At 38.6% G+C, this 72,089-nt stretch overlaps 2 long non-coding RNA genes across 5 annotated transcripts; one reads left to right on the forward strand and one right to left on the reverse strand.

Annotated features, from left to right (window-relative positions):
- Positions 1 to 22,889: 22,889 nt before the first annotated feature.
- On the forward strand, positions 22,890 to 40,810 carry LOC131258143 (uncharacterized). 4 transcript variants are annotated; one of them, XR_009177895.1, is made up of 7 exons: positions 22,891 to 23,277; positions 25,034 to 25,169; positions 38,988 to 39,087; positions 39,184 to 40,094; positions 40,253 to 40,330; positions 40,430 to 40,528; positions 40,646 to 40,809. It is a non-coding gene; the product is annotated as an uncharacterized LOC131258143 (long non-coding RNA). The 4 variants fall into 4 exon arrangements; XR_009177896.1 differs by having other exon boundaries at positions 40,253 to 40,324; XR_009177894.1 differs by having other exon boundaries at positions 22,892 to 23,277; positions 39,184 to 39,560; positions 39,773 to 40,094; positions 40,253 to 40,528; positions 40,646 to 40,807.
- A 21,016-nt stretch (positions 40,811 to 61,826) lies between these two features.
- Positions 61,827 to 63,521, reverse strand: LOC131257385 (uncharacterized). The gene is made up of 3 exons (XR_009177351.1): positions 63,354 to 63,521; positions 62,551 to 62,635; positions 61,827 to 61,925 (listed from the first exon to the last, which is right to left on the reverse strand). It is a non-coding gene; the product is annotated as an uncharacterized LOC131257385 (long non-coding RNA).
- Between the last annotated feature and the right edge of the window lie 8,568 nt (positions 63,522 to 72,089).

Consider the following 72,089-nt stretch of genomic DNA (forward strand, 5'->3'; position numbering starts at 1 on the left):
TAAATGTAAGTTGGAAAATCCTCCTTCTAGGATCCCAGGATCGGAATCTGGTGTATGCTCGCTGGGAGCCGAGAATGAGGTACTAGGGAGGCTGTCGGCACCGGATTCAGTGATCGAAAATTTCGTGGGTCCGGTTTCTGAGTTTGGGGCGTGACATATATTGTTTTACACAATTTCTCAAATGTATAGATAGATAATTAAAGAGGAATTGGCACCACTAATTAACTCACAATATGAATCAACCCAACTATATAACCTAGGCATGATATAAAAATAAGTCCAGCCCATCCCATCCCATCACTGCTCATTTACACTCCTAGGAGTGGATCATTAATATTATCATTGGATTATAGCCATTATACTCGCATATGATGCAATGAGTATAATGACTTATCATATGAAATCAACCCAAACTATATATCATATCTAACAAAATATGATGTCAATTACAAATTTTAAAAATATGAAAAGACCAAGTTGGGATGAAGATCAGAGAATATTGTGCATCATATGCAAGGAGTATAATGGCTAAATACGTTGATATTATTAATAGTCCACTTTTAGTAGGGGTGTAAATGAGCATTGATGGGATGGACTCGACTTATTTTTAAATCATGCCTAGCCCATCAAGGGTCAAATCATGTTGGGTGGGATGTTCATGGGTGGGCCTTCCATGTGGTATGGCCCATGGGTCTTTACAGTTAGCCAAAGCATAATAGGTTTGGGTGTGGGTATCCTCTAACCTTTTTTTTTTTTTACACACCCACACATTCATGCAGTAGTGGGATTTCACCACCTATAGGCACTAAAACCCTTGACTTAGTGTTGAAACTCTTGTGAATCTACCAATGGAGCAAGAGTAAGGACGCTCTAACTTTGAATTTGCACAATTGCAACCCATGTGCTTTGCTCCAAACCATTTCTCACTTTGGTCCCCATATTAATAGATTCTTTCCAAGAAGTTAATAATCATAACATTTCAATTAGCATCCTAAAATTTAAAAAAGAAAAATTCATCAATAGGTCATATTTAACATAAAAATGATAAAAAAAATTATTAGATGGTTATCATAATCTATAGAATTCATCGATCATTTGTGGATCTTTGATATTTTTAAGGCATCCACTATCGATTGGAGGGCCAATCCAATTAATGATCTCGATCACAACTAAAGGAGGGATGGGACCATTGAATTTTTAGTGCATCCACCTTCCATTTTAGAGTTGATTAGTTCAATAATCCGGATCATGAATGAGGGTGAGGTGGGCTACCACTGAATTTTTTAGGCCATCTCCAGCCACTGTAGGCACTACAACAAAATAGGCCTTTAGCCATAATTTTCTAGCCTTAGTTGAAAAAGCGGAGGCTAAATGTGTTTTTAATTAGCCTCGGTTGCTAAGCAACTGAGGTTAAAATTAAGTTCATTTTTCGCCTCAGTTGCTAAGAAACTGAGGCTAAAAGTCTATTATTTTGCCTCAGTTAGTAAGAAATTGAGGTTGAAAGTTCAACTTTTAGCCTCAGTTGTTAAGAAAGTGAAGCTATAAGTCAACTTTTTAGCCTCAGTTGCATAGAAACCGAGATGAAAAGTCTACTATTTAGCCTCTGTTGCATGGGAACTGAGGCTAAAAGTCTACTTTTTAGCCTCAATTGCATATGAACTGAGGTTAAAAGTCTATTAATTTGCCTTGGTTAGTAAGAAATGGAGGTTAAAAGTTGAATTTTTAGCCTCAATTGCTGAGAAAGTGAAGCTATAAGTCAACTTTTTAACCTCAATTGCATAGGAACTGAGGCTAAAAGTTTACTATTTTGCCTTAGTTAGAAATGGAGGTTAAAAGTTTACTTTTTAGCCTTAGTTGCTAGGAAAATAATGCTAAAAGTTTACTTTTTAGCATCTGTTGCATGGGAACCAAGGCTAAAAGTCTACTTTTTAGCCTTAATTGCACAGGAACTGAGGGTAAAAGTCTACTATTTTTCCTCGGTTAATGAGAAATTATGGAGGTTAAAAGTTTAATTTTTAACTTCAGCTGCTGAGAAATTGAAGCTATATAAGTCAACTTTTTAGCCTCAGTTGCATAGGAATCGAGGCTAAAAGTTTACTATTTTACCTCAGTTAGTAAGAAATGGTTAAAAGTTTACCTTTTAGCCTCAGTTGCTAGGAAAGTGAAGCTATAAGTCAACCTTTTAGCCTCAGTTGCATAGGAACCAAGGCTAAAAGTCTACTATTTTGCCTCAGTTAGTAAGAAATAAACGTTAAAAGTTCAATTTTTAGCCTCAGTTGTTGGGAAAGTGAAGTTATAAAGTCAACTTTTTAGCCTCAGTTGCATAGGAATCGATGCTAATAGTTTACTATTTTGCCTCGGTTAGTAAGAAATTGAGGTTAAAAGTTTACTTTTAGCCTCAGTTACTAGGAATGTGAAGCTATAAGTTAACCTTTTAGACTCGGTTGCATAGGAACTAAGGCTAAAAGTCTACTATTTTGCCTCAGTAAGGAATGGAGGTTAAAAACTTACTTTTTAGTCTCAGCTGTTAGGAAAGTGAAGTTACAAGTCAACTTTTTATCCTCAGTTGCATAGGAACCGAGGTTTAACATCTAATATTTTGCCTCAGTTAATAAGGAATGGAGGTTAAAAGTTTACTTTTTAACCTCAATTGCTAAGAAAATGAAGTTATAAGTCAACTTTTTAGCCTCAGTTGCATAGGAATTGAGGCAAAAAGTCTACTATTTTGCCTCAGTTGGTAGGAAATGAAGGTTAAAAGTTTACTTTTTCTTTTCTTTTTCTTTTTTAACCTAGGTTACTAGGAAAGTGAAGCTATAATTAACTTTTTAGCCGAGGCTAAAAGTACACCATCTAAACCATACTTATCAATCACACCATCTAAATATCTACCATCTAAACCTGGGTGCTCCATGGGCCCCACCATGATGTATGTGTTTCATCCATTCCGTTAATCCATTTTTAAAGATCATTTTAGGCCTAAGATAGCCAAACATAGAGGAATTATATCACTATGACCTGGATGGAGACGAAACTGAATGATGGAATGACATATCAAAGGAAGATAAACTTTATCACTACGTGAAAAAAGAAAAAAAAAGGATGGATTTCGAGACGGTTCTGGACCGTCTCTAAAATTGCTTGGTTTAAAGACACTTTAGAGATAGCCATAAACCGTCTCTAAAATTTTAGACGGCCCCTGACCGTCCTTAATATTGTCTTAAAAATTTGAACGTCCAAAAATCATTTAAGAAGGTCGTTAACCGTCTTATATGCGGTCATATGAGACGGTCGTTGGCCGTCCGCATTAGAGACGGTCCTTGACCCTCTTATAGGCGGTCATCCGAGACGGTCATTGGCCGTTTTTTACCTATAATCTGAGACTGTCAAAGACTGTCTCTATTAGAGACAGTCCTCAACCATCTTATAGCCTTGTTAAAGACCATCTCTATTAGAGACGGTCCTAAACCGTCTCTATTAGAGACTGTCAAAGACCGTCTCTATTAGAGATGGTTCTAAACCGTCTCTAATGCTCAGTTCCAACACCAAGCTCAAAAAACTAACGAATTTCGAAAAAAAAAAAAGTTGAGAAGCTTAGAAAAATAATTAACAATGTTTAAGAAAATTTTAAAATTTGAAAAATAATTAACAATGTTTAAGAAAATTTTAAATTTTGAAAAATAATTAACAATGTTTAAGAAAATTTTAAATTTTGAAAAAAAAAACTGTAATTTTATAAAAATCTAGATTTTGAAAAAGTAAAATTAAGAACTTTGAATAATGTTGATAATTTTGAAAAAAAAAAATCGATAAAAAATGATATTTTGAAAAAGAAAATTTAAAAAATTAAATAAAATTGTGAAAAAATTGACAAATTGAAAAAAATATATATTTTTTAAAAAAGAAAACTAGATTTTGCATTTTGACAAGAAAATTTGAAAAGTTATATAACAAAAGTGAGATTAAAAAAATGATATTTTGAAAAAGAAAATTTAAGAAATTAAACAAAATTGTGAAAAAAATTGACAAATTGTAAAAAAAATATATTTTTTAAGAAAGAAAACTAGATTTTTTATTTTGACAAGAAAAATTGAAAAGTTAGATAACAAAAGTGAGATTTTGATGATTTGTTGTATATCCTTGCCACCCATACGTTTCTCCAACCCATTTTTGGGCCGGGTATAAAAAATTGTGTAGATTTAAATCTTAAGTGGACCACACCACTAGAAAGAATGATAATATAGTACCTCGCCATTAAAAATTATAAAGAGCCCATCGTAAGGTTTTAGTAATGTTTATTTGCAATCCAACTTGTTGATAATGTAAAGAAGATCTAGATGAAGGTAAACTATAAAGATCAAATTGATCCAAAACTTTTGTGGCCTTCAAAAGGTTTTAAATAGTTATTCATCATTATTTTGATTGGTATGGCCCACCTGAGATTATTGAGTTCTTGTGATTTGAAATCACATCCTAAAATATGATGGAAAAATATATGGACGATGTCGATATACATAAAATATATCAAGGTGGGCCCTACACTATTAGAGTAACACCCATGAAGGAGTTACCTAAATAGTGAAATGGTACTATAAGGTCACCTCATGGGAACTTCCCATGAGGTTAATCTGTGTGCGCCCCACCATGATGTGTGTAGAACATCAACACCATGCATTTGATGTGTCCCCTTTAAGTCCAAAAATCAGTCATATACGAAACTCAGGTGGGCCATAGCATCTAAAACTATGTGAAGACATCCCTAAAACATATAAAAGCATTTGGTGGGGCCCACATGAGTTTTGGATGTGTATGAAACTTGGTCTGACTCCTCATCCAAGTGGGACACACATAATGAATGGGCTGGATTTATGAACCACATCTAGGTGGGCCCAATAAATGATTATGAATGTTTTAATGGGAGGGTAACCCTCTCAACTATAGTATGTGGTGTGGCCCACCCAAGTCATGGATTGACTTTATTTTTAAGCTCGTGGCCCACCATGGAATGGTGCATCTGATTGACGGGGCAGATCCAAAGTTCAAGTGGACCCACCATAGAAAAGAGTGGGATAGTGACACCCACTATTGAAACCTTCTTAGGGCTCGTCGCGATGTTTATTTGAGATCCAATCTGTTTATAAGTTAATACAAACATGGATGCGGTTGAAACTTGGTCTGATTCCTCGTCCAAGTGGCACTACAAGAAAGAGGGGTTGGATATGTGAATCACAATTCGGCAGGCCCAATATATTATTATGAATGTTTTAAGGAAACCCCTATCTACTACATTTAAGTGAGTTATTCCTTACCCTTATCAGAGTAAACTCTATGGGGTCTACTATTATTTATTTATTTTATCTACTCCATTCATCCATGTTAACAAATAATTTGAGGTCTAAAGAAAAAAAAAGGAAGCATATCCAAAGCTCAGGTGGACCACACCACAGGAAATAGTGTGATTGAACCTCTACCATTTAAAATTTCTTGGAGGCGCCATAAAAGTTTTGGATCAAGCTGATGTTTGTGTTTTCTATTCATTCATATATTTTTGATATTATGAACAACCTTTAACCATTTTTGGACAATTTGATCAGTCCAGATTGAAGACTAATAACTTCAGATGTTTAAATCAAAATTCGCTCAAATTGTTGATTAAGCTTGTTTGCCCAATATCTTTCTTATATGTAGCATGATCGGGGCGAGTAACTAGTCAAATTGAGAGTAATGATCAGTAAAATAGAGTGAGTGGACCAGACATGTAAAATGGGTTAAATATTCTAGTCAAAATTGTGACCCAACTTATTGACACCCTGAGATTTTAAGAATTAATGTTAGTAAGTTTTGTGGGGCCCATCATGATGTGTATCGAACATCAACACCGTGCATTTGATAGAAGTTTTGGATCAAGCTGATGTTTGTGTTTTCCCTTCATTCATATCTTTTTGATATTATGAACATGTTGGATGGCAAATAAACATTACTGTGGGCCCAAGGAAGGTATCAACGGTGGAAATCATTATTCCACACTATTTTGTGTGGCATGGTCCACTTGAGTTTTGGATTTACCGAAAATTTGGGATCAACACACACCGTTCATCCATTTTTCGAGATCATTTTACAGAATTATCTAAAAATTGAATCATATTCAAAGATTAAATGGACCACACCACAAATAAGGGGAACAGATTGGCTACTCCCCCTACACTATCCACTGGCTGGTGGTTGGTGCCCACCATGATGCATGGCCCCACGACCATTTTTTCTTTTTTATTACTTTTGAACCAGTTGGATTTCAAATAAACATTACGATGGGCCTTAGGATAGTTTCAACGGTGGGAATCACCCTCCCATTGTTTTCTGTGGTGGGGTCCACTACAGATTTTTATCTGTCTCATTCTTTGGCTCGTGACTTAAAATGATATCTCAAAATGGACGGACGGTGTCGATATAACAAATACATAAAATATTATATATATATATATATATATATATATATATATATATATATATATATATAGAAAAGGTTCTATACGTCGAGCTCTTGGGAACTCCCCATGAGGTTGAGCTGTGTGGGCCCCACCATGACGTGTGTCGTAAATCAACACCGTGCATTTGATGGGTCCCCTTTAAATTATGGGATATCCCAAAAATCAGCCATATACAGAACTCTGGTGGGCCATACCATCTAAAATCATGTGAAGACATGCCTAAAACATATAAAAGCACTTGGTGGGGCCCCACCTGAAATTTGGATGCGTCTGAAACTTGGTATGACCCCTCATCCAAGTGGCACACACATAATGGATGGGCTAGATTTGTGAACCACATCTATGTGAGCCCAAAAAATAATTATGAATGTTTTAATGGAGGGTAACCCCTCTCAACTTTTGTGTTCGGTGGTCTGTGGGCCCCACCATGATGTATGTGTTTCATCCATGCCGTCCATCTATTTTTATAGATCATTTTATAATATTACAAAAAAATGAGTTATATCCCAATCTCGAGTGGACCACATTATAAGAAAAAGTGTTGAATGAATGTCGACCATTAAAAACTTTTTGGGAAACATAATAGTATTGGATCAAGCTGATCTTTGTTTTTCCCCTTCATCTGGGCCTTTATGACCAAATCAACAGATTGGATGTCAGATAAACAGTACAGTGGGCCTTAGGAGGATTTAAATGATGGATATCCAATCACTATTGTTTTCCTGTGGTGTGGTCCACCTAAGATTTATATCCTCTTATTTTTAAGATAAGAGCCTAAAATGATCTTTAAAAATGGATGAACGGATGGGATGAAACACATACATCATGGTGGGGCCCACAGACCACTGAACACCGACCACGGGGCTGGTTTTAGGGAAGCGGATTGCGTACTGAGTAACTCAATGCGGTAAGCGTACTAAGTAAACTTCGTGGACCCCTTTATCATTCATGTATTATATCCACTCCGTCCATCTCTTTTAACACATAATTTTAGGGATTTTTCTCAAAAATGGAGTATATCCAAACCTCAAATGGACCACACCACCAGAAACTGTGTGAATTGAACATCTACCATTGAAAAATTCTTGGGGACAACAGAGGTTTTAGATCAAGCTGATATTTGTGTTTTCCCTTCATCCATGTCCTTCTGATCTTATGAACAGGTTGGATGACAAATAAACATCACTGGGGGCCTTAGAAAATTTTCAACGGTTGAAATCAATAGTTCCACTTTTTCCAGTGGTATGGCCCACTTGAGCTTTGTATATGCATCAATTTTGGGTTGAACCCATAAAATGATCTAGAAAAACGAATGGACGGCGTGGATAAACCACATGCATTCGCGGTGGGCCCAACTGAGTTTACTCAGTACGATAAGAGCGTACTGAGTAACTCAGTACACAATCCGATTTCTGGTTTCAGGGGGAGTAGCCAATCCATCCCGCGCGCCCCCACGACCCCGAAACCTAAAATCTCTCCCTCCCTCTCTCTCCCTCTCTGCAATCCGCTCTCTCTCTCTCTCGTCGGTAGCTAATCCTCGTTCCCCTCTCCTCTCTCTCTCGCCCTCCTCTTCTCCCTTCCTACCTCTCTCTCTCTGTCTCTCTCTCTCTCTCTCTCTCTCAACCTCAAGAATTGGCAAGTTAATTAATCTATCCTGTCAGTAGCTTATCCGCGTCCCCCTCTCTCTCTCTCTCTCTCTCGCCTCCTCTTTCTACTCCAAACCCTAACCCATCATCCACCGACGATGTCCATAGTCTTCCCCATTGGCGGTAGTAGCGGATCAAGTCCCAATCCATGGCTGCTCGTTCCTCATTGTCAACAACAACTACCATCAAATCGAAGGTACTCTCTCTCGATCTCTCTTCCTTCATCTTTGTCTATCTCACTTCCCCTTTTGATTTGGGGATTTCAGGGCTTACAGATTTGGGGATTTAGGGCTTATAGATTTGGGGATTTTAGGGCTTACAGATTTTAGGGATTTTAGGGCTTACAGATTTGGGGATTTTAGGGCTTACAGATTTGGGGATTTTAGGGCTTACAGATTTTAGGGATTTTAGGGCTTACAGATTTGGGGATTTGAGAATCAGAGTTGTTGGCCTGATGGAAAGCTTGGATCTAATCAGGGCAAAACTCAGTTGGTGATTATTATGAAACTTTAATTGGGTTTCATGTTTTCCTGGTGACATGCATAGTTTTGAATTGGGGATGGTGTTGCCTATGTGATTTGTGAGAGGCCGTCGATCTGTTTGAGTGTTTTGCTGCTGATTTTGCAATGGGTTTTGGTGATTTTCAATGATTTTGGTCTCTAATGATTTTTCCTTTGATTCTCATGGTAAAGTTGTATTTTGATTTGGGAACTAGACCATGGATGGAGCATATTCGTAAATCACACTTACCAGATAATCCTAACTATCAAATGCCATTGAATGGGCTGTTGAAAGAACACATTTAGCAGTCCAAATTCATCATGTGAAATCAGGTGGTTAAGATCATCAGATCAGTGTGATTTTTGAACTGCTTCCATGCATGCCATGTTATGTTGAATGAGCAACAGCTTACCATGTTCTAGCTCTTTGCTTTTGAATATTGTTTGTGTATAAAACTTTTCGAAGGGCTTCGTGTCCAGCAATGGAATGTCCTGGTACTAACTAGCTCCTGTATGCAAAATGTTGCAAAATATGGGAAATTTTCATTGTAATGATGATGATTATGATGATTTATTTGCTATTGTACCTGATTATGACAATTGGTTTGGGTGTTTATATAGAAAGTAATGAGAGATTCATTTTTTTTATGAGTTTTGTTAATAATAAAGCTAGAAAATGTATCTTTTTTTGTTTTTTTAGTAAAAACTTTAATACTCTGGCAGAGTGTGATGGTTGATATGCTAGCACTTAGAAATTCCATACATAGTCAAATTAAACCGTTCAAATTGTGTAATCCAATGTAGATTTATAATCACATGAAAAATAAAACTTCTTTGTTATCTGAATATTGGATTGGTAGACATTTATTGGACGGCTAAAAGTGAAAAAAAAAATACAATGCTCCTATTGCCACATATTGAGCTGTATGATTGTTCATTTCAATATACTGATTAATTTCCACCCTTTCTTAGTCCTTTCATTTGTGGTCTTCTCTCATTTTATGGGCTACAAGTCAGGCAGATTTTCTATGCTTCAAGGGATTCAATGCTCATCAGGCCCATGACCAGCCTTATACAAACCAAACATAACCAACTGTACAACAATCATTTAGTTGTTACCATCCATCTATAACACCAACCCAATTTGAAATCGTGTTGGGTTCATGTTGAGCAACTTTTTGTCATGTTAGGTCCGGTTTTGAACAATCCCATGTATTTGGGTTGAGTATCAAGGAATTCAGGTTGGCTCGGCTTATGGGTTGGATCCTCTTGAGGTTGGGTTAGGCCTGTGAAAATAAAAATAGATGAATGGACCTACATTCACACACCAAAATCGTTACAAAAAGTACTAAATGGTGTTTGATCAGCTCACTGTTTACTATGGTTGTATCTTTTTCTGTTGATCCTTTTGGCATGGATTGAAAATTTGATGTGTTGGCATGTCTGCCACCTATTCATGTCAGAATCAAAAAGAATTTTTGACTTCTTTTACACAAACATGCCGTAAATGAAGGTTCTTTTTACTTAAAATCTTTTTGTTGGTGTACAAAACTTAAATGGCTGCATCTCACTTGATGAAAGTGCCTTGTTAAAAATAAAATGCTTCAATCTAAAAAGGATTTTCATTTATTTCTTTATCATTTGGTACTCACTAGACACATTTAGGGTCTTTTCAATTTCTTTGTATTTTTAGTTGATGTATTGCCAGTGAAAATTGAACCATACCCATTTTTCAGAAAAAAAGTAAAAAAAAAAAAAAAATAGAAATGTCCTTTCTTAGAAAAAAAAAAAAAAAACTTTCTAGGGTAATTTAAAGTTAGTGATTGTTTGTCATCATCCAATATTGATAGAAATATGTGGAAAGTGAGAAAATCGTGCCAAGGATCTAATCACTTTGATTGGGAACTCTGGGCGCATATGGGGAGTGGTAAGAGATTTCAACTTAGGCTAGTTACCTCTACATTATATGGTTTTGTTTTGAATTACAAAATTTTGTGCAGGCAATGCAATTTACTCAAGGTTCTTCAAAACCAATATTCATATCAATTGGACATCGCATATCTCTCGATGCATCTGTCAAGGTTATTAAAATGTGTTGTAAATACTGTGTACTAGAGCAAATCCGGCAAGTACAGTTTATTGCTTTGTTTTGTGCTCACATAACACAAGAGTCTGTCTTATTTCAGTTTGAACTTTTTCAAATTTTATTCTAGTGATTTACTTATTTTAATCGCCTCATTTAATGTGAAATTTGAGGATTTGATTTTCCAGGAGGCATATGAAGTAGCCAAAACTCTTCATAAAGATGGAGTGACTAGAGCATCAGTCATTGCCTGCTCTTAGTATTCAAAAGGTTTGTGAGTACTATTTTCCAACAGTTTCCTATATAATGCTCTCCATGAATCAGAGGTTAGGATTGCTCAACCAATTTGATTTTGGGACTGTGACTTAGCGACAGTAGATTCCACGATTTAGTTGGTTTAACTTGAGTTAATGTAAGACGTGTACAATTTTTGAGTGCCTGTGTCTCTAGCACCATGCCTTGTCTGAGTATTCCCAAAAACAAAAGAAGTAGAAGTTGCAAAACTGATGATATTGCAAGTACCTTAATTTTCTAAGTCTATGTTTGGTAGAAGAACATATGAATTCAATTATGAATTCAATTCAATCAAGGAAATGACAAAAGTTAATGGTATTCACTTGAAATCAAGAAAAAAAAAGCTGGGTATGATGAAATTACAAGTACCTTAATTTACTAAGTTTGTGTTTGGATGAACAAATGAATTTATTATTTACTTGAAATCACAGCGAGGAAGTACCTTTCAAACTACGGTTTTGCTTTGATCTTTCAATCATTCTCTAATTTAATTTTCAATATCTTGCTAACCTTCATTTGTGGATGATCTTGGCTTCTGCTTAGATGATTTTTGTGCATATTCAGCATTCCATCTGGAGCTGGAATGGAATGTGATTGGTAAGTATTTATATATGTTCTCCATCCTTTCGGCACCAACATGTACACTTCTTTTCTTTTTACAGGTGGTCACTTGGTCATCATATTTGTAGTGTAAGAGTTCCTATTGTACCTTTTAGTGTTATAAGTCTTGGGCCATTTGGTCATCACATCAATTTTTATGAATATAATTTTTTTCTTAAACCAAATGGAGCTTAAGCCCTTTTTTAACTTCACCAATGTAACTTCTTGCATTGCCAATCCCAAGCCTGGGTAAAGGAGGAGGGAGAAGGGCGTCAAGGTGAGTTGTGTCCTTGTCTTCCATATTTCTTTAATACAACAGTGCTAGCAACAATTTGATTGGCCCACTTCTTATTCTCTGTTGTAGGTGTCATTGCTGAACCCTGGGCTTGAATGGGATGCATCAATTTTTGATGAACCGGTGATTCTTTTAACACCAATCTTTGCAGCTCCTTTTAGAGCTCTGAATTGCATTCTCATATATGAATGTTATCTTTTCACTTTTTGTCCATGTTTATGAATCAATTGAATCATATCAGTTCCATTGTTAAAATAATTCTGCTGAAACATTCATCATATGTTACATCATGGCTATAGAGTTGCTATCTTTTCTTATTCCTTATATTGTTTTCCAGTTATATTTGTGTTGGTTTCAGAGTACAGGTAGCAATAGAAAGTGTTGGTCGATTGTGGCTTATAGACAAAGGGATGAGTAACCAACAATACGAATATGGGAGGCCTTCCCCAGGTATCCAGATGCTTTTAGATATAATTATGTTGTTTTTAAATGTATTAGCTCGAAATTGATGGAGCAAACCCGGATGTGCGTCGGAGCTATCTGGATGTTGAGCGGGGGTTCCTAGAAGGTGGGAACAACTATTATGACCATGATGAAGCTGTCCATTTTTTATGGACAGCATTGGAGTGGCCTGACCATTTGGACAGGCCATGTTTATGTATTTAATCGAAATTGATGGAGCAGACCCGGATGTACGTCGGAGCTATCCGGATGTTGAGTGGGGATCCCTGGAAGATGGGAACCGCTGTTATGACTATGATGAAGCTGTCCATTTCATATGGACAACATTGGAAGGCCCTAGCTAATTAGAGCAGGCCATGTTTATATCTGTATTTGTAGGGACCATACCCTTAACCTATAACCTAAACCTATTCTCAAATCCCAAAACCTATAACTACAACCTAAACCTAAGCCTAAACCTAAACCTTAACTTAAACATAAACCTAAACCTATAACCTATAACATAAACCTAAACCTAGAACCTAAATGTATTCTCAAATCCCTAAATCAAAACCTACAACTAATCCTAATCTCAACTCCCTAACCTAAACTCAAACCTAAACTTGAAAACCCAAACCTAAACCCGATCCCGAACCCGAACCCGATTTCCTAAACCTAAACCTTAACCTATTCTCAATTCCCTAAACTTATAGCTTATAACCTAAACCTAAACCTAAACCGTAACCTTAACCTAAACCTATAACCCCTAACCTTAACCTAAACCTAAACCTAAACCTAAACCTATAACTATAACCTAAACCTAAACCTAAAACCTAAATGTATTCTCAAATCCTTAAACCTAAACCGACACCTAATCCTAATCTCAACTCCCTAACCTAAACCTAAACTTAAACTTGAAAACCCAAACCTAAACCCGAGCCCGAACTCGAACCCGATTTCCTAAACCTAAACCTATATCTTATAACCTAAACCTAAACCTATACTTATTCCCTAAACCTATTCTCAAATCCCAAAACCTATAACCTAAACCATACCCTAAACCTATAACCTATAACCTGAACCTATAACCTAAACTCAATTCCCTAAACCTTAACCTATAACCTAACCTAAACCTATTCTCAAATCCCAAAACCTATAACCTAAACCTATAACCTATAACCTATAACCTGAACCTATAACCTAAACTCAATTCCCTAAACCTTAACCTATAACCTAACCTAAACCTATTCTCAAATCCCAAAACCTATAACTATAACCTAAACCTTAACTTAAAAGCTATAATCAACCTAAACCTATACCTATAACCTATACCTATAACCTTAACCTTAACATATGACCTTAACCTAAACGTAAACCTAAACCTAAACCTATTCTCAAATTCCTAAACCTAAACCTAAACATATTCTCAAATCCCTATACCTAAGCCTAAACCTTAATGTATTCTCAAATCCCTATACCTAAACCTACACCTAATCCTAATCTAAACTCCCTAACCTAAATGTAAACCTAAACTTGAAAACCCAAACCTAAACCCAATCCCGAACTCAAACCCGATTTCCTAAACCTAAACCTTAACCTATTCTCAATTCCCTAAACCTATAGCTTATAACCTAAACCTAAACCTAAACCTAAACCTTAACCTAAACCTTAACCTAAACCTATAACCTATAACCTTAACCTAAACCTAAACCTAAACCTGTAACCTATAACCTAAACCTAAACCTAAAACCTAAATGTATTCTCAAATCCCTAAACCTAAACCTACACCTAATCCTAATCTAAACTCCCTAACCTAAACCTAAACCTAAACTTGAAAACCCAAACCTAAACCCGATCCCGAACCCAAACCCGATTTCCTAAACCTAAACATTAACCTATTCTCAATTCCCTAAACCTATATCTTATAACCTAAACCTAAACCTTAACCTAAACCTATAACCTATAACCTTAACCTAAACCTAAACCTAAACCTGTAACCTATAACCTAAACCTAAACCTAAAACCTAAATGTATTCTCAAATCCCTAAACCTAAACCTACACCTAATCCTAATCTCAACTCCCTAACCTAAACCTAAACCTAAACTTGAAAACCAAAACCTAAACCCGATCCCGAACCTAAACCCGATTTCCTAAACCTAAACCTTAACCTATTCTCAATTCCCTAAACCTATTGCTTATAACCTAAACCGAAACCTAAACCTATACCTTAACCTAAACCTAAACCTAAACCTATAACCTATAACCTAAACATAAACCTAAAACCTAAATGTATTCTCAAATCCCTAAACCTAAACCTACACCTAATCCTAATCTCAACTCCCTAACCTAAACCTAAACCGAAACTTGAAAACTCAAACCTAAACCCAATCCCGAACCCGAACACGATTTCCTAAACCTAAACCTTAATGTATACTCAAATCCCCAAATCTAAACCTACACCTAATCCTAATCTCAACTCCCTAACCTAAGCATAAACCTAAACTTGAAAACCCATCCCGAACATGAACTTGATTTCCTAAACCTAAACCTTTACCTATTCTCAATTCCCTAAACCTATATCTTATAACCTAAACCTAAGCCTAAACCTAAACCTAAACCTATAACCTAAACCTAAACCTAAAACCTAAATGTATTCTCAAATCCTTAAACCTAAACCTACACCTAATCCTAATCTCAACTCCCTAACCTAAACCTAAACCTAAACTTGAAAACCAAAACCTAAACCCGATCCCGAACCCGAACCCGATTTCCTAAACCTAAACCTTAACCTATTCTCAATTCCCTAAACCTATTGCTTATAACCTAAACCGAAACCTAAACCTATACCTTAACCTAAACCTATAACCTATAACCTAAACAAAAACCTAAAACCTAAATGTATTCTCAAATTCCTAAACCTATACCTATACCTAATCCTAATCTCAACTCCCTAACCTAAACCTAAACCTAAACTTAAAAACTCAAACCTAAACCCGATCCCGAAACCGAACCCGATTTCCTAAACCTAAACCTTAATGTATTCTCTAATCCCTAAACCTAAACCTACACCTAATCCTAATCTCAACTCCCTAACCTAAACCTAAACCTAAACTTGAAAACCCAAACCTAAACCCGACCCGAACCTGAACCCGATTTCGTAAACCTAAACATTAACCTAATCTCAATTCCCTAAACCTATAGCTTATAACCAAAACATAAACCTAAACCTTAACCTTAACCTAAACCTAAACCTAAACCTATAACTTATAACCTAAACCTAAACCTAAAACCTAAATGTATTCTCAAATCCTTAAACCTAAACCTACACCTAATCCTAATCTCAACTCCCTAACCTAAACCTAAACTTAAACTTGAAAACCCAAACCTAAACCCGATCCCGAACCCGAACCCGAACCCGATTTCCTAAACCTAAACCTTAACCTATAACCTAAACCTAAACCTAAACCTAAACCTGTAACCTATAACCTAAACCTAAACCTAAAACCTAAATGTATTCTCAAATCCCTAAACCTAAACCTATACATAATCCTAATCTCAACTCCCTAACCTAAACCTAAACCTAAACTTGAAAACCAAAACCTAAACCCGATCCCGAACCCGAACCCGATTTCCTAAACCTAAACCTTAACCTATTCTCAATTCCCTAAACCTATAGCTTATAACCTAAACCTAAACCTATAACATATAACCTAAACCTAAACCTAAAACCTAATGTATTCTCAAATCCCTAAACCTAAACCTACACCTAATCCTAATCTCAACTCCCTAACCTAAACCTAAACCTAAACTTGAAAACCAAAACCTAAACCCGATCCCGAACCCGAACCCGATTTCCTAAACCTAAACCTTAACCTATTCTCAATTCCCTAAACATATTGCTCATAACCTAAACTTAAACCTTAACCTAAACCTAAACCTGTAACTTATAACCTAAACCTAAACCTAAAACCTAATTGTATTCCTAAATCCCTAAACCTAAACCTACACCTAATCCTAATCTCAACTCCCTAACCTAAACCTAAACCTAAACTTGAAAACCAAAACCTAAACCCGATCCCAAACCCGAACCCGATTTCCTAAACCTAAACCTTAACCTATTCTCAATTCCCTAAAGCTATTGCTTATAACCTAAACCGAAACCGAAACCTAAACCTATACCTTAACCTAAACCTAAACCTAAACCTATAACCTATAACCTATAACCTAAACATAAATCTAAAACCTAAATGTATTCTCAAATCCCTAAACCTAAACCTACACCTAATCCTAATCTCAACTCCCTAACCTAAACCTAAACTTTAACCTATAACCTAACCTAAACCCAATCCCGAACCTGAACCCGATTTCCTAAACCTAAACCTTAACCTATTCTCGATTCCCTAAACCTATAGTTTATAACATAAACCTAAACTTAAACCTGAACCTATAACCTAAACCTAAAACCTAAATGTATTCTCAAATCCCTAAAACTAAACCTACACCTAATCCTAATCTCAACTCCCTAACCTAAACCTCTACGTAAACTTGAAAACCTAAACCCGATCTCGAACCCGAACCCGATTTCCTAAACCTAAACCTTAACGTATTCTCAATTCCTTAAACCTTTTGCTTATAACCTAAACCGAAACCTAAACCTATACCTTAACCTAAACCTAAAACCTATAACCTAAACATAAACCTAAAACCTAAATGTATTCTCAAATCCCTAAACCTAAACCTACACCTAATCCTAATCTCAACTCCCTAACCTAAACCTAAACCTAAACTTGAAAACTCAAACCTAAACCCGATCCCGAACCCAAACCCGATTTCCTAAACCTAAACCTTAATGTATTCTCAATTCCCTAAACCTAAACCTACACCTAATCCTAATCTCAACTCCCTAACCTAAACCTAAACTTAAACTTGAAAACCCAAACCTAAACCCGATCTCAAACCCGAACCCGATTTCCTAAACCTAAACCTTAACCTATTCTCAATTCCCTAAACCTATAGCTTATAACCTAAACCTAAACCTAAAACATATAAACTAAACAAAAACCTAAACCTAAACCTATATAACATATAACCTAAACCTATACCTTAACCTAAACCTAAACCTAAACCTATAACCTATAACCTAAACCTAAACCTAAAACCTAAATGTATTCTCAAATCCCTAAACCTAAACCTACACCTAATCCTAATCTCAACTCCCTAACCTAAACCTAAACCTAAACTTGAAAACCAAAACCTAAACCCGAACCCGATTTCCTAAACCTAAACCTTAACCTATTCTCAATTCCCTAAACCTATAGCTTATAACCTAAACCTAAGCCTAAACTTAAACCTTAACCTTAACCTTAACCTAAACCTAAACCTAAACCTGTAACCTGTAACATAAACCTAAACCTAAAACCTAAATGTATTCTCAAATCCCTAAACCTAAACCTACACCTAATCCTAATCTTAACTCCCTAACCTAAACCTAAACCTATATAACATATAACCTAAACCTAAACCTATATAACATATAACCTAAACCGAAACCTAAACCTATACCTAAACCTGATTTCCTAAACCTAAACCTATAACCTATAACCTAAACCTAAACTTACAACCTAAATATATTCTCAAATCCCTAAACCTAAACCTATAACTAATCCTAATCTCAACTCCCTAACCTAAACTTGAAAACCAAAAACTAAACCCGATCTCGAACCCGAACCCAATTTCCTAAACCTAAACCTTAACCTATTCTCAATTCCCTAAACCTAAACCTACACCTAATCCTAATCTCAACTCTCTAACCTAAACCTAAACCTAAACTTGAAAACCCAAACCAAAACCTGATCCCGAACCCGAACCCGATTTTCTAAACCTAAACCTTAACCTATTCTCAATTCCCTAAACCTATAGCTTATAACCTAAACCTAAACCTATATAACATATAACCTAAACCTAAACCTAAAACCTAATGTATTCTCAAATCCCTAAACCTAAACCTACACCTAATCCTAATCTCAACTCCCTAACCTAAACCTAAACCTAAACTTGAAAACCCAAACCTAAACCCGATCCCAAACCCGAACCCGATTTCCTAAACCTAAACCTTAACCTATTCTCAATTCCCTAAACCTATAGCTTATAACCTAAACCTAAACCTAAACCTTAACCTAAACCAATAACCTATAACCTAAACCTAAACCTAAAACCTAAATGTATTCTCGAATCCCTAAACCTAAACCTACACCTAATCCTAACCTCAACTCCCTAACATAAACCTAAACCTTAACCTATTCTCAATTCCCTAAACCTTAACCTATAACCTAACCTAAACCTAAACCTATTACCTGCACTTATAACCTAAACCTATAACCTAAACCTAAGCCTAAAACTTAAACCTAAACCTAAAATCGAAATGTATTCTCAAATCCTTAAACCTAAACCTACACCTAATCCTAATCTCAACTCTCTAACCTAAACTTAAACCTAAACTTGAAAACCTAAACCTAAACAAGAACCCGGACCCGATTTCCTAAACGTAAACCTTAACCTTAACCTATTCTCAATTCCCTAAAGCTATAACCTATATACTATAACCTATAACTAAAACCTAAACCTTAACCTAAACCTATAACCTAAACGTAAACCTAAACCTAAACCAAAACCTATAACCTAAACCTTAACCTATAACCTAAACTTCTAACCTATAACCTAAAACCTAAACCTAAACCTAAACCTAAACCTAAAACCTAAATGTATTCTCAATTCCCTAAACCTAAACCTACACCTAATCCTAATCTCAACTCCCTAACCTAAACCTAAACTTGAAAACCCAAACCTAAACCCGATCTCGTACCTAAACCTAATTGCTGTAATAATGTAGCCCAATCACATGGCAAGAAACGAGAATGTATCCCTTTTAACACATGCCCTTTTTTACAAAGCTTTAATTTTTGTTGTTGTTTCTATTAACTTGAATTGAAATACTTTTTTGCATTATTTGCTTGCATTAGTTTTATTTTAATGATCAGTTTTTTTAAAAAAAAAGTGCCCACTTTTTTGGAAGAAATTTATGCAATTCTTCATGATTTTGAATTATAATGTTTTGTTAGTTTAATATTTTTTTCAGATGAAATACACAAAAAGAAAATTGTTGCTGATTTTTTTTCCTTTTTTATTTATGATGTTAAACTTATATGTATGAATGTAATGTGGATAAGATTGTTTGTGTTTGGATGGATGAAGTTTATGTTTGGATGAATGTAGTTTATGTTGGATTTACGTAGTTTGAGTTTAGATGGATATGAATGTGAATATGATGAAATATATTATATAACAGGTGTATATCAGGAAGAATACGATGAAATATATTATAACAGGTGATCCTCTCAAATTTGAAGCTTGGAAGGCTCATAAGGGACGGTCCATGACAGTCCTTTTTAAGGACGGTCCATGATCGTCCTTTTAAAGGACGGTCCATAGCCGTCCTTTGAATGGCGATAAGAGACGGCCATGACAGTCCTTTTTAAGGACGGTCCATGACCGTCCTTTAAAGGACGGTCCTTTGAAGGCTTTGAAGGCTCATAAGAGAGTCTATGACAGTCCTTTTAAGGACGGTCCATGATCGTCCTTAAAAAGGACTCCAATGGCTGTCCTTTAAAGGCTCATAAGAGACAGTCCATGACCGTCCTTTTCATGGACCCCACCATGATGTATGTGTTTCATCCATTCCATTAATCCATTTTTAAAGATCATTTTAGGCCTAAGATAGCCAAACACAGAGGAATTATATAATACGCTTACTCCAGGTCTCTAGTTCCGACAACTGAAGCCCAATCCTACGGTAATCCAGACCGTTGGCCTGTTGTCCCACCAGCAGATATAAGATCTTCATTTGATTTGAATGCAAACATTTGTTGAATATCATTTCTCAACCGTCTATCTATATGACATAATCAAATGTGAATATTTTCCTTCCATTTTTTTCATATGAAACATATTCAGTTTAAATCAACAATCCAATAGTCTGGATTACTAATCATGGGCTCTAATTGTCGCAATCTGAAACCCACGTATATTTCCTAAAATGTCTCGCAACGTATACTTCCTCATCCACCAATCCATCCACTTTGCATGTATGCATGTATGACATACATACATTCGGCGACACCTGTCTGTCCATCCTTCTTCCCTTCTCCTATAATTGCCTCCGTCCCTGCCCCTGTCGTTCCTCCAGAAGCAAAAAAACAAAAAAATAAAAAAAAAAATGCAGAGAGAGAGAGAGAGTTAGGGAAACGAGAGAGAAGGAGACAAGGAAACCGATGAAATCCACTCACATCTAGGATTGCAGAAACCCTAACTGGTTTTTCTTTCCCTTTTCTCTCTCTCCAACGCCCTACAGTTTGAAAATCCCTAGAATTTCCATCCTAAGGGCCTGTTTGGATGCCTGTAACTTTTTTTAAGTTGTAAGAAAGTTACATGTAACTTACATGTATAAGTAAAGTTACAGATAATCCTGTTTGGTTGTTAGTTGTAACTTACTTTGTTGTTGTGTTTTAGATAACCTGTAACTTTGTTACTGGTGATAAGTTGGATATTCACACTAGATAGAGTTGAAATAGGGAATTGTTGAAAAATCAAATTGACCCATTAAAAAAAGGGGATAAAATTATTTCATTTTATTAAGCCCATGTAAATGAATAGTTTGACCGATTCTTAGGCTAAACTAATAAACAGATGGGCCATAAAAGTGGGCCCATGTTTTCAAAATGCTAGTAATATGGGCAAAAAACTTAACGTAACAAAGATCATTTCCAATTTTAATATTTTCTGCTGCTGCTCTCTTAACGATGATCCAATGGTGGAAATTGTAGACAACTTGCTGATAAACAGTGGATTCAAGGTGGGGCATACACTGGATCTGATGGGCACACACTGGATAACCCAATATTTTCCGGATTGGAAAATCCTGACCTTTGGGCCAGCTACCCACGAATTGATGATTACAAAAGGCATCAATCCTCATTTAATTGATGAAGGCCAAAGATCAAATGGTCAAGATCTTCCAATCAAACAGATCTTTGGACATTCTCCCATCAGATCAACTGTCTGATCACCACCAAATCAAGAGATCCTATCATTACTTACCTAGGAAATGGAAAGAAACAAGAACATCAATCTTAAATAATCAGAACCCATAAATGGAAACTGAAAGATAGATCCTCATTTTTAAAAAGAAAAAGAAAAGAAGAACATGAAAAAGAAATTCATTACAACAATATCAAGAAACCCAAATCTTCTAATGGACAGCAATACCAAAGAAACAAAAAAACAGCAGAAGTCTAACATGTGATTGAAACAAAAGAAGATAACAAATTGACCCAAGAAATTGAATCCATGATCTTTAAATGATGCTATCACTATAAAATGGATCAAAATACAAATTCAGGAGCCCTCAATGATAATTGCTTTGGCGTGCTATAATTGTCAACTGAATTGATGTTTCTTCTATAGCCCACTTGTAGAGTATGGCCTTCTACGGTTTTAAGTAAGCCATGAAGGCTATGTGACGTGTTATGTGGACCCACTATGATGTATTTGTTTCATCCACACCATATATCCATTATTCTAGATCATTTTAAGTCATCAGCCCAAAAATAAGGTACATCAAAATTTCAGGTGGACCACATCACTGGAAACAATGTTGATTTAACACCCACCATTAAAAACTTTTGGTGGGCCACCAATGTTTTCGATCAAACTGATATTTGTTTTGTTCCCTTCATCCAGCTTTTTATAACCTAATCAACAGCTTGGATGTGAAACAAACATTATAGTGCGCCCTAGTAGTTTTTTAATGGTGGACTTTCAATCATTGTTGTTTTCAATGGTGTGGTCCACCTGAGATTTAGATATCCCTCATTTTTGGAATCAAGCCCTAAAACAATCCAAAAGAATGGATGGACGGCATGGATAAAACAAATACAATATGGTGGGCCCCACAGATCATCTGCATTATCCACGCCACCTCACCAAGTTGCGTCCGTCAACGCAGAAGCAGGAAAAAAAAAGAAAAAGGAAAGAGGAAAGAACGGAAAAACGCAATAGAAAGAGAAAAAAGGGTTTCCTACCTTGCGGAAGCTTGATGGGAGAGGGAGAAGTAGACTGAGAGAGGGAGAAGGAGACTTGAGAGAGGGAAACAGAGGCTGAGAGAGGGAGATGAAGACATTGGAGCCTTCAATGGCCATTTAGCCTTCACTCTGTCTGAGAAGGTAGGTACGGTTCTTCAATGCAGGTGCGATTCTTCCCAACGATTTTCATTTCAAAATTTCCAACCATTTTGATAGAGGTAACTTGAAAAATGACTCAAGTGCCAGTGAGATTTTCACCTCTTTCTCCTGTAAGAAAGTCACGGGTTGAGAGAAAGTTACCTGTGACTTTCCTTCCCCAAACACCAACGGTAGCAAAGTCACCTGTTTGATACATTTTAGAAAAGTTATAGGTATCCAAACAGGCCCTAAGGTTTCTTCCATGCGCTCCTCGATCTGCATTACCGGGATTTTCTGGAGAGAAAACAGGGGGTTTCTAGGGTTTATAGCTGAGAAAGAATAGAAGCCTCTAAAATCGCGATTTTTTCCTGAAATTTCCATACATTTGTTCCACTTTCCTGTTTGTGGAGGCGGATCTGACCATCGGAGATCTTCAAGGCACTGTGTGTTTGTCACTTCAAAGTTTTCTGGAGAGGAATCGAGAGGTTTTCGGGTTGCTGGCTTCAATGATATTGAATCCTCGGAATTTGAGTTTACCCATCTCCTTTTTGGAGACATCTACCTTTTTTTTTTTGCTTGGATCAGAGCTCAATCAGCGTGAAAGCTCGGATCTCTGGAGTTTTCAGACCTTTGGCTTGCTCATTTTAACTGAATTTTTGTAAGAAATCTGACCTCTTGTATTTCTTTCTCTTTTCCTCCAAAAGAATATGTTCCATCTTTCCTTTCCAATCTCTGTTCAGCTCTTCCTTTGAAGCTTTTCATGAGTTTCCCTGATATGTTGAAACTCTGAGAAGCTAAAGTCATCTTTGAACTATTTCTGTTAATTGATTTCTTTATTTTGCATTTTATAGGTTTTTCATTCATTAGATTGATGTTCAGCTGCGTATCTAATTCTATTTCAATTATATCTTGCAATGCTGGATATAATTCGTTTTCTTTTTTATTGGATGATAAAAGTAGGGTTTTGATTAATACTCTTTGATATGATGAAATCGAGGTTCTTATGATTATCCTGATAAATTGCAATAATAGGGATTATGATCGATGGGGTTGTCAGTAATCTTTCTGTCACTATTTCTTGATCAATTGGATTAGGTTTTGATTGGTAATTCCCTTTTTTGTTGTTCGTGGATGGATAAATTAGGGTTTTGATAAATTCCCTTTTCTGCTCCTTGGGGTTTTAATCGTTGGTTGTTGTTGCTGTTTCTTGATTGACGAGATTATATTTTTGAATTTGTTTTTGAACGATGTGATAGAGACGTTGATGTTACAGACCATATATGGGTATTAATCAATGCATATCTTGATTCTACGATATTGGGATTTTGACGGGTGCGCTCTTCATAATGGATTATTAGGTTAATGGGGCTCTGGGAATAATTGTATAGAATTGCATTAGAGAAAGGTCTGTTAGTTGACGTTATATGATGTCCAACCTGCATCTTTGCATGGTATACATGGGTGTTCTGTTCTGACAAGGGGGCTCATGGTTTGGTAATCCGGATGATGGGTCTGTTGTGTATGGATCACATTCAACTGAACAAAAACCCCAAGAATGGTTGCTGAGATGATGAGACCTTGCAGCGATTATGCTTTATCTTAGACCTTTTGTTGTGTTGGGGGTTGTGCCTTTTGTAGAGTATACACAGACGTTCAATTCTGACAAGTGGGCCCATAATTTGGTAGTCTAGACCATGGGTCTGTTATCTATGGTTCACATTCAACGGAAAAAATTTCCAGATTGGTTGATGGGATCTTCCAATCAAGGAGGTTATTAGGCATGGTCCATCCATGGTGGGAGTGGAAAGCAACCGACCCATGTTCTGGACTACCAAACCACTGCTTCTCAGGATTGAAAAACCTGTGTGTAATGTTGAAGGACCTGGGCTGCCTGTCATGTAATTCTTCTGGTTTGTTAATGGTTGGAAAAAAAAAAAAACAAAGAAAGTTTTTTTTTCTTGTTTATAATTCCTCTTGCTTGTTAATGCTTGTTAAAGGTTTCCTCTTTCGTGTATGGTCATCTTGATAGGGGAGGCCATTTTCTATGTCGCTCAATGTCCTAGACACTCGCCGTTTCTGAAAAGTGGGGAGAAAAAGATTTAAAACATGTGAATTTTGACTGTGTTTCCTTATCGTTTCTGAAATTTTGCTTGTGTTTCACCTACTACACTTTTTTTTTTCCCTCACGTGGTTGATAATCTTCATGATTTTGTTTGACTGTAATGTTTTCGATCTGATGTGTAATCTTTATTGCGTTGTATGATAGTATTTTTCCAAGTCAGGTAAAAGACATGGTGCAATTTGTGTGGGTTAATCAGGAGGATGCAGAGGTGGGAAGCAGTATAGCTATTTTTATTCCTTGATAACCATGCGACTTCGTTAACTTATTCTTCTTACTTGAATGCCCCTTGCAGGAAACAGCCATTTCGAATGCATGGTATGAGGTATTATCAGTTTTACACTTGATGATTGTGCTGTCATTTTCACAGGCCGATCTGTTGCTTCTACCTAGAACGACTACAGATGGTTGTCAGCCAAAGGTATCAGAAGGTATAGCTCTATAGAGCTTATAATCTTCTTTTACCATCCCTTATTTCAGTAGCTACTTTTGCACCTGGTGTAGTTTAACCTTCTTTTACCCTCCTTTATTCCAATATCTTGTAATGTCTCGAAAAAATTCATACAAAGACCTGAGTACCACCTCAGGCAAAAATCACTAAGGACCAAATCCTTTAGAAATTAGACGACAATTAACTAAGTGTTAAACTAAATTATCAGTGAAATTATCTCTAATCACTTTACATACGAACTACAAGACCCAAAACTAGCAGAATCGTTAATGCTACATTACCTAAAAACGTACGGTCAATCCCAAAACCCAGTTGCTCTCAGGATTATCACGAAACTCTGTATCGGATTTGGACCGCGCGTCGAAAGTCTGATTACTGCGAAATCATTCGGTTATAACCGCCTTAATGGGCTTGACTACTACCTCGGAAATTAAGTCCAGATAGTATCCCAAAACGTACAACTTGAGCCTGGAGCAAAGTGTGTGAGAAACGCAAATACCTTTAGAAAATGAACTGAAACTTAAGTGAATTGAGTCTTTCACTTGCAGGCCAAATCTAAGGCTTCAGACCGTTAGATTTTGACCCAACTAAACTCTCGGATCAGAAAAAATTTTCAACACATGTCAGTGCACTTGTGGCCCTGATTGAGTGCCGGTGACCGTTGAATTGAAACTGATCCCCCGCAGTTGATCTGTAAATCCGGTCAGACCGAAAACTTAACTTGACCTAGATCCAGTGTCAGGGAACTTTCCCCATACCATACGAAGAAAAGGGGCCTCCAGATATGCTCCGTTGGACAGAAATAGCCAACTTTTGGCTATAACCTAAGTGTAGCATGGCCCTGGGGCCATTGAGATCAGTTTTGACCCTATATAAGTGCCTTAAACCCTCTCTCTCCCTTGCCATACGAATTTTAAAGCCCTAGGAGAGAGAAGAGAGAAAAGAGAAGAAGAAAGTGAGGAGAATAGAGAGAGAGAGAGAGTTAGGGTTTGTTCCTGGGATTCAATCCCACCACTCCACGTACTTAGCTACCGCTTCCGTGTCGCTATACCGCCGATTCCGATTCCATTTTCAGGTAAGAAATCCTAACCCTAATTTGTTTTAGGGATTCGAATGGAGTAAATGGTGAAGTAACTAACCTATTTCATGCCATAGGTTACCGTTGTGCCGTAGGCGAGGACTTAGTGTTTAAACTGAGTTCATTACAAATCTATTGGTGAAAGGTGCGGACCATAAACGTTTAGGCTATGGTTTTCAAGGCTTTCAATGTCAGTAATGATTTATGACTGACTTGATTACTATCACATGTGTCTAGATAAGATGTCTTCTGTATATTACATATATATATATATATATATATATATATATAGAGAGAGAGAGAGAGAGAGAGAGACTATGTTGATTTTTAAATGCATTCTAGGTGTTTGTTGAAATGTACAAATGAGTATGAAATTATGATTTGTGCTTGTTGTTATTGATGTTTAAGAATACATGATTGTTTTACGTATGGCAACTCCCTTGTGAAAGGATTTGCTATAATGCCTGTTATAACTACTATATTACATGTATGTTAATATGTGTAGCCTAAGTGTTTGATACAATACTTAAATGAGAAAATGCTTGATGTAATGTACTTAATGAGGGTGTTGAGATAGGATTCTCAATCCCCTTATACATAGTTATAATTTTCTTTATGTAACCTATCTCACTACTATGTGATTTATAGATGAGATGCTTATGTATGATGACATGTGTAGTATGTGTTTGTTGAAATTCTCGAATGAGATTTATGTTTAGATTTGGTTGTCATATGCTGTCTTTGATTATCATATGCGAATGCTATTGTTTGGAGTGTGATTGGGGCTACGATGTAGTCCAGGCAATTAGTAATGAATTCTCGAATTAGTGGCCTAGGTCGTTACGCCATGTAAGATATGTTCGATGAATCCGAGTCGTATGCTAATTGTCGACAGTGGTTAGGCCACGTGGAATGCTTACGCACTCCATGTCAATCAATTCAACATACGCTTGTACCAGTCGAGCTCGTCAAGTAACCCGATTGGCCTCATATATGTTTACCATGTATGGACGCTACTACTTGAATCTAAGGTACCAAGTTACCAGTGAAAAGCTCGTCTAACCTTGGTACCTCGATCCGCTAAGACTCATATGCCGGGCATGGTGGTATGGGACACCGTGGTCGAGCTGTCGGCCTACGCTAGGGTGACAAGCCTCCTCGTAGTGACCAATGAGCAACCCAAACTCGTGAGCCAAATACGGTGGTATGAGACACTATATTCGAGCTGTCGGCCTACGCTAAGGTGACGAGCCTTTCCCGTAGTGACCCCGAGTATACATTAGGACTATGTTGAGGTGACGAGCCTTTCCGTAGTGACCTTGCGTGTAAACTAAGCCTACGCTGAGGTGACAAGCCTCTTCGTGGCGACGTGGAGCATGCACATCGTATGTGATTGACTAGGATTGACGACCCTAGATGGATCATTGTTTGGGTAATGATATAAGGGAGGTACCTTAGTTTCCCGAATATGCTGTTTGAATAAGCCTAAATAAGAACTTGGCTAAGGCAATCATGCATTCGCATTGCATGGTACTTTGGTGAGGAAGTGCACTTGACCAGAGTGGTGCATGCCGCGATCGTGAGAAGTTCTCTGAGGGAGTGTAGGCGAGGGCATACATCATTATTATATACTATTCCTGCATTAACAAGACTACTTAGAATATAATTGTTGTACTGCTTTATCATTACTACTTGATTGAATTGATAACATATTAACCTTTGCCTTATAACTCTACTGAGTTGATCACTCACTCCCACTCTGGGACGGTGTTTTAAAACACCAACCAAACTCTAGTTTAGTTGCAGATAATGGTGATGCTTACGAGGCGGAGCCTAATTTTTATGGCGACAAGGAGGAGTTCTCTTACATGCAGTTATCAGGCGGGTCTATGTAGACCATGTTCTGATCGATGGGGATTACTGGGATGCTGACTAGATGACATTACACATTTTGTATATTTTGGAATTCTACATGTAATTAATTGACCTGGTAACATGATCATATTCAGGAGACTTACAATCACTTATATGTTCTATATATTTATCACAATCTTCCGCTTGCATAATCTAAATATCTTTGGAGTATGATATGATGATTTGGTATAATCCTATTCATGTTTAATACACTAATACAGTCAACATTTAATCATCATTATTTATGTTACATAAGTGATGCATTAGAACTCGGGAGTTGGGCATTTGCACAACCCCCGATTTTTCGGGCGTTACAAGTTGGTATCAAAGCATGATTTGGATTAAATTGGACTTGGGTTATGATAACACGACGCACACCGACGTACTTTGATTTAGGAGAGAGCGAAACGATGGTAGGATTTTGAGTTTCGCCAACAAGCGAAACTGACCATTGAAATTGGACCCGTAGGCATCTGCGATCATGCGAGATGATCATAAATTCGTTTCAGACCGTCAGTCGACGGATTTAGATGAAAATTCTGTGTATTCCACTCACAAACAACCCGAAAGGCATGAATATACGCATAATGGGACTCGAAATTGCTTCAAACGGCCTAGGGGGCCCGAATCACGCAAATCGGTGGGACCCAGGTGGTCCCACGTACATCACCGGCACCCCGGGAGGGGGGTGGCCACCATCCCACTGTGGCAGCACCGCGCCGTGTCCAGAGGACCGCGACAGTGCCACGCCTACCGTGGTGCAACACGCCTAGCTTCGGCCAGGCCTGTCGGGCCGGTTAAGCCGGCACATATACATTGCTATGGGGCCCATGAAATCATGTGGGACCCCTTTTAATCACCCCATTTCCTTCCTTTTCCTTTCTTACACACCTCCAAGCTTTCCAAACCCCTCAAATCTACATCTTTCTCTCTCAAACCCCCCTCTATTCCACCATCTTCTTCATTTTCTCCACCACCTACCCTCTTTCCCTCATCCTCCTCAAAACCCTATCTTCCACTATTTCCATTTTCCCCATTTCTTGCTCATTTAGGCACAAGGTCTATAGCTTTATGTCTCACCTTTCAAAAAATGCCCCCAAATCCACCTCCATTATAAGGTTATTTGGTTTCCATGGCTCTTTTTGGGTTAGTGGCTACCATTTTCTCTCTCTCCACGATTCTTTCCCTCATGGGAAAGAAGAGAGCTCCTATAGATGAAGCTGGGCCTAGCCGCCCTACCCGTCCAAGGAAGAAGGTGGGCATCGAAGCTACCACAAGCGCTGCCCGAGAGCAAAGGTCGAAGCGGGATCTTGATCCTCAAATCCTAGTCGAGAGAGTTCTACTGATGGGCTTCGAACATGGTCATTTTCATGGCCGTAGGGTTGTACTTGAAGCTCATGTAGAAGAAAGGCTATTTGGGCTGTATCCGATGATGGACCACCGACAGACACCGGTTGGGGTCCCATTTTCGAGGGCAAGTCTCACACATGTGAGAACACTGTTCGAGCCTTCTACGCCCAAATACGGGACCCATCGCTGGAGTCCCTACAGTTCAAGATTCCTGTAGGAAGGCGGGAAGCAACAGTCGATGTTGATTTGGTGACCCGGATCATGGGAATCCCACATGGTGAGGTACACGCTAGCAAAGAGAATCTCAAGAACGCGCGAGAAAGAGATCGCCACACGCGTTACCTTTGTGGCTGACTAGCTCACTGGAAAAAAGGCATAAGCCTCCTATCAACGGAGTTAACAGATAATTTTCACCTGCTTCACCACATATTCACCTATAATGTGTATCCTAGGTGGGGCAACCATACCGAATGCACTCGCTTGATGGTGGATTTCCTGTATAGAGCTGGGCAGGGAGACAAGCTATGTCTACCTACGTTCACTCTGCTACAGATCGTCCAGACTGCGCGCTCCGCCAGGAATGATGTCTCACTTCCATTTGGCCGACTGGTATGCAAGATTGCTCGAGAGTTCGCCTAAAGACTTAACATGGATGACCTTGCGCTGACCCATTTCATTAACAATACTGCGCTTAACAACATGGGGATTGGCCGTTGACAACGTCAAGCCCGACTTGACAAGTATGGGGATGAGACAGAAAGTGAAGAGGAAGAAAGTAATGAGATATAAGAAGAAGATGAGTCAGAGGAAGGAAGTGAAGAAGGAGAGAGTGAGGAAGAAGAAGAGGAGGCCCAAGACTCTGATGAGGGCTCTCCGTCTGCTGCACATGAGCCCCGCCGTGATTGGGCTGGTATAAAAGCCTGCTTGGCTCAACTTGAGGAGGCCAGGTTGCCCTGCAATAGGAGGTCACAGTGACCCGAGCCAAGCTTGAAGAGAATGAAGCCTTTATGAAGCGAAAATTTGGTAAAGAATTTTACACCTTGAGGGCTATCCTGTGTTGTCTATAGGATAAGGGTGCACCTCCACCATCGCCAGATTTGGACGACTAGTCGAACATGTAGTCGTATTTTGGTTTGCTTTGTTGCTTATTTTCTTATTTCTATGTATAGCCTTGATAGACTTAGTAATGTGGTAGAGTGGGTTGTAGGTTTTAGTGTGTGGAACCCTGCTTAGATTAGCTCACATACATCTTCTGTCATGATCCATGTAATACTGCATCTCATGTATTGTAACAATTTTGGTAAATGAAATGCATGAAACTTCTTTGTATTTAAAATGTGAATGATGTATGGATGCGTATATGATCTTATGTTAAATCTCACGAGTTGCACCCTATGTGTATATAGAGAATACCACCTAAGAGCACGCGGAGTACGGCATGTCTCACACTTGGCGACTCGATTAATGGGGCTCCTCCCCTAAGCGATATTCACATGGACCCCAGTTCGAGCCCAACTCACGAGACTATGTCGGATTCTCAGCCAGCCACTAGCCCCACTAATGGGCCGACACCTATTGCACCACCGGTTCCTGAGCAGAACCACGCGTCTATCTCGACGTCACACGTGCCTCAGTCGGCTCCTCCTACTGATAGGTTGGAGCAGATGATACTCTTGATGCAGCAGCAGCAGTTTTTTACCACCATCGCAGGGGCCCTCGCCTAGAGCATGAGTGTGGTTCCACCTGCACCACCCATGCACCCCCTAGAAATGTGGGTGCTGGCGGCTTATTTGAGCGATTTCAGCGCTTTCGGCCTCCCACTTTTGTGGGTACTCACAAACCCGAGGAAGTCGAGTATTGGCTTGACCGCATCTCCAAGATGCTAAAGTCGCTGCACTGCACTAAGGCAGAACAGGTAGAGCTGGTCACCTATATGTTCGAAGAGGAGGCCAGCCTTTGGTGGAACAGTGTCCTTCAGACTATTGCTGATGGATACATATGGACGTGGGAGGCCTTTAAGACGCGCTTCCACGAGAAGTATTTCCCTCTCATGTATCGTCATGAGAAAGAGAGTGAGTTTCTTCGCCTCCACTAGGGAGGGATGACAGTGGCAGAATACGAGAACCGATTCACAGAGCTGGCTAGGTATGCTCCGTTGATATTAGCTGATCAGCCGATACGGATGCGGTGATTTTCTGAGGGCCTGCGGCCCAAGATACGCTCTAAGATGTATTGCGCTAGCATATCCACCTATGTTGAGCTAGTGGGCATGCCTCTATGAGCAGAGCAGGATTGGAATAAGCTATCCTACACACGTGTACCTATGGTCCCCAGGCCATGACCAAATTTGCCGAGCAGGCCGTTCCTCGGCAAGAGGCCGCATGCAGATCTCCCCCAAGGCTTGCGGCTCCACCGACTCAGTTGAGGTGAGCAGACTTGTGGTGCACTTACTGCAGGAGGTCGGGCCACTCAGACACATTGTTTCACCAAGATGGGGGATATCGGGTTCTCGACGCCTCAGAGGATCAACTGCCAGCTTCCTCAAGCTATTGCAGCTCCACCTCTATAGTCAACACCAGCACACCTGTCATTTCGGCCGCCTGCACCTCATTTTAGGCAGCCTCAACGGCCTATGGTACCATAACCGAACCGTTCTCAGTACGCGCGAGTACATGTACTTGCAGCTGAAGCGTCTGATTCAGCAGTTACGGTGCCTTTAGCCTTAGAGGTCACTGCCCACATCGAAGGTACCCCCATATTTCTGTTGGTGGACACCGGGTCCACTATTTCAGTGATATCATGTTCTGCAATCAAGCGCTTAGGGCTGAATACAACCCCAATGATTGGGATGAGGGTTATCGCAGCACCAGGAACTTTTACAAATGTCACCAAGTTGTGTGAGGGTTGCTTGATAAATTTAGGGAGCAAGACAATATGCATTGACCTGATTGTCACCACGATATACCATTTCGACGTCATCCTTGGTATGGATTGGCTTACTGAAATGAGGGCCGAGATCGACTGCGAGACCCGACTAGTGATAGCTCACGGGCCTGAGGGCCCAACTTTTATTTTCCCCTTTCAGGTCAGTTGCCCCTTTCAATTCCTTTGTTATGCTGCCCTCTTAAAGGATCATGATGATCTGACACTTATAAACATGCTAGTAGTTCGGGATTTTGAGGACGTGTTCAGTAAGATACTTGGACTTCCTCCTTAGTACGAGATCGACTTCACTATCAACCTAGTGTCTGGTGCGACACCTATATCTCTACCGACTTATCGCATGCCTCCGTGTGAGATGAAGGAACTGAGGAAACAGATCGATAATATGTTTGATGCAGGCTTTATACAGCCTAGTATGTCTCCTTGGGAAGCACTCGTGTTATTCGTGAAGAAGAAGAATGGATCTCTGCGATTGTGTATTGACTATCGCATGTTGAACCAAGTGATAGTGAAGAACAAGTATCATTTGCCCAGGATAGATGATTTGTTCGATCAGTTGAAGAGGGCACAGTATTTTTTGAAGATCGATTTACAGTCAGGGTATCACCAGTTGCGCGTCAGAGATAAGGACGTGCAGAAGACAGCTTTCAGGACCAGTTTTGGGCACTACGAATTCCTTGTGATGTCGTTTGGACTCACAAATGCACCGGCCATGTTCATGGACCTGATGAACAGGGTGTTTCGGCCGTATCTATTCCGATTCGTCATCGTGTTTATAGATGACATCCTGATATACTCCAAGAGTCAGAAAGATCACGAGGAGCACCTGTGAGCAATCTTTGATACTCTTAGGAAGAACCAGTTGTTTGCACAGTATAAGAAGTGTGACTTCTGGAAAGAAAAAGTCAAGTTTCTCGGACATGTGTTGTCTAAGGAAGGGATAGCGGAGGACACTGCTACGGTAGCCGCAGTTTAGGACTAGGATCAACCCGGTTCGGTTACCGAAGTGAAGAGTTTTCTTAGCCTGGCAAGCTACTACAGTCGGTTCATTAGGGATTTTTCTAAGATAGCCAGACCATTGTCTCAGCTGACTCGGAAAGATCTCAAGTTTGCATGAAATGAAAAGGCAGAAGCAGCTTTTCAGGAACTAAAGGACAAGTTGACATCCGCCCCTGTGCTAGTATTGCCAGAGCAAGGGGTCAAGTATATGATATACACCGACGCATCTTGTGTTGGTTTGGGTTATGTTCTAATGCAGAAAGACAGGGTTATTGCCTATACATCGCGACAGTTGAGGAAACACGAGGAAGACTACCCTATGCACGACCTAGAGTTAACGGTCATTATCTTTGCATTGAAGCTCTGGAGACATTACCTCTATGGAGAGGAGTTCAAGCTCTTTTGCAACTACAAGAGCCTCAGGTACATATTCACGCAGAGGGACCTGAATATGAGGCAGCGACGATGGATGGAAACCTTGAAGGACTTCAAGTTCGAGGTTTCCTACCATCCTGGCAAGGCCAACCTTGTGGCAGATGCATTGAGCCGCTACAAGACAATAGTATTTGCGGCTCCGCTGATGATAGCAGAGTGGGATATGGTAGAATTTGTGTGAGACTTTGAGCAGAAACTTATGGTAGAAGAGCCGTTCGAGAGCATCACACATATTCGGGTTCAGCTACTCATTGATGACAGGATTATTGCGGCTTAGGGGGACGATGAGCTGACAAAGATGAGAGAGCAGGTTAATGATGATGTAGACTCGGAATGGAGAGTTAGTACAGATGGGGGTTTACACTATCGTGGCCGCCTATGCATCCGAAATCTTCATGATTTGAAGAAGGAAGTTCTCGAGGCTAACTGCTCACAATTCGAGGATGGCAATGCACCCTGGCAGTACAAAGATGTACCGAGACATGAAGCACTCATACTGATGGGACAACATGAAGGCCCACATAGCAGATTATGTGTCCCGTTGTCTCACATGCCAGCATGTCAAGGCAGAGCATCACCGACCTCCTGGATTACTGCTGTCCATGCCCATAGCTGAATGAAAATGGGATTTCATTTCCATGGATTTTATCTTAGGGCTACCGAAGACGAGGAAGGGACATGACTCCATATGGGTGATTGTGGACCGCTTGACCAAATTGGCTCATTTCCTTCCAATCAGAGTCTCAAACTCAGCAAACGAGTTGGCCAGATTATACATCAAGGAGGTTATGTGTCTGCATGGAGTTCCAATGGAGATCATGTCGGACCGAGACACGAGATTCACATCTATCTTCTGGACTCGTATCCAGGAAGGAATGGGTGTGAAACTGAAGTTCAGTACCGCGTTCCACCCACAGACTAACGGGCAGACGAAACGGGTAAATCAGGTGTTGGAAGATATGTTGCGAGCTTATGTGCTTAATTTCAAGGACAGTTGTGATGACTGTCTTCCTTATGCGGAGTTCGCTTAAACAACAGCTTTTAGGTGAGTATTAGCATGGCTCCTTATGAGGCCTTGTATGGGCGCCCCTATTGAGTACCGCATTGCTAGGAAGAGGTTGGCGAGAAGAGTTTGATTGGCCCAGAGTTAGTTCAGGCGACCTTGGAGAAGATCGACATTATCAGGCGTTGACTTCTTGCATCATAAAGCAAACAAAAGAGCTACGCCGATACGAGGCGGCGACCGCTAGAGTTTGAGGTTGGGGACCATGTGCTCTTGAAAGTTTTCCCCATGAAGGGAGTCCTTCGGTTTGGGAAGAAGGGGAAACTCACACCGAGATTTATCAGCCCATTCTAAATATTGGATCGAGTGGGTGTGGTAGCGTACCGCCTTGCGTTGCCCACACCGCTCGTAGGCGTGCACAACGTATTTTATGTGTCGATGTTAAAGAAATACGTTCCTACGTATTTCATGTGTCGATGTTAAAGAAATACGTTCCTAATCCTTCTCACATTATCAATTAGGAGCAGGTGCAGTTAAGTGAGGACGCTACTTATGTACTGCGACCGACGCGTATCCTAGATCGGAAGGAATAGGTGCTGTGCAGTAAAGTGATTTCACTTATGAAGGTTCTGTGGACGCACCACACTGAGGAAGAGGCTACTTGGGAAACAGAAGCCGAGGTCCGAAGGAATTACCTTTAGATTCTTGAGAAGTATGAAAATGTACTAATTTTGAGGACGAAATTTTCTTTAAGAGGGGTAGATTGTAACGTCTCAGAAAAATTCATACAAAGACCCGAGTACCACCTCAGGTAGAAATCACTAAGGACCAAATCCTTTAGAAATTAGATGAGATTTAACTAAGTATTAAACTAGATTATCTGTGAAATTAGCTCTAACCACTTTATATACGAACTACAAGACCCAAAACTAGCAGAATTATTAATGCTACATTATCTAAAAACGTAGGATCAATCCCAAAACTCAGTTGCTCTTGAGAGCATCACGAAACTCCGTATCGGACATGGACAGCGTGTCAAAAGTCTGATTATTGTGAATCATACAGTTATGACCGCATTAATTGGGCTTGACTACCACCTCAGAAATCAAGTCCAGATAGTATCCCGAAACGCACAACTTGAGCCTGGAGCGAAGTGTGTGAGAAACGCGAATACCTTTAGAAAATGAACTGAAACTTAAGTGAATTGAGTCGTTCACTTGCAGGCCAAATTTAAGGCTTTAGACCGTTAGATTTTAACCCAACTACACCCTCGGATCAGAAAAATTTTCCAACACATGTCAGTGCACTTGTAGCCCTGATCAAGTGCCCGTGACTGTTGAACTGAAACTGATCCCCCGCGGTCGATCTGTAAATCCGGTCGAACTGAAAACTTAACTTAACCTAGATCCAGTGTCAAGGAACTTTTCCCAGACCGTACACAGAAAATGAGCCTCCAGATGTGCTCCGTTGGACTGAAACAGCTAACTTTTGACAATAACCTAAGTATACCATAGCCCTGGGGCCATTGAGATCAGTTTTGGGCCTATATAAGTGCCTTAAACCCTCTTTCTCCCTTGCCACATGAATTTTAAAGCCCTAGAAGAGAGAAGAGAGAAAAGAAAAGAAGAAAGTGAGGAGAAGAGAGAGAGAGAGAGAGTTAGGGATTGTTCCTGGGATTCAATCCCACCACTCTACGTGCTTAGCTACCGCTTCCGTGTCGCTATACCAGTAATTCCAATTCCGTTTTCAGGTAAGAAATCCTAACCCTAATCTGTTTTAGGGATTCGAATAGAGTAAATGGTGAAGTAGCTAACCTATTTCATGCTATAGGTTGTCGTTGTGCCGTAGGCGAGGACTTAGTGTTTAAACTGAGTTCGTTACAAGTCTATCGGTGGAAGGTGCGGACTATAAACGTTTAGGTTATGGTTTTCAAGGCTTTCAATGTCAGTAATGATTTATGACTGACTTGATTACTATCACATGTGTCTAGATAAGATGTCTTCCGTATATTACATATATATATATAGACTATGCTGATTTTTAAATGCATTCTAGGTGTTTGTTGAAATGTGCAAATGAGTATGGAATTATGATCTGTGCTTGTTGTGTTTAATGTTTAAGAATACATGATTGTTGTACATATGACAACTCCCTTGTAAAAGGATTTGCTATAATGCCTATTATAACTACTATATTACATGTATGTTAATATGTGTAGCCTAAGTGTTTAATACAATACTTAAATGAGAAAATGCTTGATGTAATGTACTTAATGAGGGTGTTGAGATAGGATTCTCAATCCCCTTATACATAGTTATAATTTTCTTTATGTAACCTATCTCACTACTATGTGATTTACAGATGAGATGCTTATGTATCATGACATGTGTAGTATGTGTTTGTTGAAATGCCTTGAATGAGATTTATGTTTAGATTTGGTTGTCACATGTTGTCTTGGATTATCATATACGAATGCTATTGTTTGGAGTGTGATTGGGGCTACGATGCAGTCTAGACAATCGGTAATGGTCTACTGCCGGTGGCCGAACTGCTTTAGCCACGGTAGACATGTTCGAAGAATCCGAGTCATACGTTGCTTGTCGATAGTGGTTAGGCCACGCGGAATGCTTACGCACTCCATGTCGATCAATTCAACGTACACTCGTACCAGTCGAGCTCGCCAAGCAACCGGATTGGCCTTATGTATGTTTACCATGTATGGACGCTACTGCTTGAATCTAAGGTACCAACTTACCAGTGAAAAGCCCGTCTAACCTTGGTACCTCGATCCACTAAGACTCATGAGCCGGGCATGGTGGTATAGGACACCGTGGTTAAGCTGTCGGCCTACGCTGGGGTGACGAGCCTCCCCATAGTGACCAATGAGCAACCCAAACTCGTGAGCCGAATATGGTGGTATGGGACACTGTATTCGAACTGTCGGCCTACGCTAAGTTGACGAGCCTTTCCCGTAGTGACCTCGAGTATAAACTAGGACTACGTTGAGGTGACGAGCCTTTCCGTAGTAACCTTACATATAAACTAGGCCTGCGCTGAGGTGACGAGCCTCTCCGTGGTAACTTAGAGCATGCACATCGTATGTAATTGACTAGGATTGACGACCCTAGATGGATCTTTGTTTGGGTAATGATATAAGGGAGGTACATTAGCCTCCCGAATATGCTGTTTGAGTAAGCCTAAATAAGATCTTGGCTAACACGATCATGCATTCGCATTGCACGGTGCTTTGGTGATGAAGTGCACGTGTCCGGAGTGTTGCATGCCACGATCGTGAGATGTTGTCGCTGAGGGAGTGTAAGCGAGGGCATACATCATTATTGCATATCATTCCTGTATTAACAAGAGTACTTATGATATAATTATTGTACTGCTTTATCATTACTGCTTAATTGAATTGATAACATGTTAACATTTGCCTTATAGCTCCACTAAGTTGATCACTCACTCCCACTCTGGGACGGTGTTTTAAAACACCAACCAAACTCTGGTTTAGTTGCAGATGATGACAATACTTACGAGGTGGAGCCTGATTTTTATCGCGACGAGGAGGAGTTCTCCTACATGCAGTTATTAGGCGGATCTATATATGTAAACCATGTTCTGATCAATGGGGATTACTGGGATGCTGATTAGATGACATTACACATTTTGTATATTTTGGAATTCTACATGTAATTAATTGACTTGCTAACATGATCATATTCAAGAGACTTATAATTACTTATTTGTTTTATATACTTATTACAGTCTTCCGCTTACGTAATCTAATTGTCTCTAGAGTATGATATGCTAATTTGGTATAATCTCATTCATGTTTAATGCACTAATACGGTGAACATTTATTCATCATTATCTATGTTGCATAAGTGATGCGTTGGAACTCGAGAGTTGGGCATCTATACGACCTCCGATTTTCAGGGCGTTACATATGTACATCCACACCTACTATGGTGTGGGAGTGAGTTATTTGTGCTTTCTTTTCCTTTCTCTAATGAGTCATTTTTCCTCTTTGATTGCTCCTGCTACATGTCATTTTCTTTCTTGTCTCTTTGTAGTAAAAGGCAGGCGAGCTTCTGTTGACGTTTTCTTGAAGGCAGCAGGATATTTGGATTGTGCCATCAGACGTGTTCTCCTTCAGATACCCCTTGACTTGAGGTTTGTTGATCAGATTATTACTATTGGTGTCTTCGATTAATCAAATAATGAAATCTTGCAAATATCTTGACTTCTGCCACCAATGTTTCTCTGTAGGAGAGATCTTCCAGTAGACATGTCGGAAGGAGTGCCGCGAGCTCTTTCACTGCAAGCATTAGGCCTGGTACTTGCCCATTCTGTAACATCGTTCATTGCGTCGCTTTACAATTTTATATAGCCTTCCTCTTACATCACAATTTAATCTTCTCACTAGAGTTTATGGATATTTAGTGATGTGATTGCCAATATTTGAATCAAGCTCTTTTGGACTTTGTTTCGTTGACCGTTGTAGGCTTCCCTTGTTTCCATATATTATTGTCAATCCAGCAATCTCCTTAGGTATGACACCATGGAAGTGGTACATTAAAACAAAACTGTTGTCAAGCCAAGCTGGTCCATTCATCTGGCAGGGCAGCATGTGTTTGAGGAAAATGGTAAGAAATTAGATGAAACAATGGTTATATTCAATGCACTCTTGTCAAATACCTGATGATGGACCTTGATTTTTTAGCTAGGCATCGTTCACAGTGATTAACTATTGATGGCCCAGCTATACCCCACTATATATGAACCCCACCTACTTAGTAGCCTTTGATATTTGGTTCTATGTTCTTGATTTTGTCAGTGATTTTGCTGATCATGGCAGGTGGTCAGGTGTCTACTGATAGAGCCATTCCCAAAATCGGCCCTGAATGAACAGGCAGGCAAGATGTTACTTGAGAATTACAAGTATGCAAGGCATGCCAGGTGAGGCCCCGCCAAGATCGAGGAGCAAGATGGATTCACTCATTTTTATACCAGACCTTGTCAAAACCACAAAGGCTGAAGAGTCTGTTGCTGCTGTTGGGAGAGAACCATTGCCAGTATCTCAGTCAGAAGAACAGAAGTTTATTGAACAAGAAACAGGCAAGGAAACTGAGATTGAGCCTAACAATGCAAGCGTTCAGAGGCCAGTTGACATTTATAAGGTATACCCTGATTTCTTCATCCAACATACAATTACGTTACATGCATGCATCTATTTTGCCCATGGGTGCATGTGCATGTATGCTTTTGATTTATGGTCAGCATTTACAATCAACATACTGCATCTTCCATTGATGTGCTAAACCCAATCTTGTTTCAGGAACCTATTATGTTGTAGTTATTGAGAACCGTGCAGATTTTCATGGACGTGTGGTGGTTGATGTTGGTGCTGGTAGTGGTATTCTTTCATTATTTGCTGCGCACACCTATTCAATCAACAAAGTATGTTTATGGTGAAGTTTGTAGATTGATTCCAACAATCTGTTCATTTATTCAGGTTGGTGCTAAACATGTTTATGCCGTGGAGGCGTCTGAAATGGAAGAATATGCATGCAGGCTTATTGCTGGGAATCCATCATTGGGAGAACGAATTACGGTGTGATTTTATTTTGCAGTTTAAACTTAATACCTGACTTTTTGAGTTCTTTGCCGAACTCACCTTGTTGCTACATTGTTCTCATTTTCATAAGGGCTTTTGTTCTTTATACTACAGGTGATCCAAGGTAAAGTTGAGGATGTTGAATTGCCTGAGAAAGCAGACATTCTGATTTCTGGGGCTATATGATTCAGAAGGGTATTGCAGGGAGCACAAATCCATTTTCAAAATATCAGATCTGAGGCAACATGATTGTGTTGAGATTTCCATCTTATTTTCATGGTTTCTCTGTTTGTGTTGAGATTTCCATCTTATTTTCATGGTTTCTCTGTTTGTGTTGAGATTTCAAGTCTCTTGGACTGTGAGGGAGAAAACTCATCTCTGTTTTTATTCTTTTCTTTTCTTTTCTTTCTGTTTTTTCATGTTTTATGGATTGAGATTCCAAGTCTATTTGACTGAGAATTAAAAACTCTTTTTGGATTTTCTTGTGTTTTATTTAAGAGGAAAAACCCATTAAAATATTATAGCTAATGTTGTGGATTTGACTGACTATGCACAAGTTTATGAATGAGTTAAAATAAATGATTTAGTTTTAGTTGTTGAGAACTGAGGTAAAAAGTGAATTTAGCCTCAGTTGATGCCAACAAAGGCTAAATCAATCTTTAGTCTTAGTTTTGCCTCGAGAGTATAACTCTCATGCTAAAGGCTTAGCCTTTGTTGTTGAGAACCGATGTTAAAAATAGATTTAGCTTCAATTCAAGGCAATGAGGCTAAATTTTGGATTTAGTCTTAGTTGAAATATTGGAGGCTAAAATTTTGATTTAGCCATATTTCGAGAAAATTGAATCTAAAAAGGTTCTTTTAGCTTTACTTGAAGAATTAAGGTTATAAAAGTTATTTTAGCCTCGGTTGCTAAAACCGAGGCTAAAGCCTCTGACCATGGGGGTTTCAACCTTGGTTTAAATAACTGAAGCAAAACTGAGGCTAAAGGCTTTAGCCTCCATTTTTAACCTTTTAAGCCACAGTTTTGAACCAAGGCTAAAGCTCCCTTTTCTTGTAGTGGTCAATCTGATCAATGATGGCAATCACAAATAAAGAGAGGTGGGGGCCACCAATCAATTTTAGGCCATCCACTATAGGGCTCATCTGATCAATGATTTTAATCACAAATGAGGACGGAGAGGTGTGCCATCACTTATTTGTCACCTTCTTATTCTTCAACACTAAAAGAGTGGGCCAACAACCCGATCATCCAGCCATTTTCATTAAAAAATTTAAAGAGAAAGGAGATGAAGAAGAACAACATCAGAGATATGTCAGCAGCCCGGCAACCTGCACTGCTTCAACGGCCACCACGACAGCTTTTTGGCGAGAATGAGAGAAATAGAGGATAGAGACAGCTACATCAGTGACCTGCACTGCTCTAATAGCCTCAGCCATGTCGAGCCAGAACCAAAAAAATGAGAGAGGAGAGTAGAAAGAGAAGAGAGGTAGCATAAACCATTTACCATGCGTTAAATGTCATTTACCCATGGTAAATGCTGGGCAGTTTCACATTGGTAACGTGGGTAGGTGTCAGCATTCACCTTGGACATTTTAGTCATTTCAAAGCTACCACGTGAAAGAGTGAGAGGCTAGTTGATTAACAGTGCAAAAGTTTGGTCCCGAATCTAGTTAGAGGTCTTCTCTTCCTGGACAAGATCGGTCTAGGGTCCATCAGGCCCTAGTGTGGTCGTAGGCCATCTTGCTTTCCTTTTTGGCTTCGGTCCTTTACGATAGGATTCCCGGGTCCTTTTTGTCTGGTTTCCCAAATCTTGTAAATTTGATGTTAGAAATGGAATTTCTTTTTTAAAATTTAAAATAATAATAATAATAATAATTTAAAAAAAAAAAAAAACAGTGCAAAAGTCTAGCAATTATTTGAAAATATTTTATAGTTTTCTTGTCGATAGATAAACCAAAAGGTAGGTGGTTATTTGATAATTCTTTGTAAAATATCCACTGTTAAATATTTTGGATATCCTCCATGAGGCCCACCACATATGAATGGTTTGGATCATTTACCCATCAATCCAGAAAGGGCGCAAATGGACCAGATCAGCAAACAAGTCATGTGATCCAACCCATCTGAAATTATACCCAATTGAGTGAATATATATATATATATATATATATATATATATATATATCCTCAAGCGTCTGATCCGCAGCAAAAATCCCACCCAAGGGTTGTCCACCATAACAACAACCCCAATCACTATACAGGTTTTGTAGATATTTGATGACTCCCACGGTTGATGGGGGACGGCCTGGAATTCTCAGACATTGGGCCTTTGTATATTCTTCAAATCAAACTTTTATTTGTTGTTGATTGATCCAAGTGTCATGCCTATTGATCAATGTTTTAGATCATTCCAATACAGGAAGATTTCTATTTATCTTCTATGCACCATAGACTTCATCAGATCAACGGTTCAGATTGCTCATTCATCGCCAGGATGCTAATCAGATGTGCACAAATGCTCACTCAACTAAGTAGACTCTTATTGTAATTAGGTGGTACAGATGCTTACAAATAATGCCAGGCATAGAAATTAACCAAAGGTCCAGAAATGACAATATATTTGTAGCCCGTATGATGAAGATGCATGCTTTGCCCATACAATGGGACCACACATGATGAACGGTTGGATTTTGCACAGCCCATATGGGAAGGCAATATCCGAAAAGTGATCTCGTCCGAGTTGGCTTTCAGCGTTGCTTCCATACGCAAAAGGTTTGCTAGAGTACATCCCAGCGGACGCAGCAGCGCCAATCTCCCTGAATATCCCTGAAGCAGGAGCTAACCCAAGTTCTGATGGGTCCATTGTGATGTATGTGTTTTATCCATACCGTCCATCCATTTTTCCTGCTTATCTTTGGATATGAGGACAAACAATAAGTAGATCCAAAGCTCAAGTGGACCACACAACAAGAAACAGTGGGGTTTGAACGCCAACTTTTAAAAACTTTCTTTAAGCAGAAGTTTTGGATCAAGCTGATATTTGTGTTTTCCCTTCATCCTGGTCTACGTGACCTTATGAACAGGTTGGATAGCAAATAAACATCACAGTGGCCGTCAGGAAGGTTCTTTCAACAGTGGGCATCATCATCCCCACCGTCCCTATGGCGTGGTCCACTAGCTTAATTTGGATCTGTCACATTTATAGACTCATACCCAATAATCATGAGCTGGCAAAATGGATGGACTACATGGATAAAAACACATGAATCCAGATCATCCTCAGATTTGATTGGACGAGGTGAGTGTCAGAGATGGAACATGCATTGAGTGGTGACTGCAACCTTAGGCCTCACCATGATGTATGCATTATATCCACACCATTTGTCTATTTTACAAGAACATTATAAAGACAGGCCAAAGGACGAGGAAGATCCAAAGCTCAAGTGTACCACACCACAGAAAATAATGAAAGTTGTTGGCCCACTCTGAAAGCATTTGCATGCCAATGATAAAACACCATGTCGAGGGTAACACCTTAACCATAAACCCCAAACACTTTAGTCGGTGTTACCTGAGTGACAATTAATCTGCTCATGGTTGATATGCCATGCAATCTGCTTCCGACCCCAACAGCATGTTCCTTGGTGGTGTTAGGACTAGGCTTAGGGCACACACTATTGTCAGCGATGGGGCGATGTGAAGCATGTTTGAAAGTTGTTAGGTTGAGCGCTTGGTCAACCACAAAGAAATGCAGATTAGCTATTGTCCCTAGTGTATTGATGTTGGTACATGCACAATTAGTTATTGTCAAAGATGGGGTCAGTCAAATGTCTGCTCGATGGACAGACTTTCAAACATGACGCGTCCCTACATAGACCAAGCTCCCCCACCCAAAGCATGTTTGAAAGTTGTAGGTACAAATCCCACCACATCCCAAAACCATCAAGCTATGTGGTGTTGGATTCACTATGTAATCCGAGTCCCCATGCAAAGCATGTTTGTAAGTTGTAAATGCCCCCTTGAAATGAGCTCCATCCGACCATAATATGGATTGATTGGAGGGATAAGTACATACTCAACCGAACAACTCTCAAATATGCTCTATGTGGGCTCCATCTCTAGCAGCAACTTACCATTCAATCAAATCCTAACATATTGTGCCTATACCAATGTTGGTACAAGTAACGGCAGTGCTAAGCATGTTTGAAAGTTGTAGACATATCCCCACCAGGATCAAGTTACCTCCACCCTAATGTGGTAAGATTTAATTCGGTAGGCCACTGTAGAGATGACCCGATCTACTCAATCAAATAACTTTCTAGCATGGGGAGCTTAATCTAGGCAAAGAGACAGATTACGTGGTTACGCTGCCACCACCATCATATGTGGTCATCCAACATGGGAGGATTTGATTGGCCATGTGCTGCTGCCAAAGATAAGACCCATTCAAGTACATACTCAACCTAACAACTTTCAAACTTATGTTATGTAGGGCCCTCCTTGACATTGGCACATGGACCAATCAAATCCTGCCAAGTCAGTTCATCATAGATATTCATCGGTAGTGGCAGGGTCACCATAGAATCCACACCCCCGGTGAGGAGCCCTGCATTAATCAATCCCGATGAGGAGTCTCGAACTCGAGACCTCCCGCTCTGATACCAATTTGATGCAAGACAATTAACCACTTACTCTAAAAGCTCGAACTATTAGAGTATGATGAATTAATCCATTTATCTCATAGCCCAAGCCCCATATCTCATGGGTTAGGACCTCGACCGAACCTCCCTTGTGGGCCTAAAATCACATGAGTACCACCTCACACGAACCATCCACCCTCTGAGTGTCCCTGCATCTCACAGGTTACCCCACTCGAGCCTGGTGTGAAATGCGCATTAATCACCCCCGGTGAGGAGTTTCGAACACGAGACCTCCCCCGTGGGCCCTGCCCACCCCGAGTGTGCCCCTACATCCCACAGGCAACCCCACTCGAACCTAGTGTGAAAATGCCCCTACGTTACCCCCACCCCACTTCTTACTCCATGTCCTCTCCTCCAAACACACGGTCAAGTGTAAGTCTGGATCCTCTGTTTTTGTTTATGCGAAATAGGAATTTCAGATTCCATGCATTATGATTGGACCACATCATCACAAATGACATCGTCATGTTATCGTCTCTACAACATTAAATGCAGACTGTGATGACGTAGCCCAATCACATTGCAAGGATCAGAAAATTCTTGTTTCACAGGAACAGAAGATCTAGACTCGTCCTTTATATAACACATGCATCTTGCATGTAGGCCATTAGTTGCAAACCTCCGGGTTGTCATTTCTGTTCCACTTCTTCCTTGAATGGATGAGGAAAATTCAAACAAGATATGAATATTTGACTTTTCAGGCCGGGTTAGGGGTGGGCCTAGCTCCAACCCTGTCGACGGCCAACCCTACCCTCCATTTGTGATGTTGGTTTGCTAATCCACATGCATGCATGAAAATGTGTCATGATCTTACATGTGTGGAATCTTACACCTCAGGGAGCAAAGCATATCAAAGCAAATGAATGGCTAGAAAGAAAATTCAGTCTTTAATTTGCTTTGTACATTTTGTCCAACTGTCAAGTGAAAGCTATCTGCACACCTCTATCTCGACTGCCTTAGACGTGGTATAGGATTTAATTGGATGACAGGCCTCTATCAAAGATGGCTCGATCAACTCCACCAAACAAAGCTATTATTCTCATGTTTAAGAACGACTCGATGTCCAATCAAATCCCGCCACATCAAAAGGCAAAGAGAGATCCGTCTAGGCGGAGGAGCACGGATTGTATATTTATGTTGTCACCACCAATGTATGTGGTGATACAACATGGCAGGATTTAATTGGGCCATATGCCACTGGTAGAGATGGGCCCAATTGAGTACATACCTGACCAAACATTAACTCTCAACACGGCTTATGTGAGCCCCTCTTCAACATAGGCATGTGGCCCAATCAAATGCCACCATGTTGAGTCATTACCAACATTGGTCGGTAGTGGCAAGGTCACCATGCAATCGGTGTCCAAGTGGGAATGGTACCCAACCAACTTCAACCAAGGGAATGGATTCACTCAAGCCAGGGTAGGCCAGACTAACACTGAGTCCCTAAACCCAACCCTCCATTTCTCATGCCGGTTTGCTAAATCACATGCATGCGTTAGTGTCTTGATGTTACACGTGTGAAATCTGAGCTTTCCACTGGTAACCTACTATGTATGTAGATCTTCTCTCCTACAACTCAAGACCAGTTGACACCTCAGGGGTGCAAAGCATATCAAAATAAATGATTGGCTAGAAAGAAACTCCAACCGTCAATTTGCTTTGTACTTTGTGGTCCACCTGTCTGCGAAATTCTTTGATTTCCAAAGCAGAAAATGTAAGAATTGTTTTTGGAACCTAATGTAAAGCTCAAATCTTATACATGTGCTTCATATTCACATGTGTGACTCGCGTGTGGATGTATACGGCTCTATGCGTGTAGAATTAAGGAGACCTCTAGTCATATCTTATGCATGTGCTTCATGTTCACATGTGTGCCTCGCGTGTGGATGTGTACGGCTCTATGCGTGTAGAATTAAGAAGACCTCTCGTCATCCTTTCGTTTCCTTCCCGAAAGAAGCGGAGGCAGTCCGCCAGCCTATAACGAACTATAGAAAGAAGATCAAAGTTACGGGGACATCAACACCGTCCATTCATTTGGCGAGATCATTTTAGGAAATGTTCCCAAAAATGAGTCATATACAAAGCTCAAGTGGACCACATCATAAATAGCAGCCAGAATAATGATTCCCACCATTAAAACATTCGTAGGGCCATCATAATATTTTTTCTCCATGCAATCTGTTCATAAAGTCACACAAACATGGATGAAGAGAAAAAACAAAGACAAAGAAGTTTTCAATAGTAGAAGTTCAATCTCCCACTGCTTTTTGCAGTGTGATCCACTTGATCTTTGGATCTGACTTATTTTTTAAATCAACCCTTAAAATGATCTCACAAAATGGACGGACGGTTTGGATATAACATGTACCTCATGGTGGGCCCCACAAAACTTGGTAGGTTCAACCCACCAATTAGGTGCTCACCAGCTAATCAGCTTCCATTGTGAAAAGATCCACCCACGCTGGTATGTTGATGGCCCCACCATGAGGTACGCGTTATAAGCAAACCATACGGAGATTTTGCAAGATTGTTCCAAGGGTTGATCTAAAAAATAAGACAGATTCAAGGATCAAGTGGACTACGCTGGAGAAAACAGTGGGAGATTGAATGTCTACCATTGAAATCTTTTTTTCTTTTTTCTTTTTTTTTTCTTTTTTTTTTTTTAAACTAAGAAACTTTCATTCCATAGGAACCATTGAAATCTTCTGAAGGCCACATAATTTTTGGATCAATTTAATATTTACTTTTTCTCGTCATTCATGTACAAAAGTTTTGGATTAATTTAATATTTGTTTTTTTCTGCATCCGTGTTTGTGTGACCTTACGACAGATTCAACGAAGAATAAAAAAATATATATTATGATGAGCTTTACAAATGTTTTAATGGTGAAAATTATTGTCCCACCGCCACTGGTAATGTAATCCACTTGAACTTTGGATATGACTCAATTTTGAAGACATGCCCTAAAATAATCTCTCCAAATGAACAGAGAGTGTAGATATAATAAATACATCACGATAGCCCTAGGGAACTTTGATCTTCTTTTCACCATTCGAATGTTACACGGTTCAGGAACTATTGGGCTCTTCTACATGCGCCACGCAAATAGACCAGCATAAACACAACATGGCTAATGCGTGGTACAGCAGCTAATCCGCTTGGGCGTGTGCCGCACCATGCGTCGATTAAAAAATCGCCAGATGCCAGAATTTACACAGCGCCGGAGTGGGCATCTGTGCAGGACAAACAGGTCATAAAGAGGACTTGAAAAAGAATGAACTTTCGCGAGAAACCGAACCAAAATATCATGTCGTAAGAAATTGAAATCTCTAAAATGATAGTTTGCTACCGATTCAAATGGTGTATCAACTTATTTTTCCTTCTAAATTTCGTACTTATAACCATCCATTTGATGGACTTCAATTGCATTGTAGGAAATGATTTATGTATCATTCAAGAGATACGAACCATCCACAGAGGGCCTCACAGTTTAGACCGTCCGATGTCCGTACATCAGTGGAGGAGATCGAGTCACCACCATTTTGAATACCGTTTTGAAAACGGTATTCGACCATCATAATTATCATGTCGTGCCTGATAAATATCGGATGCGATTGGGCAACGGAGCTGGTGTGTGCACGTCTTGTTGGAAAATAAGAATATAGAACATAGAGAGAATATAGAAAAAATATAATGAAATAACCAGATCTGTTGGTTCAAGGCTCGGCTTAAATAGTTAATTTCTCGAGATAAAAGAAATTTATAAATTGTTTTCAGGATACAATGAACTCTCAATCCAAATTTCAACACAAAAATTTGTACATTTAAGCATTGAACTAGATAAAGAGAGAACAATACTTTTCAGGATTATAATATACATGGCTTATAATAATTGAATGGTCATAGAGTTCTTCATGACCCTTTGTCCTATGGCAATAGGTGTCAAAAAAACTATGTGTCTTTTAGCTTCATGCGCATCGTGATGGTACTTTGTACTGTTCTTGAGGAAATTTGAACCCTAGCTGCAGAAGCAAAAGCTCCTTCTCTTACCGACTAGTTATACACACTATTTATGGATAGTTTAAATAAATAATATATTATTTACTTTTTAAAAATAACTTTTATTTTTATTACAAAAACACGACATGTCTTGTCCGAAGATGAGCGACGCTCCTCAAGCTCCAAGTTGTACGAACAGTTGGTAGGTCATTTGAATATTTGTTTTTACCTTCCATACCGGTCGGTGGGAACTTATGAATAGATTGGATGGAAAATAACGTTATGGTAGGTCATATGATATTTTAACAGTGAAAATCATTGTCTCTGTTGCTATTGTTGATGCAGTTCACTTCTTTTCATTATTGAGCTCATGCTCTAAAGTGATCTCCAAATGGATAGACGGTGTGGTTATAATATATAAATACATTATTGTTGTGAGGCCTACGTAACTTTGATCTTATTTGAACCTTTCCTATGGCAGGGAGCTCGAGGAGCATTAGCAATAATCTTCACATGACACGTACACGCACTAGCTAGGCCAGTGCTGTGTGGTACACCAGCCAATACACTTCTGCCCATCCAATTATCTATTCCTAGCTCCGTCTCTTCGTACCGTACGTTACCCATCGCTCATGTGGACAGTCACATTTCGTCATCAAAACTGTTAGTCTGGTGTGGTACACCGCTGATGGTGGCTTCCATGAAAAATCTTCAAGATGGGAAGATCCAAAGCTTACGATTAATGGCCCACAAAACAAAAGTTAGAGGGGCTGTCCGTGTTCAGCGTTCAAGGGAGGGAGGTAAAGGATTAAAGAGTTCAAATATTCCAAACGGAGAGATTTTCATTTATATTTATATTTTTATGTTATTAATCTTTTTTTTTCTTTTTTTTTTCTTTTTTTTTGTATTCCCATCCACGGTGAGGTCCATCTTATAAACGGTTTGGATCTTTGAAACATGACCACAGATCCAACGAATATAGTTATGATATATCCTAATCTTTTAGGGAACATTCAAAAGAAAATATTGTAGCGAACATTCAACAGAAGCAGAGGTGGTCTCGAGTCCAACGGTTTGCAATATCAGTTAAAGTCAACCAGTAGATAACTTGTCACCTTTCATGTGTACGAGAAATCCAAACCTTCCAATAGGTTGGTCCCACTATGATGATCAAATTCTATTAAAATATATTGTATATACTCATTGAGTGAGCCACGATCGTATTTTTCTATTTATCAATGAGTACGGAATTTTTAACGGTGTAAACCAGTTGATAAGTAGATGGGGCTGATGTTTGCCCTAAATGATCACCATGGCGGGCCAAACGCAGTGGAAAGGTTGGATTTCACATGCACAGAAAAGGTTGAAAGGAATACTCTCTTTGGACCGTACCTTGTGGTCCAACCAGTTGAACATGAGCTTCAAAAAGCATGACGGAAGTAGATAATAAAGAAGTATCAAAAGAAAGAGAGGAATCCTACATCTGCATGCAAGACAGGACTACCCTGCCCTTCCAAGAGGGACCTACGTTATATGATCTAGTCCGTCGATCCAGTCCCAACCACTCAGATGGATCATACCCATAATGTGAATATCAACCCATTTGGTGGATGGACTAAAATAGATGGTGAGGAATAAAACATCAACGATCAACATTCAACACAAAAAGGACCCAACAGTTAGATGGACAAGATTGTCACCTCTGGAGATTTCTGGATCATGATCTATCAACTGATTTATCCATTAGATCAACGGTCTAGATGGCCAAACCATGGGCCCCACTTCGAAAGAAATGCTAGGAAAATACAAAAAAGCCCATTTTCTTGAAAATGGGAAGATGGGTATTTTAAGTTAGAAATATGTGGCTGCATGCAAGAAAATAGATGATAATATCAAAATAAAAGGCTAAAAACAAGAGAGATATCTCTTAAAAATAAAAATAAAAACAAAAACAAAAACAAAGGAATTGAAACTGAGAGTAGAGTTTTCTTTTGGCTTTACCAGAGCTGGATTTATGGAGTCTTTGATAGCCATGAAAAGCTTCACGTTCCATCTCTCTCTCATTTGGTGTAGAGAGCAGTTTGGGGAAGAAGGCTGCATTTATATCATGCAGAAGGCTATTTGGTGTAGATAGCTTGTTTGGGGAAGAAGGCTGCACTTATTCTCATGCTACACTTGGCAAAAACAGGCGTTGGAAACGAAGATCCCGGAATAGCCGGTAATCACTGAGAGCGGATCAGTGTTACCCGGGTAACATCACAGCGGGTGTTTCCCTGACAGTGGGGCCACCTTGACGTATGCGTTGTACATCCACGCCTTTCACCAGCTTTTTCAGCTCATTTTTCTGCATGTTTCCAAAAAATAAAGCAGATTCAAATCTCAAGTAGACCACACTGTAAAAAACAATAGTCCACTGTTAAAATTTTTATTTGCCATCCAACATGTTAATAATATCATACAGACATTAATAAAAGGCAAAAATACAGATATTAACTTGATCCAACACAAAAAATAAAAAATAAAATAAAATAAAAATTAGAGATATATATCAACTTGATCCAAAACTTTTGTATCCCTGAAAGGTTTTTAACGGTGGATATTCAATCCTCAATGTATCATCCGCTTGAGATTTTGTGTCCAAAATTGAACTGAAAAAATGATAGACGGCGTGGATATACAACACATACATCAAAATGGTCAATATGGCCCCACGGTCAGCGAAATTTGTTACCCCGGTATTACCCAATATGCTCCCGTGATATTACTGGGAGATGAGGTTGGCTGGTATTTACCGACTGTAACCGGTTGCCGATTTCACAACGTTAGTCTTCACTTTTCAAAAGACGTGGTATATTATACTCGGCCGTAGATTACGCTTCTTTTTTTCTTTTTTTTTTTTTGAAAAAGAATTCTACTCATTTCCATGGCAACTGTGCTGTACAGCCAACAGGAGAGAATCAGGAAACCCCACAGCAGTAAAACTGAGGGCCCTCCCGGAAACCAAAATAATAATAATAAGAGACGACTCCCCATTACAAAGGAAAAGCGCCCTATGGGCCCACCGAGGAGACCCTAATGGAACCTAGCCTTTGCCTAACTCTGTCCAGGAAGACTAGGCCCAAATTTGTACCGGAGATCTTTAACATTTTCAAATAGGAGGGGCGATTGAAACTCACTTCCTATACGGGCCAGGCCGTCCGCTGGGCCGACGCTTGATACAAGGCATTTATAAATTATATACGTGGCACATTAATTAATGTTAAACAGAGAAAATAGTGGAATCCACTGTAGCTAAATTATAATACTAACTTCTGATTCGTACACACTTGTACACACTTGATTTTTAAATAAGGCCATTGGAATTTTTCGGACTTTAATTATCCAATAAATGTCAGAATACTATTATTTAGACAACCAAAATAAAAGCAATGTTTATTTCAAAACACATCTAAGATGGTTCCCATAATTTGAATGACTGAGTTTGAATCACTTCTATGCCATGTATTTAATTTTTCAGCAATTTCTAACTCCATATCATCCACCACACTGCCAAAGTATTAAATTATTATTTTTTTTCCAGATTTCATTAGGGTTGAAAGTCCACCAGGTTGGGGTAAGTTGGTGCTCAACACTAGCCCAACCCAAGGTTCCTATACCTCAACCATCTAACCCAACCCAATGTCGGGTTGGGAATTCTCAACCCAAGCGGGGTTGGTCGGGTGAAAACATGCTAATATTTTTGTTATTACATTATAATATTTCAATACAAGTCTTATTTTTTGTACCTATGATTTTATTAATTATATATGTAGTTATTTATTGTTTTTAAAAAAATTATATTTTTCTAAACAAACAAGCTAAAATATAGGACGACTACTTTAAAAGTCGTGTTGTGTAGCATGCAATCTATTTGGGAGAGAATTCAGGTTCCGTCAACAGTGGATCAATATGGTGGAAAAATGTTGGGCCAGAGTATGGTTCTCAATATTATTCAACGGCGAAGCATGTGGCTTCTTTAAGTTAGAAAGGAGCTTACGACAAGGGGATCCACTCTCCCCCAGCTTGTTTATCCCTGTCATGGAGGCCCTAAGTCTTGTTATTTCCACCCAAAGGAAAAGAGGATGTTGTGTGCCATTCAAGACCTCAAGAGGTTACCTTTCAATCTCCCATCTCTTGTTTGCCGATAACACCATCTTCACAAATGGTAGCAGAAGATCCCTATCGACGATGATGTCCTTCCTCAACAGCTTCCTTGCAGAATCAGGTCTGAAAATAAACAAGCAAAAAAGTAGCCTCATGCTTTGGAAAAAAAAAATGATAGAAGGCCATATCAAAGTGGTGGAAAGGCTGTCAAGGATAGCAAGAGCCACCTCCCCCTTTGTTTATATCGGGGTTCCACTGATCAGAGGCAAAGTAAGGAGAGATCTCTTTCAACCAATGCTTGACAAGATTTCACATAGAATCGCAAGATGGAAAGGCCATTTTCTACGCATGGCAACTAGAGTAATTCCAATCAAGCACATTCTAAGTAGCATCTTAATTCACACGCTAGCAGCAGTGGAGATGCCGAAGGGGATGATAGATAGCATGGAAAAGAGATTTGCAGACTTCCTCTAGGGTTGGGCAAAAGGTAAGAAAAAGCATCATTGGGTGGGTTGGAAGAAAGTAGCAGCTCCAAGAGAATAGGACAGTCTAGGGATTAAGGCTCTGAGGGATGTCATGTAAATAATGAGAATGAAGATGGCCTAGTCATCCTATACGCCCAAGAGAAAAGCGTGTGGGGCGAATTCATGAGATCGAAGTATGGGTTCAAAAATTCTTCTCCAACAAATCTCCCCCAATGTGCGTCTAGGGATTAAGGCTCTAAGAGAAGAGGGCGGTCTAGGAATTAAGGCTCTAAGGGACGTCATGAAAACAATGAAAATGAAGATGGCCTAGTCATCCTATACACCCAAGAGAAAAGCCTGGAGGCGAATTCATGAGATTGAAGTACGGGTTTGAAAATTCTTCTCCAACAAATCTCCCCCAACATGTGTCTGACTCTAGATGTTGGAAAGAAGTGAGCAATCTTTTTCATTTGGTGGAAGACAATTCCCGAATTCTTCTGGGAGAGGGCAACAACAATTTCTGGTCATCGAACTAGACCGGGATAGGCCCCCTCTAGGGATGGATCAAGGATCAGATCCCTCCAAATCAGCGCCAGCTAAAAGGGAACGACTTCCTGGGGCAAGATGGAGTGGCCCCGCCAAGGGGATCTCTACTGGGAGCAGAGAAGACTGCCCCATTTAGACGAGGAAAACTTCAAGCAAATTCTCCGTCAGATCTGTTGGGAGAATCGTTCGTCCGACCACGGAAAGAAGAGCTTGGGAAAAATGGGTATGGCGCAAAAAGATTCCTCCAAAGCTAGCAGTGTTTGTGTGGAAATTGTTGAACAATGCAATCTTAGTGGAAACTAGCATGAAGAAAAAGGGGTGATCATCGCCTCTTGCTGCAACTGTTATAGCATGGACAACTATCGCCAGGAGGAGTCACTGGATCACCTGTTTGCAACTGGCGATCTAGCCTACAAACTGTGGTCCCATTTTTCCACCCTTCTCTCTGTTTCCTTCCTTCCAGGTCAAGCAACTCGGTGGTGGACTGCGGCTATTGAAAATTCTAGCATCGGGATACTTCGCGGCCTACCTCCAACCCTCATATTTTAGAAAATTTGGTTATCAAGAAATGGTGAGCGTTTCGAAGAAATCGAAATCTGTGTGGACCTATCAATTCACAGGATTAAAAGCTGGTTTGCCCGCATTGCAATCTCTTTCCTGCTTCCCCCATGTAAAGAGCAGTTGGGATGTGGTCAGGGACTTAGGACTTTAGTAGAAAACAAATAGCATATCGTATATCTCAATAGTAAAATGGAAAAGGTAGAATGAGGGTTAGTTGAAGCTGAATGTGGGCGGGTCCTCTCGAGGTAACCCAAGCCAATCCAGTAGTGGTGGAGTTTGCAGAGATGAAAAAAGCAATCTCATCTTTGCTTTCACCAAAGGCTATGTGTTCACAACCCCAAGTGCAGGGCCGTGCTATAGTAATAACTTGGTGAGATCGAGGTCGAATCCACAGGGAAAGGGGATCACGGTCTAGAACTAATCTAAGTCTAATGAATTATCTGGGTTTTTAATCCAGTGATGAAAAAAAAGGTTTTAAATAATAAAAATGAAAGACTAAGGATCCAAATCCACTTATAGCAATCTAAATATTAATCTATTGATTCAACGATAACTCAATTGGAATCAAAGTCATAATCTATTCAATCGAAAGATAGAGCAGTTAAACCATTCATAAATAGTGTTAGAATATGAATTCAATTAAACAATTCTCTGATGACACACTCAGACATCAATCACATGGAATCAAAAGTATCCAAAACACTTTTAGGTATCATTAGATCAATCAATTAGACAGATTGATTCCTTCTCTAGGTCAAGGCTAAACAATTGTTAAATTAAGCATCCATCACTCCCAACACGCACAACAAATGAAGAAATAAACAACTCATAAACTTTAAAGTAAAATCAAATCAATCCAATCTAATATCATAATTCCAACAATTATTTGTTGAATCAAATAAACTAAATAAAGCAATTCATTATAAGCTTCATCCCTTTGGCTTAGCTAAGATATTAGTCTAACAAGACTAACATCTTAGAAGAAAAACTAAAAGATCAACTATAACCCGTGAAGAAATCAAAGTGAAAAAACATTGTTGGCTCTCCACCTAGGCCTTCTCTCCCTTTTAAAAACCTAGAAGATAATTTGGAACGTCCTAGGTAGAGCTGGGCATCGGTCCTGTTCGGATCGGATCTGGGCCAACCCGATCCGATCCGATCCGGAAGCACATTTCTCTGACTCGAATCCGAACGGATCCGTTATCGGATCTGGACCACCTGAGTCGGACCTATCCGAAAGGTGGATTTTCTAATCCGATCCGTGCCCGACTCGGTTTTTCGATTGGCCTAGGTTCGGATCGGTCCAGATGTGAGTTATTACATATCACGTATGCACTGTTGGAGTGGCTGTGTATCAAGTGTCATACGGAGCAGGAGTACCATAAAAAAAAGCTATAAAGGCAACAAAAGCAAGCTCCATTTTCAATCTCTCTCTCTCTCTTCCTTTCCAGCATCTTTTTCTCTTCTGCTTTCCGCCCAAAATGGAGAAAGGAAACCCTGGCTCCGTCGATGCTCCATCGATACGATGATCTCTCTCTCTCTCTCTCTCTCTCTCTCTCTCTCTCTCTCTCTCTCTCTCTCTCAGCTATTGCTGTACATTGATGGGAGTATTGTTTGGTTGCAGTTGCTGTTTGGGTTCTTTTGATATTTGATTTGGTTTTGTTTTGTTTTTTTTTAAATTTCTGCTCCGATTAACGTGATTTGGGTGCGAGACATTGATTGCTGAGATGATTTTTTTTTTTTGTTTTTTTGGATATTTTTTTGGAATTTGGATCGGATCCCGAATCAGATCGGATCCAATCGGATCAGATACCGGACCGGATCTGGTCGGATTAGGTCTAATCCGAACCCGAGCCGAAAAGAATTCGGATCTGGATGGAGCTACCCGATCCGCACCGATCCAGCCCGTCGGTTCGGTTCAAATCGGGTCGGAACGGGTCGGATCCACCGGATTAGATCTGAAATGCCCAGCTCTAGTCCTAGGTACTCCTATTTATAGTTGTGAAAATCCAACTTTTACACTGTCTTGGAGAATTTGCAAACCGACCTTGGATTTACGTACTTATGTTACGCTTCGATCGCACTAAATTGCCTTCGGTCACACCAAAGTCACATTTAAAAAATATATACATAATCTATCAAATTTAGGTCCCACCTAACTTATCTTAGGTGCGACCGAAGTTGGCTTCGATGGGACCGAATTAAGTCTGAAAATCACGATTTCTTACTGTACTATTTTATGCACTTTCAGTTGGACCGAACCGACCTTACAATCCACCAAAATCCTTATTTAGGAATGGTTTTCATCTGTTGTTAAATAGTGCATCATTAAAAAAAATTAGGAACGGTTTAAAACTGTCGCAAATTTTCAATTTAGGGACAGTTAAAAACCGTCGTAAAATTTCAATTTCAAAATAGTTGTAAACAATTCTTAATTTTGAAAACGGTATTTTAGGAAGGGTATTTTCTTTATTTAGGAACAGTTTTGAACCCTATCATCTGGGAAAAGCGTGCGACCACAGGCAAAAGCCAGTAATTTTTTTCTTCAATAGGACCTATATTTTTCTTAATATTTAACCAATATAATGTTGCAGTATAATTAAAAAAGAATGTTAAACAAATCTTTTACAACTTTACAATAAAGATATATAATATTTACAACAATAAGTTGAAAATTGTCCGAATATATTTACAAAAAAAAAAAAAAAAAAATCCTCCATGTGGTCCACTCCTAGCTTGGCCAATATAGCTATATACAAACTCTGTCTACACAGCATTTCAACCAAGCAGCATCTGCAACAGTCACCATCAAAGTCTCCATATGCAAGTTTAAGAGAACAAACATGTCAAGAAGTCAAACAAGACAAATTAGAGAAGTCTAGGAAAATAGGCACACACCAAATAGATGGACTGACATTTGCAATAATTGTTGTTTTTGAATTTCCACCAAGAGCATCCTGCAATCAAAAACTTATATTGAGGAACAATCAATTACAAGAAAATGCCCATGGGCTGACTCAGTCCACGGCAACCCTACCAACAAACTATCATTGTTTGTAAGATCCTAGCCAATCATTCTCTTACCATTCCATTGGAATATGGATTGTATCATCACTCATGTTGGAAACTCATCCATTATTACAACTAATGTAGAGGAAAAACATATATAGTTGAAGAGAAATAACATTTTACTTTGGAAAGAGAAGTTATATCCAAATGAGCTCCAATAAAATCAATTTAAACAATATGGGAGTAAGTTCTTAAACATATGTTCCTGCAACAAATGAGAATTTTGTTTGTGGATGCACTGAGATTTTAACCATTTACTGAGGTAAGCAGTCCTAGTAATTACATGTAAAAAAATATTTAAAAAATATAAATAAAAAAGATAGAGTGCCATCCAAATTGTGACCCTAAAAGTTTACATTGACTTGATTACCTAGCTGTCCAGATTTGCGTACATTTAACTGACAGTTGAATGAAAAGCATCAAATGGTCCTAATTCAGCAAAAGGGTCCAGGAATCAAAGTCTAAATCCATTATACAAGTCTGATTTTTGGGATACCACCTATATACATTTGAATTCACAGCATGATCCTGATTGTTGATTTATGGACTGAGAGAATTTGCAATCCACCCTAATGGCTTACAATTTTCATGTTTCAAAGACAGAGGATGCAATCATTCAAACCTTGGTTACATGAAAATCCAAATGTAACTTCACTCATTGTCAACATCACGTGAGCCATGCATGTGCCAAAGAAATGGATATTACAAAAATCCGGATTTCATATAGAACTTATAGTGCAGATGTTTACTACTTGCAAGATGAAATACCAGAGAAGCAGAGATGACAGTCAATGCCATTCCAGCTACCATTGACAATTCACCATATGCAGGTGGAAGATAAGGCCTGTTAATCTGAAGAAGAATAATATCAACCATCAATTAGGCCCATAACATGTCATTAACGAAATATGAAATATACAATCATGGGCCCAAATTACGGCATATAAAGTCAACTCAGTTCACATACAGGTGCAAAAATCACAGCAAACATCACACAGAAACCAACCACCATAACTCCAATGATGCCTAAGAAATCATGCCAGAAGGCACAGTGGTCCTCCAGGAATTTTCGAACACTCACCAAGTGAAGTCCATCCCACGGCTTCATGTGTTAGTCAATGTCGCCAAATTGGGATGTCAGAAGGCCATACAGACTCCCAAAGATGAGAACATTGCATCATATGATGATTCCACACCTATGAACTCTATGTAGAGGAATTATGTGATCTTGATCTTCAGCGAATGTATAATTTGTTGCCATTTCCTGCCAAATCAAACACAACATTCTTAGAACAAACCAAAATTTTCAGTTAGAAGGAGAATAGTTAAGAGAGGCTAGAAATCATCTTCACATGTTGAATTGAGCCTAAGGTCTTGCGCAAGCATGAAATAACTAAGAACTTAGGCAAATGGGTACATATACTGCATGTCGACATGGTGTAGGACTGAAGCATGGATGTTCCCCATCTTGATTGATTAAAACAATAATAGAATTATTTTATGTGGTGCGGAGGATTTTAAAACTCACCATAACCTTTTCGCACATACTCATGCAGATCTTCATTCCATAAGTTTTGGTCGTCAAGATTGAAGCATATGAGTAGAAAAATAATCTCAAAAAGAAATATGTGAAGTCGTGGCTCCAGCAACTGATACATACAACTTTTTGAAATGAAGCACAAAACAGAACCAAATTTAATCTAAGCCTTTAAAAAAAAAAAAAAAACCTAAAATGAGAAAGAAAGCAATAATAGTTCGGGAGTTTAGTTCAAGAATAAATGAGAAAAGAATTTAGAATTGTCTAGGATGCAAGAATGGCAACCAAGAAAGAAAATAATGTCTTGGGAAGTAGGGATATGATGCAGTGGTGCCTCCATCCTAATATTTCAAGACTTAAGAAAATTAGCAATAACTGTGACTTTATTTTCTAACAAGACAACAACCAATATATATAGTAGACATGCATAAAAAAAATAAAAATAAGTGTCTTCAAAGCAGGACCAGTCAATGGATTGGCAAGTTCACTGGTTTGGCCAAACCAGACCATACAAGATCACCAAAAAAGAAGTTTGCATGGACCAAAAAATTGGAGACAGAAAAAAAGAAAAAAAATAAAAGGTCATCTCTATTAATACAATGACACACAAGTAACATTTTTTACCATGCTTTAAGCAAGAGTTATCTAAAGTGGAAGCAAGAACACATGCAAAGGCTCTTCTGTCACCAAAATGATTCAAAGAAAGTTCCTGGTTTACCGCATTGGTATCTGAACTGGAGTAGGAACATTTGAAGTAGTATCAGACACTTGGAATAATTGGCACAAAAAAAAAAAAAAAAAAGCTTCCAAAAAATTTAGGAGCAGCAATATAACTGGACCTATTTGGACTTATAAAATTTTAATATATCGCACAAAGCTGCGTTAACGTTTAAAAAAAATTAATAATATAGAAAGCCTATAATGAATACAAGACAAGCATTTGCAGGCATGCACATTACCAATTCATACCTATCCATATAACACTATGTAAGTGTTAAAACCAGCCAAGGAGTTCTTTACTAATGGGATGCCAACCAACCGAAAAAGATCTTCCTGCTAGAAAACAATCCATAAACAAATTCAAATTTAAATATCATCTAAATTTTTATAAAGATGAATGCAGAACTTTAGTTGACTGTGAATGATCTGATCTCCGAACCTGGGTAAAATGTGAATCAACTACAGAATCAAAAGTAAATATCTAGTCTTCAACTGACAACAAATTCGAAATTACAAAAATGACAGAAATTGCTGCTGAACAAAAGCATGTAGTAGATGTAAGAAAATTTGAACTACTACGACTTATTTTGGCCACCTAAATTAGATAAATACTAATGGAACTTGTAGATCATTCACTACACACGTGTGTGACATTCAAGTTACTCATCATGCAAGCCGTGCTGTGCAGACACCTTGGTCCAAAGATCATGCCAGTCTGCTCATTACATCAGTCATGCATAAGCCAGAGAAATGGACACTTGAAAGATGTTACTAATGGTCCACACTCAATGTACATGTATGGCTCACCAGTTGATTGGACAAGCTTGAGCTTTGACCCACCAGTTGATCAAACATTCTTGAGCATTGGGCCAGGGTACCTACAAGAGCAGTATGTTTAAGATTTCCATGAGCGAAATGAACTAAACCTCTGGATTTTATATAAAACTCACGGTGCACACATTTCCTTCTTGCAAGATGAAATACCAAAGAAGCAAAGATGAAAGTGAATGCTATTACAACTGCCACTAACAATTCTCCATGTAATTTTACTGCAATGCCTACAAAAATAGTAGCCACGTATTTTTCTTTGAGCATTCTTATCGACAATCTGTATAAATAAAAACTCAAATGGAGCATATATAACATATCCTAGAAAATAAAGAACTTCAATTGAGCATTCTTCAGTTTGTTCTATCCGACTGAAGTAAATACACATCTTTCACCTTGTAGTGCGACGACTACTATCTTCTCGTCCCTCGGCTTCAATTGTGATTGCTTATGCCGGACAAATCTGTAGACCAAAACTGCTTATTGAATCTCTTCCTGTACCAGAACATCAATAAAAGTTTTTTCTTTAAAAATAAAATATCTATAATAAATTTCAAAAAAAAAAAAAAAATACAATCTTGCTTATGTACTTCAAATAACTCAGGTCGAAGAATCGACAGTAGCGTTCTTACCAAAGAATGCTCTGAGACGCCATTGGATAAAAATACAAATAAATGATGTAAAAAATACAAATAATGAGAACCAGCATTTTTTTTAATCATAATAGAGAAACAGGCTGCTCTGGCGGTGCAAGTGCCCTATACTTTGAGTGATGCTGAAGCCAACTATAAAGATACTTCAATGTTGTTGATCGCTCCAACTCTGCAGAGTCGCAAAGTGCGCAAAGTGAATCAACTGATTTCATGCTAGTCATAATTTGAAATATGAAATCTTCATAAAAAGCAGCTTATATATGAATATCATTAAAGAACACACTATACATTCATTGTAAGTTAATGAAATTAGGACCTCACATCCAAGATTTAAAAACTCCAAACTTGACTCAGACTAAATGCTTGAGTACTCAATCTAGTATTTTGGATTTTATAAAGCCAGTTAACACCTGCTATGGACATCAGTCAATATTGAGTCAAGTTGATTTAGCAAGTTCTTTTGAGTACTCAATATAACACTAGCACCAGTGCGCCACAAAAGCACGACATTTTGTTAATGTATATCACACCATTTACTCTCTATCTGTAGTAACTGCATAACAGAATTTTCAGCAAATGCATAGCAATATTTAACTAAAACATTAGAAAGGAAAGTGTGGCAGGAAAATTTGTCTGAAAAGCTCAAAGATATTTTGATATGTAACAACCACCATAGACAGGCATATGATTGTGAACAGAATTTTAGAGAACTCCAGGTTCAGTAAAATGGACCATCTTTAACACAGTCTGCTAGCTTCTATACACAGCAACTACATGGGAAACCAGTCACTAACCATTAGTGTGACTCACACCAAGAGCAAGAAGCACTTCCAGGTTTGTTGGGTCTGCTTCATGTGCCTACATCATTGATGCAATAGCCTGCAATACAAACAGATTTGTTCAGATGAATGCTTCTAAAACAATATCCTTGCTGAATGACAACAACATCAAAACTTTTTTTTTTAAAATTTTCATTTTATGAGAAGATCATAAAGAATGGAGAATACAAAAGTTGCCAAGGATTTCATTTCACCATTCCTATAAAGATGAACGTGAATAATACGCACAAATATGGACAACTTTATGAATCTTTAACCTATTTCATGACGGCAGGGGCTTACAGTTGCAAAAGACAAAAGGAGCATCTCAATAGACAATAGTTGCTCTTTTACTAAAATTCCTGTATTTCTAGGACCACTGATAGTCTAAGAAAAACAAAAACACAACGCAAGGCAAAGTAACTAGACAAAAAATGCACCCATTAGCAACTTTGAAGCATCAGAAAGGAAACAAAATGAGCATGCACATGCACACAGACATGCAAACGAAATTGGACCATTTAATACCATTTCTAGAGTTATCATCAACCAAGATCTTGAAAGTTCTATTTTCTATGCAAGATTTTAGAATACATAGTTGTACCAAGCATCACAATTGCTGGATTTAACATATTGGTCTGTCACAATCCTAAGAATGGTGTTCAACAACAAAAAGTGTGGTAAGAGAACATACATAGCTCACACACAAACATCTGCATTGAAATTCCATAGAAAATTAAAGAACTTCTCTAAATTTGATGCTGGGAAAAAGAAATCACCCATTGATCATCATCATTTTTAGCATTTGTTATTCCAAGCAACCTCCAACCTTCAGCATTGTCTGGATTCTTCAGAACCTCAGCCTCTAAAGCCAGCACAGCTTCACTTAGAAGCCCTTTACGAAAGAGTTCCTAGCCTTCTTTCAATGGATTCGGATGACCAACATAAGGGTTTAGTTTAGTTTATGATTAATTATAAGTAGCTTTTTTAAAATTTAAAGTTACTTAATCACTTAAGTTTAATAAGTAGAAATCAAGATAAGCTACTTAAGGTGTAAGTAGCTTATCTTAAGTAACTTAAGATCCAAACACCCCCTTAGCATCAATTTGAAGTCACTAATTGGATGTTTAGGATTGCCTGACCGGTGATGTTATAGATATATGCTCCATCTACAATTTGGAAGGTCTATGGATGGCTTTACAACAGTGCCACTTGTGAGGATGGTTGATGGAAGGGATTGAAATCCCACATTCAGTTGCTCGTGAAGATAGTTTAAACCATGTGTGGTGGAATTTCTTTACTTCTGAGTTGGTTGGTCATTCAGTTGGTTCATCCTGACCCCCCACCTTACATCAAGGTGTTCCATTGCGATATCGGTGGGCGTAACGGTGCCCACCGTTACCGATACATATATGCCCCGTATCAGTCGATACGGGTCCCATAATGATACAATTTTTTGTTTCGTCAAAAAATATGAAAAAATATCCATTAAATTTGGAATATTTTAAATATTCTAAATATGCATTCATTTATAATTTGGAATATGTTGATGGTGGTGTGACAGTCCACTCTTTGGTTATATCGGACTGTTTGATGAATTTATGAACCAGACAACCTAGATTTGACTGCAAAACTCATATATTTAATTTTCTAACTATCTAATATCAATGATAGATATATTAGAATGAATGTAATATCAAAATATCTTACATGTGTAGGTGTTTGCAATTATTTTTTATAATTTATTCTATATTAAGTTATTAATATACCTGAGGAGGATTGAGGTCTCTACTCTAAAGTCCAAACTTTAGTCCAGAGAACAGACTTGCATAAATTACAATGTTCATTCTATTTTAAAGTATTCATTCTTCAATATGTCAGAGACTTCATGTCCTGTCATCCTTAAGTCAAGAATATAAATTAATAAATAAATAAAACTAGTAGTGTTCGATATACTCCCCTACAACTTGATTAAAGATTACTTGATTGTTTGTTAAGGGAGTTATTTTAAATACAAGATTGACAGTGTCAAGTGTATGCGTACTGAGTGAATGTGTGGGGTAATGGATTAATGGGTATATAGCAATAGTACTGCTACAATGCTTACCTTAATACAAATATATACTTATAATTATCATAATAAAATTCATAAGTCACCACCAAAATAAGAATCTTCTTTTTTGTGGTTATTCGACCTCCACATCATCGTCGTCGTCATCATCGAGCTACGGCTGTCCAATAGGTGGCTGCATATCCATAATATCTAATGATAGAAGAAAATATTAGGTCAACGAAAACAGAGGATAACTAATCCTGACTAGACAACAACTCCGACCCCGAGTAAGGATATCCACCCGTGCCCGTCGAATAGCCATACTGGTGCCCGTACTCAGGCTGTTGAGAAACTAGAGATTGAGAATGTGTTTGTGATGAGTAACTTGGATTTGGATCTGTATATCTATAATCATATGGATATGAATTGGGAGGATTACTCCAACATGAATGTAATGGAACAGGCTCAGTATAAGTAAACCATCACAATCCAATTAGCCATATGAATATCCATCATAATGCTCAGGACCATGTGCCTAATGATGTTCCACACCTTCTGGATCTGGTCCACCACTAGACATATCCTCCTTATGTTGGTTGTATCGTGACTCAGTACACTCATAAGTCTGACTTCGTGTACTACATTGTCAATGTTCATTGGCCTCGCGATCTGTAGATGGCCAAATGGTGTATTGAGCGACACCAGAAGTTTCAACACCAGGGGCAGGGGCGTTATCACCATCATCTAACTCAGTCGGGCTGCTACTACTACTCGTACTCTTCCATTGATCTTGAGCTGTACTTTGCATGAAAGCTGCCCTTCTTTCTGGGTCCAACGCAGTTACACGACTTTCTTGTTACGCTGTTCATATTAGTGGGTCATCAATTTTCAATTCTTCATTATCCTCTTCAATACGCTTTTTCCTTGTTTCCAACCAAGGTAGAAGCGGGTCGTCCTCATCATAAATATTTTTCAAGTTTATTTGACAGTAGTCTATGTCATCAGCACCTATAATGCTCCTATGATGTCGTCGCATTCTTAGTCTCATGTTGTAATACATGAAAACAAGTCTATCTAATGTCCTGGTATACAATCTATTCTTATTTTTTGAATGAATAAGTGCAAAACAACTCTAATTCCTTTTGTAGTTAGAAGAAGATGTTGTCTGGCTCAAAACTTTTACTATAATTTTTTGAAGAGCTTTCGTACTCTCTTCAAAATTCATCCATCATTGGGCCGGTTGCAACCTAGATACTGCATGTTGTGCAAAACCTTATCCAAAGCTACCCAAGCGATTTCCAAATTTATGTAATTCATTCAACGCATTCAATTGCATATATAAGTTAGGCTCTAATCTCTTTATCACATTATTTAGCCCGATATAAACTTCATTATCCGCAACAAATGATTGAGCATATCTATACCTAAGATTTAGGTAATAACCTACTGCATGAAGATCGTGATAGAATTGTGTTGTCTATCTCTTATCGATCATCTTCCAATAAGACTCTCATCTTTTATAATCATGTTGAATTGCCAACTTCTTCTTATCTATGGTATCGTAGAGGAAGCCCATGATAGGTGCTTCATCGATTTCAACAAGACGGAGTACCCTCATTAGTGACTCCATTGCTTTTAGGATCGACTTAACCCTCTTCTAATATTTATTGTCCCGTATAGTGTTTACAACTTCAATCGGTGTTTCCGATGTCTTCTTCCCATGTTTTGTGTTGAGCTAATCTAGGGAAGCGAACATCTCACTCAACTCTCCCCTATGCTGGTAAAAACTCCCTAATGTTATAAAGTTTATTGCAAATTCAGTCGTTGCAGGCCTCAGCAACTCTCATCCCTTCATGAACTTCCTCATTATTGTGACTACTTGACTATGATTATAAATAAATGTTGTCACTTCTCTTGCCCTTTCGATCATTTCCTTAACACTCTCTTCTTCCCGATATCTTTTAATATAAGATCAATACAATGGGCAGCACATGGTGACTAAAATATATATGGTCTCCTTAACATCAACTTATGTCCTGCACTCTTAGATGTTGCTTCATTATCGATCACAATATAGACCGCATTCTCCCCTCCAATCTCATCCACTACTTTATCTATTAGTCCAAAAATATAAATAGAATTTTTTGTTTCGGCCGAGGCATCAATTGACTTATGGTATATAGTTCTCAGGTAGTAAAGTTGATCATGCTGCATTTGGTTGAGCCAGTCCAACCATCGCACATGATCGTGCATACTCTGACCTGCCATATAGGTTTAAAGATAGCCACATATGCTTTCACATCCGCATACTATGCATCTGTCTATTTCCTCCTAATCTCCCTAACTGTAGGAGCTTTAATTCATTCACCTGCTTCTGCTGCTGCATCAATTACCACCTCCCAATATAGAGAATTAGCCGCGTTAGGAGGTATGTTGACATGTATAAATAACTTTGTCACTGCTCTACGTAGCTTCTCAATGGAAGTTCTATTCTACATTTGTTTTATGATCTTCTTTTGTTTAGTTGATTCTTTCCTAAACAGGATTGGATCCATAAAGGGTCTCTCGGTCTCATTTACTTCTTCATCCAAATGTATGGGAGCATCACGCGAAGATGCCTCTCGTCAACTCCCAAACATACTTCGTAATCTACCACTTATATATGCAGTTGCACTCCCAACTGCACTCCCAGTCCCACTCCCACTATCCCCCCTATATCACATATTGATGCGCTCACGCCAAACATGCGGCGTTGTTCTTTCTCTTCACAAGCAAAACGCAAGCTCTCTCCCTTAACTATAGTTAATTCTTAATCTGAGTCTTCATCAGAATCAATAATATCAACATTTCGAACGCCTATATATTTAGGACCAAACACCTCATATTGGGCCGCCTCCAAAATCTCATCTTTCTTCTTCTGTCCAGTATCACGTTTACCCTTCGATTCATCTAAACTAGCTTGCATTAAGATCATTATCTCTTTTAGTACTCTAGTACATCCTGCAACTTGACCCTTTTGATATGTTGAATATTCTTTAAAACGCGTAATTTCACTAGTTATTAGTCTTTCACAATAGTTGTACTTCATTTAGTGCCTAATATCACCTACCCTCTGACAATGTTGTTATCCAATATCCTCACTAGTTGACCAGACTCAGACATTTCCTTATGTAGATATGACTTATGTGAGATTGTAAGTCTACTCGATTCTCTAAACCTATATACAATTTTTACTTTTTATAGGAGAATTAATTAATTAATTTAAATCTCAAAAATAAAGATGATTTTATGTTCTAAACCAGTAAACCCTAAGAAGCTCCAAAACCTATCCAAAATAAGAAAATATAAACATATATATATATATATATAAATATATATATATATATATATATATATATATATATATATATATATATATATATATATATAATCGCAACTATAATCTATTAAATGGATATTAATATGTTCTACTATGATTAACACATCATATTATACCGTTAAATCAACAATAAATTGAATAAAAAATGACCTTTTAAATTTTTAAAAAATGGTCTAAAATAGTGCGAAAATAGATATATATATATATATATATATATATATATATATATATATATGGGAAAAGGTACTATGCGCTCGACCTCACGATAAGCTCCCGTGAGGTCGAGCTGTGTGGGCCTCACCGTGATGCGTGTCGACCATCAACACTGTGCATTTGATGGGTCCCCTCTAAATTATGGGATATCCCAAAAATCAGCCGTATACGGAACTCAGGTGGGCCATACCATCTAAAATCATGTGAAGACATCGTTAAAACATATAAAAGCACTTGGTGGGGCCCACCTGAGTTTTGAATGCTGCTGAAACTTGGTCTGAACCCTCATCCAAGTGGGACACACATAATGGATGGGCTGGATTTGCAAACCACATCTCGGTGGCCCAAAAAATGATTATGAATGTTTTAATGGTGCACGGCCCCTCCCCACTTTTGTATGTGGTGTGGCCCACACAAGTCACGGATTGACTTGATTTTTGAGACCTAGGCCCACAATGGCATGGTGCATCTGACTGATGGGGTTGATGTTCGAAACGCATCACGGTGGGGCCCACACAGCTCGACCTCATGGGACGGACTCTTGAGGTCGAGCGCATAGTACCTTTTCCCTATACATATATATATACATACACATAGATAGATATATATATATATATATATATATATATATATATATATATATATATATATATAATCACAACCATAATGTGTTAAATGAATATTAATATGTTCTACTATGATTGACACATCATATTCTACTATTAAAATAGCAATACATTAAATAAAAAATAATTTTTTTGAATTTTAAAAAAAAAATGGCTAAAAATAGTGCAAAAATATATAAAAATATATAAAATCACAACCATAATCTATTAAATAAATATTAATATGTTTTACTATGATTAACATATCATATTCTCTCATTAAAACATCAATATATTGAATAAAAAATGATTTTTTGATTTTTCTTAATGATCGAAATAGTATAAAAATATTAAAAAATATAAAAATATATAAAATCACAACCATAATATATTAAATGGACATTAATATGTTCTAATATGATTAACACATCATATTCTACCATTAAAACAATAATATATTGAATAAATGATTTTTTGATATTTTAAAAAAATTATGGTAAATAATGTAAAAATATAAAAATATATATAAAATATATAAAATTACAACCATAATCTGTTAAATGAATATTAATATGTTCTAATCTTATTAACACATCATATTCTACCATTAAAACAACAATACGTTGAATAAAAAATTAGTTTTTGAATTTTTTAAAAGATGACAGAAAATATATATATATATATATATATATATATATATATATATATATATATATATCACAACTATAATCTGTTAAAAGAACATTAATATGTTCTAATATGATTAACACATCATATTCTACTATTAAAGCAGCAATGCATTGAATAAAAAATGATTTTTCGAATTTTTTAAAAAATGGCTGAAAATAGAAAAAAATATAAATATATATAAAATTAGTACTATAATTTACATTTCTTAGTGTAATTATTTACATTTTTCTTGCTCTTTATATTCTATAGGGTAATCCGTAGTATTAATCAAGTAGTTGGTAATCTTAGCTATAATTTGAGTCTACGCTTATACGATGAATTCAGTTCTCAATACAACAGGGTGTTCCGCGGTTGCTTCGCGGCCGACTGTAAGAATTTCTCTATTGATCTTTTATCTATATATTGAAAAGTTTTTTTCTTATAGAAGGCAAAGCGTAACCTATCATTAGAGGACAAACGCTACCCTCTGAATATCATCTGATCGTATTTAGACACTAATCAAGTGACTGAATAGGCAGCCAATCTCATTCGATCTCAGTCATATACTACGTCTACCTATCTCGGCATTTGGGCTCATAGTTGTTTAGTTTGGATTGAGTCGCATATTCAATTCTAGCATGCTTAGGGGTCGTTTGGCACCTTGGATTGGAGGGGATTGAAGGGGATTAGAGGGGGTTTCAAATCCCCTTGGTTGTTTGGCAGCATAAAGCAACTGGGGATTGCCAATCCAGGGGGTTCCCAATCCTCTCTTTAAGGGGGTTTGGAATCCAAGGTGAGAGCTTGGATTACACCTAAAATCATTTCAATAGTTGCAGGTATAAATGTATGTCACTGTACACTATCATTCTATTGGGCACATGGCCCACTAACGATGATCAGCACCGTCCAAACATTGTTCATGTAGATCAGCACCGTCCAAATATTGTCCAGCACCATCCAAACATTGTCCATATTAATCAACGGTTAAAAATCGTTGGTTAGTCACTCGGACATGATCTTGTGCTTGCGGTCCATTTGAGACTTAGAATTTCATCATTTTTAGGCAAAGCATATATTTTAGCGGGCTTATCACAACCATAGTGTCAAAATTTATATATCTCACTAATTGGGGATATTACAGTTGATTTAGTAATTAAATTCAAACCCCCGTAAATATACCATGTATAGGTATTTTTGAATTAAAGTTGATTCACACTCCAGGGTGCCAAACACACCGAGAGGATTGCCAATCCAGGGGGTTTCCAATCCAAGGGGTTCCAAACCCACGCTCCCAGACAGGCCCTTACACTAATCACGTGACAAAATTTGAAAAACAACCATGACACGTCCCACCCAATCAATGGCCTCAATCAGCCTAGGCGCATAAGCTTGTGCGCAGTGGTTATGATGATGTGAGAGAGATCAACATGCTCCTCGCATGCGAGGTTGCAATGGACCAGGCTAGGCCCAGTCTAAGATTGGACCTAGCCCTGCCTGACCCTGCCCTGATCGAACTGAAAAGGGCAGGGACCCAGTAAGGAGAAGAGATAAATTATCAAAGATTTAAAATAAATTTAAGCTAAGAATTTTCTTTTATGTATCGTCCATCACCGCAATGGAAACTGATTACATACTGAGTAAACTCTGTAGGGGCGCCGACTGTGATTTATGTCTTTTATCCACACCGTCCAACCGTTTTATCAGCTCATGTTAGTGAATAAGCAAATGAAACTGAAGCATAGACAAAGCTCAAGTGGACCACAACACAGGAAACAGTGTGTATTGCACGCCTATTGTTGAAAACTTCATAGGGACAATGAAGTTTTGGATCAAGCTGATATTTGTATTTTCCCTTTGTTCATGTTTATGTGACCTTATGAACAGGTTGGAAGTCAAATAAACACCAATGAAGGTCCTAAGAAGGTTTCAATAGTGGACATCATTATTCCCACTGTTTCCTGTGATGTGGTCCACTTAAGCTTTAGATATGATTCAGTTTTGGGATCATATACTAAAATGATATGGAAAAACGGATATACGGCGTGGATAAGACACATACATCCACGGTGGGCCCCACAGAGTTTACCCAGTGCGCAATTGGCTTCCCACAACAAAGCCCATAAGATAAACCGTCTAAATCATTCAAGCACGACTTTATATTAACGTGTGGGTAAATAACACATATTTTAAAGGAAAAGAGGCGTTTTATCTTATATATATATATAACGATGGCCCACTTGATGATTAGACAACGCCATTCATCATTGTCTGACAACAGCCCAACTTGTACACTAGGCCGGAAACGGATTGGCTACTCCCCCTGCCACTAGCCCAGTGGCTGATGGTCGGTGCTCCATGGGCCCATCATGACGTATGTGTTTCATCCACGCCATTTATCCATTTTTACAGATCATTTTAGTCTGGATCCCAAAAATTAGAAATCTCAGGTGGACCACACTACAGGAAAACAATTGTGATTGGATATCCATCATTAAAATCCTCCTAAGGCCCACTGTACTGTTTATTTTACATCCAATCTATTGATTAGGTCATACAGAGATAGATGAAAGGAAAAAAACAAAGATCAGATTGATCC

This window comes from Magnolia sinica, chromosome 10, assembly GCF_029962835.1.
Source record: "Magnolia sinica isolate HGM2019 chromosome 10, MsV1, whole genome shotgun sequence".
NCBI classification, from domain to species: domain Eukaryota; kingdom Viridiplantae; phylum Streptophyta; class Magnoliopsida; order Magnoliales; family Magnoliaceae; genus Magnolia; species Magnolia sinica.